This window comes from Glandiceps talaboti, chromosome 8 (genome assembly GCF_964340395.1).
Source record: "Glandiceps talaboti chromosome 8, keGlaTala1.1, whole genome shotgun sequence".
Lineage (NCBI taxonomy): Eukaryota > Metazoa > Hemichordata > Enteropneusta > Spengelidae > Glandiceps > Glandiceps talaboti.
Window position 1 is genome coordinate 26,654,231 of NC_135556.1, and position 63,283 is coordinate 26,717,513.

The 63,283-nt window shown below is 38.1% G+C and overlaps 1 protein-coding gene across 1 annotated transcript; it reads left to right on the top strand.

The window, feature by feature from the left end:
• The first annotated feature begins 8,271 nt into the window (after window positions 1–8,271).
• Window positions 8,272–52,144, top strand: LOC144439438 (uncharacterized). Its single transcript, XM_078128726.1, has 17 exons — window positions 8,272–8,322; window positions 9,948–10,197; window positions 12,691–12,806; window positions 24,265–24,424; window positions 28,569–28,602; window positions 32,903–33,050; window positions 34,035–34,817; window positions 35,311–35,457; window positions 38,567–38,628; window positions 39,000–39,102; window positions 39,642–39,727; window positions 40,075–40,175; window positions 40,761–40,831; window positions 41,303–41,410; window positions 42,104–42,295; window positions 43,369–43,533; window positions 44,046–52,144. The coding sequence occupies exons 1-17, from the start codon at window positions 8,272–8,274 to the stop codon at window positions 49,851–49,853; spliced, it is 8,385 nt and encodes a 2,794-aa protein (XP_077984852.1). The 3' UTR covers window positions 49,854–52,144.
• The last annotated feature ends 11,139 nt before the right edge of the window (window positions 52,145–63,283 follow it).

Here is a 63,283-nt window from a genome sequence, read left to right on the forward strand (position 1 = left end):
TTATATACTAATACTATTACAAGTTGTAATGAATTGAAAAGTATGACTTTACACAGTGCAGGATGAGACATTCTGTCGTACATCACGATTACGTAATTTAAACCAAGAGGTCACTCCACAGGTCACTCATGTCATGCCCTCAGTGTCTAAGCAGCCTTGCGAATGCTCAATCACGTGATATTTATTATCAATAACAGTCCCAATTTCCGAACTCACAATATTTTATGTTTGCTAAAACATGTCTCGTCCTCAAATTAACGAAAGTCTAGCCGAAGGTGTGTTCTAGGCGAAGAATCTCAATTTCTTTTCCTCACCCCGACTCGCCCGAGTTATTAAAGTGTGTTCTGGCTTGCGAAACAAGCTGAATCTGTGACTCTGCTACATTCGTTCACTGTACTGTAGTAAACAATAGACTAGAATAGCGGAGTGACTGCAGATTCAGTCAGTAGTCATGTCATATGGATGGGACAACCATATAGTATATAGTAAAACTCTTAGCACATAGAATAGGTCTTAGAAGCTAGGACTATCAAAAGTACCAGTCACCTGTGTAGCTGGGAATGTAAATTATACATACATACATTACATACATACATACATACATACATACATACATACATACATACATACATACATCCATACATGCATACATGCATACATATATACATACTATACATACATACATACATACATACATACATACATACATACATACATACATACATCCATACATACATACATACATACATACATACACACACACACACACACATATACATACATACATACATACATACATACATACATACATACATACATACATACATACATACATACATACATACATACATACATTACATACATACAGTCTTCATCATAAATTTTAGGGAATTAATCGATTTCAACACCGGGCAGTAAATACAAACACTTTGACGTCGATTTATTGCCGGGGTATCAACAATCTCAATGACAAAGATCATTACCTTCAAAGAATTGAACAAATGTGCTCAAAGTTCTGGTTATTTCCACTGCAGTGGCCATGGAGCCTATAGGTGGAACCATTTACCGTTGTGCAAGTAATAAACATACTTGATTGGTTTTATAGGTTCAAGATTGTGGACTTCATTAATTAACCTATTTGCACATATAACAATAAAAGTGTCTTGAATTGTAAGAGCGTACTTATTATGTCAAACCTTATTCTTTAGTTTTTTTACGAGAAAAAACATTCCTCTAGATTCCAGTGTTTACCGGGTTAACTTGTACTGTATGTCATGGGCAGCCTAAACCATAAAACTCTTTTGAAGGGAACTTTTAGGTGAAAATGTGTTTCTAAGCAATATTGAGACAATACTAAACTAAGTTTGCTGGCATCGCAATTTATTTGACATTTTGTTTGCCTTGAACCACTTCGAGCATTAGACGTGGGTTATATCTCAGACCACTTTGAGCATTAAACGTGCGGTTAGATGAAGGAAAGGTATAGTAGTCACGGGTTTCGGGTTCTTCACACCTTTGAAAGGCTGGATTGTTCTTCGATCAGTGTCGAAATACAAAACCCTGACAAAGTCAGGTAGCATGAACAAACATATCATTTCAACTTGTCTATTCCTGTGTGGGTTACCTGTGGGGGTCTCTTGTCACCACATGTACTTGTCTATTCCTGTGTGGGTTACCTGTGGGGGTCTCTTGTCACCATTCACATTTATCGTCACGATTTAAGCCCGTTTCACGTGAATATACAACTTTCGAGGTCAAAGTTCACACACAGGTATCGGCTGACAAACAGTAGGTCTACTATTTCGGTGTCCAAATCTACACGGATTTACAGCCTTTACCATCTTGGATTCGGATTACAGTCAAAAGAAGTACATTCTTCTCCACTTGGTCCCCCTCTACAAGTATTGTGATTTACGGCCGACAAATCTCTCAACCATCGAAAGATCATTCAAAGCACCCACCTGAGGTATGTCGAACTTAACCGGTGCATGGTAGCCATGCGATACATTTGCAACAACACACACTTGCAAGTTTGACAGTTTTGAGTGGGCATGTATGCATATCGTGGGCCGTGTTCTGATAAAAGTCTATTAAGAAAATGAAGGGTAGGAATATCTGACTGGAATGGGGGTAGAATATTTTGCAACATAAACCGAGCTCATTTGCAAACTAAGTATAGAAGTGATGCATTATCACATTACTAAGCGTCATGTGTCCTTTAACCAGATTCAAGCCATGTAAATGGACAGTCAGTTGCCATGTAAATGGACAGTCAATTGCCATAGTCGTTCATAACTGAACTAAGTCGTACGACCTCTGTCATTTACTGCACTTTGGTGACAAATGGTTTAAAGGAAAGACGGGAGCCAATGATTTTTTTAGATAACTTTCTGGAGTTCATTACATGTTTGCTTGTGTGTGCAAGTGAGTGTGGGGGAGTTGTTTACGATTGTATGTATGTATGTATGTATGTATGTATGTATGTATGTATGTATGTATGTATGTATGTATGTATGTATGTATGTATAATTTACATTCCTACTAGCTACACAGGCATCCATACTCACTACGGTGTATGTATCCTAATAAATCTGACCTCTTCCCTCCTCAAACTGTTGAACCTGTGATGAACTTCAACCCTAAACTTTGTCTAAAGCTTGGATCGTGGCGCCATGTTAAAAAAAAATTCAAGTAGATGTAAATAGCTATGAAAGATAATTTGATCACCGACAATCGTTTCCATGTAGATGGTCAAATTTCGAAATATAATGAAAATGGGTCTTTTTGTGTAAATAGTGTGACCCCATCCGTTCTCGAAAATCTTCAGTCTGGTTCGTTTTGTACAGATTGGAACAACACGGCAAGAAAATTATTGCATGAACGGAAAAAAAAGGTTTATGACAAATGAACGCCCAAATCCGCTATTTCACTCAAAGTGAAGGAAAATTGAATGTGCGATAACAAATTTAGTATAGGTTTAGAGCAAATGCAAAGAATAACCATTCAATACTTCATGTAAAACTGGTCCTGTAATCTAAGATCCCTAACCCTACTAGTGGATGTATTTAACCCAATGTTCTTCAATCGTGTCATTCCCTTTCACTTGAAGTGATGCGCTACATGAGTTTATATTTTGGAAAGGTTTGGTTACATTACCATATGACCTTGTACCACGTGACATGTCACGATATGCATCCCCTATCGTTATAAAAATATTTGGTATGCACTGTGTTACGAACTGACATACTAAACAAATTTGATTCCACGCAAAGGTTAGCTAATTAGGCACATACTTCAAACTTTCTTGTTTAGAATCTATTTGCTCAATGTCACAGGATCAAGGCCTATCGCGTTACTCAAACCTGTCAGTTTGCAGCACACCGTTTATGGAACGATTCTCAATTTTAATTCGTAGATTTTGTATGTCAACACAGGGATATTAACCATTTGTCCAAAATTATGACAACACCACCACGTTATTTGCAATACATTACTCGACACAATTCGAACAAGATTATATTTTCAATGCGATATCTAAAAAAATACCTCGATATTGAAAAATTATCATTAATTTGGTGTAATCATACGAAGTTTTTGAACTTTTGTGTCACCGTTGTGAAAATGTCAAACGATTCTTGAATGAAATAGATGTTGTTTATTAGTCTAGTGATGTCCTTTATCGAATTAAGATCTCTGTTAGAAATGATCTGATACCACGTTTAGCATCTAGACTACTGTTTAGTCACTAATACGACAAGGAGGATGTCTTACCGAACACTTGACACCAATTATCAGATTTGAGTAAATACGATTATTGAGTTTGGTAAACCTGCATCGCTTACCTCTCATCACTTTCTAACCATTTCGATCAAGAATGGATTTGACACCTGTTTTGTTGAGAAATATATTTACTGACATCTTGACTTTCTATCTTATCAAGTTGTTTAAACTTAGTCTAAAAATGCACAACACGGTTTGAATGTGTTACAGTGATAAACTGAAATTAGTTATGTTAAACACTTTGTCAATGCATTAACATTTGGTGAATGATAACTTCATTGCCTTATCACCGACTTATTGGACTACCTATGCCACCTACAATAATACAGTATAGACATTGAAAGTACGTTATGTTATAGCTTGTGGTTGGGGTACTTTCTTATATTCGCTCACCGTGTGCTAAACCCGACCTGTATTATGACCACAAACAGTGTCACTCTCTTTCTGCAAATCCTCGAAAGCAAAATTGCCCATGATGATTTTAGAACACATTATTTAAGAGTAAGTTAGGCGGTCGCCTTCACCTCCAATTCGTCTCGCGGGAAAAGCAGACAAAACAAGACCAACTCATTGTTTTCGTACAGAAAAGATTGTGGATTCCAGAACAAAATTCAATTAAACAGACGGCGTTGAGCAAAAGAATCACATGAACAAACATTGGGATAAAAAACACCACTTCTAACATAGAGGGTCTATGCTTCTAAACAAACGACAGTCATTTCAACACACTGCCGACGTAGACCGAGGAACACACGATCCAAAGTTTGTGATTTGATCCGTCTGCAAACACAATGACTCAGCGTCAGCCAAAGCACCAATTTGTGTACATGTATTACTTGAAATATTGATAAACGTAAACACCATTTTTTAGCTGTTGTAAAGTATAAAATGCCTGTACAAAGATAGACATTTGCGATATCATATCAAATCCTGGTACCATTCAAACTATTCAAGCATATCGGAAACAAAACTAGACCTTGTAGAATTTCACCCTATATAACTTCGTCATACATGTAGGTCTGTCTTTGTGTTTTTGCTTTGGCACAATGACTATAATTTGTACTAAACTTTTACGTTCAGCATTTGGAGGTATATACGAAAGGTGGAACATTCATCTTGAAACACCCATAAATAATTGGCATCCGGTCGGCTTTGGGGGTTGGTTGATAGATACATGACTGTGCACAAGGTGTGTGGGGTGGGCGCACGCGCACTAAGAGAAACCCGGAAAGAGACTTTTAATTTTCCGGTGTGCCGTTCAAGTTATAACCTTAGTGTGGAAAATGTTACCATAGTGTTACGTTTATTTGCCATAGAAAGAATGAATTTGTCACAGTGTGCCATACATATACAGAAATTGACAAACTAGAGAAATTGCACAACACATCTGTATAGAATACAATTGAGAGTTCTATGGCCGGAAAACAGGGAAAAGCTAAAGTGTAGCTTGTATAAATCTGTTTCCCGAGTTTGGTACTTTACAATTCGTAGTACAATGAGAAATAATGAGGGCTTTCTAAAAGAAGAATGTAAAATATCAATACAATTGCTCTACAGTAACTATGAAGTACGAAATAATTACAAAATACCGTATTTACACAAGACAAAAATTAGTTCAGTCAAAAGATATAAATTATCAGCGTGCTCTAAAGTGTGGGAAATGTTACCATAGTGTGGGAAATGTTACCAGGTTGACTTCGTGTAGGGCTGTAAGGCATTAACGGTTTTAAGTGGATACCATAAAATCAGGAGACAATGCCAGTTTGTCTGGAATCACCTCATCAAATGTTGAATTATAATTGTCGTTGGAACTTAATTTGATTGGAAATCAATAATTTAGACCGCCATGAATAATAACGAGATAAAAGTATAGGTTCTAATAATTCATTGGCCTAGTTTCGTAGACGAGGCGGAAGAACCTGGGTCTCTTAAAATGAAACATGGTCTAAAATTTCGACCCACATTAAGTTGAACTGACTTGTACCTATTGCCAAGATTCAACTATGGAGGTATAAGGGAACAATTGACCTTTTTGGTTTAAAAGTGTAGAAAAATATAAATCTCGATCGATTACATTAGATTAATGAATGTTTTATAGACTAGTAGACAACATTTGGGAAAATCAAACATTGTTATCAGATGTCGACTAACACTGGTCAGGTTTGTCTGTTTCATTATGCTTCCAGGGAAACCAAGGAGGGGGTCTGAATTGAAAAATCGATACAACTATCACCGTTCCTACGTTCACATGGAGGAGGTAGCATGAAGTGTTTTGCTATCTGAATATAATGGTGATAAAACACGAATCATTCACCTGTTCTCCACAATTCCTTCAATCTATAATTATTTCTTAACTTCACTTTATAAAAGGATTGTTCATATTTCATAACATATTTAAATATCTAAGTCCATATTTATAAAGACCCCGGTATGTTATTCAGAGATCGCAGTATGATATTAACCTAGGGAGTAATGTAAAAGAGACAGGTAGTTTACCCCATAGAGTCTCTCTCCAACGTCCCAACATAACACAATAATCACGGATTACAAGGCTCATCCTAATTGCAAATGCTGTTTTTATTTTGGATTAAAAACCTATCTATTCTACGAAAAGATTCTCCGTACATCAGATATGGTCTTAATGACGTCGTCCCGATTGCATCTAGGATTACTGTGTCTCAATCCCTGCCAGGTAAAGTTTACCTGTGTTTTACCATAACACATACAGTACACTTCAGATATCAGTCGTTTATTTAATGAATCGTTCTTTGTTCTTCGTCAACAATTTTATGATACCTCGTTGACAAAAATACAACACAGCCAGGTATCACAAATTGCACTATAATTCAACAATATAAAAATATAAAGTATTAAAATCAATATAAAAATACAAAGTAAATATTAGCTTTTTGAATAAAAGATGTATGAGAAGTTGTGGTCGGGGTTAGTTGCTAATTTATCTCACCCGGAAGCCATTGAGATAGTTACGAATACACAAAAATTGTTCTGTTTCATATGCATGGTGTCCTAACACCTGGGTCCTAACAGTCATTTTCCCATGCCTGGTGTCGTAACATCCGGGTCCTAACAGTCATTTTTCCATGCCTGGTCTTGTTAAAACTCGTGTGTGTGTGGGGGGGGGGGGGCGGGGGGTGTTAAGAACGCTTTCCTATATTTTGGGGGGTTTGAGTTATCGCGCCATCTAAGTTTATTGGTAAGCAGCTTCAGTTTACGAGACCAGTTTTGGCGGCACGTTTGTCCTTGGTTAAGTACTTGGTACAGAGTAAGGTTTCCAGTATACCACAGAGATTTAGCAATGTTATCATGACCCTATAGCCGGATGTCATCAAGTTTACAAACCTTCTCATATGGGATTAACCCTTCAACACTTTCACATTCCGTGTAACTGTAACAGTTACACCGTCACCGAACGAAGTGAGGATCAGAAGAGTCGATTTCATCTATAGGAAATTGTTATCTTGAGAGCGCAGGTTGGCGTTGGATTCAAATCATTGCTATTATTCTTAGTTAAATGAGACTTAATGGCGCGATGAAATGCTAATGTAACTGAGAAACGCATGGTGGATTGTTCATGACAACTTGTTACATGTATTTTGTACGAAGGATATAGTCATTCATCTAGTGGTCTACGTTGGTGCCAGGTATACGGCAACTAAATTCATATCCTGCAGGAATTCTCCAAGTTCATCGGATCAACAGCGAACACAGCTTCGTCCTAACTGGAATGGCTGAATTCGAGGTGAAGGGTATTTTAGAAACATCAATTAAGCAGACGTGGATTTAGATAGGCAAATATTTACATAGATATTGTCCTGAATAATACTAATTCTACATCTGATAAATTGAAAAGATAGATAACTTGAAATCCTTAATGTGGTACTAAATGCGATGTGTTTGGAGGTCACATTGTCACGTGGGAGTGAGAAGGATTAGTGCTTTGCACGTAATTGTTGTGATATTCTCGAGTCAATATTATCATTGAAGACTCCAGGGTGAACTACTACAAGGTACTTGTATGGTTTCCTCCTGCTATAGAGTTTATACCAAGTGGTCCTCTCTACGACAGAGGATATAGGAATTGTTTTCAATTTACATTGAGTGCCCAAAAGTAGCATGGCAATTTCTTTACGCTATGGCTTCTTCAAAGCGTTGTACATGTTGTATGGGTGAAGCTAGGGGTCGAATGTATTTGTTAGGTGAACAAGGTATCTCGTAGTGTGCAAGTCACACCTGTCGCTGACTGAACGAAATATCACGTATCTGTATGAAATATGTTATCCCGATGGTCGTTTTTTTAATGAAAATCTTCAACCCCTTGGCATAAGTCGGAGGGGGGGGGGGGAGATGTGCATTAAAACCTTACGTACACCAGAGGGCTCATCAGAGTCAAATGTTAATGAAGTGTATACAGCTTGTGCCATGTGTTACCACATGCTACCTGGACTCAGCCTTCTTTTAGTAGTCTGCGCTATGGATAAAGAACCAGTGACGTATCGTAAAAATATCGAAATTCGTGGAACCGTAATATAATATTTTGAAATTAACAGTTTTTAACTTTGTAAACCGAATATTCGTTTCGTCACTATGCACGTGTTTCAAGTAAAAAGAGTCATGGAATTTGTAATCACGAACTCAGTGTGTGATTCTCGTGGCGTCACTCAAATCACAGACGTGCTCAGACGAGATCTGCCATTCATATTCACAATGTCTAAGGAATTCACACTTTTATGTATAAAGCTCACACCACCAAACAATTCTTTGGTGGTCTGACATTGTGATATGGAGGGTTTTGATTTGTTAGTTTGTTCGCTGCATTTACTCCACTCTACTCTATCATTATTTTGACCGGTTCGTTTTCTACTATGATTTTGAGATCTAAATTTACACTATGACGTCATTTCCAATTGTACGTCACTCCCCAATGTTAGTCCGTTATTGTCACATTTTTATGGAATCCTAGTGCATTTCGTTATAAGAGAAGAACAAGGAACTGGATTACCGTTATAACGGCCTACATTTGAAGTAGTTCTGAAAAAAAATAATTAGAGGAATTTATGAAGTACAGATGTTTTCGCTGTTTCACTTCACTATTCATTTATAAAATGTGGGTCACAGATAAAAGACTCTGTAAATATACCAAGGGGTGGGAAATCTATGGTCAAACACAACCAAAATCAGACTTAATCCACCGTGACCTAGTCACTGTATCGCCTCCACAGCTGTCAACGAAATAGTGATAAATCTGATGAATTTGACACAAATTTCTTGACCAAGTTGCTTATTTGCACTAAAATATTTCGTTTTAAAGAGATAGCCATTTTTTTTCTCTAAGATATTTCCAGTTTGTGTTCAGCGGTGCAGTTGCTGACTATTTGAGCCTTATTTGGTGATGGGATTAATGCAAACGTTTCTAGGTAACGCAGTTTGAGTTATAAGCTCTGCTCGCAGAAAAATGAAGCTGCTATATTGCCCACTGACTCATACACTTACTACGTTTAGGCACTTTACATATAGTCTGCTTCAGACTAAAGGCGGGAAACGATATTGTCGTCAACGACTCGAATTCGATCAAGACTGACTGCTCCAAGCTGTCAAATATGTGTGTGTCCATACGCACACGATATTGAGAAGAATAAGTGTTGGGAAAACACAGTTAACTTGTCTACTGTATTCTATACATTGGTAAACACAGATACTACTTCAAAAAATTGTCGAATCTCTTTGGAACCTTACTAAACACAACACACATAATTATGTAAAGTCTTCAAGTTCTTGAACTTGACCATGACCAAACTATCGAGATATGGACTGCGGCATTTTACGGTTTCACAGTTGAGTTGAATTGTTGCCAAGGGGATGACAATGTAAAGTACATGTAAATGATGTGGGTGAACGATACGTGAAACCCTATCCCCATATGCTGAGCACAGTACTACACACACAATAGGTGGGACACCAACAGTAGCACTGTGAATTACGCATAGTCGTCACAGCGCCACTGTTAAAGGTGTTCAGACGTAAAAGGTGGAGAAAGTGACTTACAATACACCATTTGGTTGAAAGAAGTCGGAGCAAGACAAACACGCATAAGTTAGACGTGTCATTGGCTTTATACGTTTCTCTTCATTCTCTTTCTTTCGACACAGAAATATTCGTCTCTGCAGCACCGTTTTGGAGTGTGTGACTCAGAATGGATCAACGGCTACACCAATATCGGTGGTCTGGAGGATTTATTAGCTTCATTGCTGCAGCTATGTGAGTTCGGTGGTAGGAAGGATCCCACTTTAGTATATGTACAGCGACAGTGTGTTAGTTGCATCAAGACTGTTATGAATTCTCAAACTGGTCTGGAGTACCTCATCGACAACACAGACTGCGTCCAGAAGTTAGCCACAGGTGAGTTCCCTCATTCTAGTTTTTATTTACTAAAGTTTACCGATCCCACGCTAGTAATGAGTGTGTTTATAACACACTGCTGTATACCGGTCGTACTACGGTCACCATTACCTTGGATGGTTACATAGTGAACAGGGTTACACTATACTCTACGCTACAGTCTGAAAAACCTGTCACAACGGGTCGGCTAATTTACGCAACAAAAGAGCGTGAAAGAAACAAGATGAAAGGCGAAAGAGAGCCAGTTTTATCGTTTACTCTTTTGTTATTTCTTGGCTTACCATTGACACCCTACGCCAGAACATAACACACCTTTAAAACTTTATAGATTGTTGATAGGAAAGAAACCATATGTGATCATATCTCGGGTTAAAACCTCCCAAATCAGTAAGCACGCGTAGCCTGATCTGGTCCCCTGAGTGAAGTTTGCTAGGGTAGGCGTTCACAGACGAGCCAGGAAACATGTGACTGATCCATTAGGTAAATGTTTCGGATTAAGTACCTGTGTGGAATTTGAACACTACTACCATATTCAAAGCTGGACCCGCAGTGAAAATGATAACTATTATACAGACCTATCCTTCTGTCATCTCACACCTTGTCAGCAAATATTTCGACGAAACAAAACTTAACCACACAGTGATTCGATCCACCAAAGTGCTTTCTATAAAATAAACAAACTTTACAATGTGAGGTTTTTCTTTTTTTGGAATCAGACTCGTTCCATATGCGATTTTGTTTGGTTGGTGATCAATTCGTTCAGCTGAATGGGTTCAAACGGTAGTGAACAGTAAGCTAGAAACCAATGGGTTCAAAGGTTATCGAAAAGTCCATGGTAGTGAATGCATAGCAATGTAAAGCAAATACGTATGGAGTATTAAAGTTTTTTTTTCAAAGAATGGCCACCAATTAAGACGTTCTTTGATGGACCTATAAACTGAAACGGGTGTTATAAATACATCAATAGAACACGAAACACAACAACAACAAACTCGAATCTTATTACTACCCATACAGCTATTTTTGGGCTGACTAAATACTCAACACTGGGTGTTAATTGTTATCAAAGCGCTTGCTTTTTTCACACTCTGCTGTTACTAGGAATTATATTTTAACTCTTTGGTCACAAAGGCGGGAAGTTGTGCGTAAGAATTTATCGTCTGCTGTGTTGGATTCTGCCGGGTCCACAACTGTACAGTAGTAAGTTTGTGAATATTGCGGTATTCGGGTTTATCCTTTGAGTACCCAGCAATCTGTAAACTGCGATCACTGGCAAACAACACTCCCGTCAATGTAAATCAAATTGCATCTACTGGGAACTGACGAAAAACAGTACTCTTTGTGTCGGACTGTTTGCGAATTCTCCCCAAATAATTACCGAGAATCTGTTTAAGAAACTCAATGGCGGTAGCCGGGGACAGTGCAAGTCTTTAGTGTGGGTTGTTTGAACAACCTAATAGTTAGTTTACTCTTGCTGTGTGACCGCAACACTAATGTCACCTCTACCTTGAGCTAAAGGTTCATCCTTAATACACCCTAAGGCAACAGCCATTTTGGCTGGTGTCGGCGTCTGTTGTCGGTCAGAGACAGACACACATTGCCGCTCATTATATCGTTTGTAATTGACTCTTTTGTTTTTACTGGCTATTAGGCAGGGTTACGACCAATACTTGTGTTGGAGTCTTTTATACTGACACTAGTTACTGGTTTCTGGCAGGAAATCTAAGCATTTGTTTAAATAATGGGTTCACCGTAGGTATTTGCATCGAAAAGGAAGAGTGGATGGGTGTGTTTTGTGAGCGTTGGGGGTCTGCTTCGTCCCAAGAGATTGGACCAAGGACACTTTCGCGGCTGCTGTGAAAACCATTACGTCATTGTCCAATAATGAACAAACACCCGTGACCCATTGGTGTTCAGTCACATTCTAGTCCTTTCATTGCGATTGTCCTTGGCTATTAATGCTATTGATAAATAATTTTAGACGTCTGCCAAAGTGACAAAATCTGACATTCCAAAAATATGTGAAAATACACCTTCCACTGTTCAAAACATCAATAAGTTAGGTCGCGTGTGTCTTTCATATAGTCCATGGAACATGGATTTTTTAAATATCCATGCGAAGAATAATTAAGAGATTTAAACAAGTTTCTAAAAAGAGATGTATATTAAAATATGCAGACTTTTTTGTCTTGCTACATTGTATATATCTATTATATTTTGTCTTGCTACATTGTATATATCTATTACATTTTTGAACATTTGAAACGCGAGACGAACTTTGAGCAGCCACTGACCACCATGAGGAATTACCAACTGTTAACTGTGAGTAATAGTTGTAACATTCTTTAAAGCTAGGATACTCGTTGCAATTCAAACCAAATCGTTACATTTCCATTCAGACTCCTTCATTCACTTCGCAAACAGTTACACCAGCTCACTGTTTCTGTTTTTCACCTCTGCTTACTCTTCTTGTTTATTTTCCCTTCCACCAAGGACTGGACACCGAAGATGTCAAAGTTAAAACACCAGTCTACGAGCTTTTGTCGGCGATGTGTGTGTATTCGCTGGAGGGTTACTCTCGAACGTTGGAAGCCGTGGAGTACTATAAGGTATGTTATGATATACATATTTTGTCGGATTATTGTTTGTACATTTTCTATTTAACAGATTTACTTGTAAATGGATGTCTCCGCAACTTTTGGCTTTCTTTCTTGAGTCAAATATTTTGTGATTTTTGTATCAAGATTAAAAATCTATGAAAAATAAATCAAACCACTTTGAGGATAAGACCGTTATTTAGAATGAAAATAAATAACAATGCACAAAATAGCCGACAAGGTTAATGAAGCATCAATTTTTGATACCCCTCTACACATCAATCTCTATCAATATGGGACTGGGTTTCATGTCTTTTATTTACACAATAACTTTTTAGAGACTGTCCCTCAGGTACTCCATTTCCGATCCGTCCAGCAGTCACAGTCTTCCTGTTTCCATCTTCTTACCATCCATCATCAATACCTTTGTTCGGTCGGTCTTTCATTTTAGAAAGAGTTCAATCATTTGGTCATTGGCACATATAGTCCTGAACTTTAACGGTTTTCTTTGAGGTAATTTAGTTTCATGTCAAAAAATACACTCCAACTACTGACTGCTACTACTGGTCTTAATGATCCATGCTTTATAACTACCTGCTTCGTTCACGACTCAGTTGCCATAGCGACAACCTGTTATTCAGTGTCGTTTTATTTGTACGCTAAATAACGATGTCATTCACAATATTTCCAATATTCAATGTTTCTCTTCGTCAGTACCGCAGTAAGACGAGTAGCCTGGAATCAATGCGGATTGAGATTTTAAATTTTGCTTTCCAATCATAAAATTTAAAATCCCAATACGCATGGATTCCTGGCTATAAGACGAATAATGTAACAGTAACTCGTCATATGGAACTCTCAATTTTTCAAGAAAAAAAATACATTGTTGACTTGAAACCTCATGACAAATTGTAAACAATTGGAGAGTATTTCGGGTGTTTACTGATAAAAACAAATCTTCAATGTTTTGACACGAGAATAGTCCTGACAGCTTTGACTGTATAACTTGTACTTGGCGGCGAAAATCTACTTCAACTATTAACTTAAGTCAAAGTGTATGGGATCAAGAAACCTTCTTTGCAGTCTCATTAAATCTAAATATCCGCAGGTGTTGTACAAGATGAAAAGAGTTTATCGAGGAATGTTCATCTTGAACCAGATTAGCCTCCCATACAATGTATATCATTTTTCTCGTCTAATACTCAGGGTTAACATGCACCTACAGAGTTCATCTCAAATTCTTCTCGTGACCTGAAGTGTTATATAGAAGTTTACAATATTTTACTAGCTGGAATGCAGAACTACAGACATCAATATTCTCTCTGTATGACACCTGGGTGGAGGCATACAGGTGTTAAATTCATCCTGACAGATACCTATAGACAGATTTTGACCTCTGGGTTTGCAAGGAATGCTTCAAAGCAAATATGCGATCCTTTGCAACCCAACCACGAAAAGCACTTTGGGTAGTAAAGGGAGGCTTGTTTTTCGGTTCGATTGTTCCAATCCAAAAGAACATGAATGGTTTTGGATGAATAAGAACTGTTGAGGAGATGGTACACTGAATGAAATCATAGGTGTGTTCGTCAATTCAAGTTTATAAAGAAGTGCACGTGTTGTCAAATTCATATTAAATCATCAGCGTTACGATTTAGACATCACGAAGAATTGTCAGGTGAATTTTACGGTGGGTTTGGCGAAACAGTGGCCAATATGTGTGTGCATATTGATCAGTGACAGGTAGAAGTTTAGAAGAAGGGTAAGGTTTCAAAGATAACAGAAATGACAAAGGGTGAAAGGGCCAAAAGAGCTGAACAAAGCAGAGATAAAGCATGCATACAGAACTTACACGACTACAGGAATGCTGTGCTGCTTTTACGCGCAATAAGAAAAAGCATCAACATTCCAAATGTTTGGCTCTTTTGTCGTGGAAAATACACAAGTTAACGAACCGTCCGACGTCTAAGGGTCTCCAGGTCAAGATACATGGATCATTTAGAAGATTATTTGGCCAGATAATGTCTCAGAAACAATCCTTTAATTAATTACTCAAAGCAGCAACTATTAATCACCTACTTATATATATTTTAGTAATGTTTGAAGTTCTGAAGGGTAGACCCTTTTGAAAAAAAAATTCAAAACAAACGTTGTGTGTTGGTATGCCTACTTAAGGTAATCTATATTGTACAATAGATGGTCCACCTTACAACAAAATCACAAGAATAAACTATCAACCACAAAAAAGGAACAAAGCGGTGCCTTTTTATTATGAAAGTAACAACCAAATAAGAGCAAAGAAGTCGGCTGCGATCTTTAATGTTTGTTGTTCACCTTATAAAGGAATTATCGACGATTGTATAGGAATCCGTCCCTATTAGTCATTCTGGGTGTTGTACTTCATTAGTAAAGCCAATATACACATGAAATATAGTGTCATGTGTGGCTTGAGCTATGAATACTGAGCGAACTGCCTGTACTTACAAGGGTGTCCAGGTGTCTCACTACACACGGTATTTTAGAATGTGTGAGAGGCGGGCTATATGTCATAAGTACGTTTATTTAAGAAGTTCTTTTGACTGAACACAGAGGCTAGCAAACTAAGACGTTTACCACAGGAAAAGATTTTGAATGTACATGGAATCTTTACGTTCTACTCCAGAATTATGAAAACTCATGAGTCGCAAGAGTTCAAAGATCGTTGTGGTCTTTTTATACGATTATAAATTCCAAGGTAAAAATTATAAATTCACATATGGGGAGGAGGGGGGGGGGGAACAATAGACGTCAACAAACTCGATCGAAAGCTCGTTCCATCAACAGGTGGTTGTTGAAATTTGACCTTGGAATTCTTATGTTTCTTTCATAATTACTGACTTGATAGCTAATCAAGTGTGAAATAAATCTCTGAAAGGTTACAATTATAACTAGTCTTAATTGATAGTATGTCAAATCTTGTTGTATGGTGCATTTCTCAAATCATGGAGTTTTGATCTTCACCTCCAAGAACTTATTTTCTGAAATATCATTTCTTTGACACGTTGCTTTAGATAAAGTAAATGAGATGTTAATCTTGTGTTTACACGACATGAAAAGATGTTATACTACGTCATCAGTCAAGCAGAAATTGTTTGTATCAATTGCCAAATGCATTAAAATTCAAAACATTCCTTTTTCTACAAACAATCACTACTCGGTGTCATTTACAGCATCAGATCTATTTTTCTGTAAGCTCTGACTTACACAGGTAGATTTCACTCACATGCAGAGCTATCTTTCCGTCTTCAACTATCTCCAACCGTCGATAAAGACGGTGTAAATATCGAAGTCAGAGGTGAGTTTGTTGTTGTCCATCCTTGTTTTTGGTTTCTGAATGGACCTGCCAATCAGATTCGCCCTCATCAAAGGTAGTGTGAGTGCCCTCTTCGCTGACATTTGTCTCCCACTTACGGCTTCAAATGATGATCTTTACCTTCTCCAAGTCATTGCACTCTCTCTTATTTTCCATATCTGTAGGGTCATTCCTCTGTCGTTTAAATGTGTACACCTTCGTTTTTTTGACTCCACACGTTCCCTCTCGCACGTCTCATGTCACGTGATATTAGAGACGTCTTCTTGAAGCCTGGGGTCAGTGACACTGTTCGATTCGAGCTTTAGCTTACCACCTGACACACAGAAGAAAGGGGATGTCACATGTTCGAAGATGTCGTTTATCATTCAAAGAAATTTAACACCAATGGTTGATGAGGCAGGTTACCATAGAGTGTGTAATACTTAGCGTACGCATTTACCAGACGAGAGATATAGGCTTATTTATTGACCCTCATCCGGGACCTTAGCCCACATATTGTTGTTTATTATTTTGTTTGCTTTTCGTGAAGGACGTTATCATGATGCACGTCACTCGGACCGTGGTTCCTTTTGACCACTATATTCACATTGACAACAGCGTTTCGAACTATATGACCCCAATTAGATTGCAGACGTGCGCTTGCCTACCCCTACCTTGTTATTCTGCCCTTGAAAATTTGAACTTTTGGAAATGGACATAAAGATACCCTTGTGAAAGCCTTGTATATTATCGGAGTTATTTACACGTGCAAACCCCAAATCACGAGTCATAACCACCATCAACACAAAAGACACCAGGCCAGACCTGCTGTTACAAGTCTATTCATTTTATGGCGTACTATGGGAGACCATTGATAATGGCAGCCTACTTTAAATTTGTCATTTATCAAATTTATATTCTAAGTCCCAAAGACTAGAAGAGGGTGGTTTACGAGTTTAACGACTCTGTGAGGTTTCATGAAACGCTTGACAGCACATCGTAAAGTTTGTCCAGAATACTTTCCGATCATTGCAAGTTTTAGAAGTTGACTTATTAATAACCATAAAATAGTTCGGTAGTTTGTTTTACGGTAGTGTCACTTTTGTTGTCCTAAGTATTGGGATGTTAGCACGCCTACTGTCTCGATCACCAATGAAATCTTATCCATTGAGTTGAGTCCTCGATTTGATTATTGTTTAAAATCTAGAAAGTAAAACTACAGAAGTTGTAGTCCATTTTAAGTAAGAAAGATTTGTTGTATTTCATTGTAAAAGGTTAACAATAGAGTCACTATGACAACACTACTACTGTTGCCCTGTTTACAACCTTTTGTTTCATCCTACGCACCTCACCCTCCACCCTCCTCTTTGGGGAGGTACCTCCCGCAACACCCACGGAGAAGGGAGGCGCGAAATGACTGTTTCATGCACGCTGCTGCTAGACTAATAAACAACTACATTGTTAAGTTGAAGTTAGTCTCCTATTCAAACTTATCGACCCCGAAATTTACGACTTTTATCCCCGAGAAGTTTTATTTTATATCCACCAAAAGATGTCTTTTGTCGAGCCGACAATAATATCTTTTATATTCTGCTCACAGCTCTATCAAAGTAATGGTTCTGTATAGCCCAATAGAAATGAATGCACTGACCCCTTGTTAATATTTACAGGCTATATACCTTGACACTCAGTGTCCTCAAACCACATCGACTACTTGTTAGTTCGGTGTACATTCCACCACGTAATTAATCGGACATGTCAGAATGTAACCGGTTATATCTTGGCTATTTCGGTGAAGGAGAATGGATTAACAAAGATATTGAGGAAAAAGTCGAGTAAAAGTGTTTTATTTTATGTGTAAAGATTTTGGTGAACGCAACGGTCCGTTATTTAGGTCAAGGTGACGGCAGCGTCGCTGTTTGGAGCAATATTTGCAGTCAGACACCCTACCTCAAATTTCCTACTTTCATTTGTCTACTTTACCTGCTGTACATCAGGAATAGTAGTCGGTCAAAAAACCCAACAATTGTCTCCAAATGGAGGGTCCCTTTAAATGAAGTTCTTTTTGTGTTGTGACACACCCTGTCCGACCCAACCGACCCCATCTTCCCCTCGAGATGGAGCTAACAGAATAGATAAACGGGAAGTTAGACTTTGAACAGATAGCCCTGAGGGAAAGTTCATTCATATATCTAGACACAGATTAGATCAACAACACGAAGTTTGTTTTCAAGACTCTGGTATTGTAATGCATAGACTATGATCTACGCTTAACAAGTTTTAAGGGATGAATAGAGGAAAGTATTTCATAAACTCGACGATAAGTGTTATACATAAAACGTCCTTGAGAGTTTATCTACATCTACTTGTCAGCATCTTTTACTCCGTATACGAGTACTTGAGATCTTGACGGGTTCTCAACTGACAGTTTGTGAAAAAAAGACTTAAAACTTGAGATCGAGTCAAGAGTTGACATTTCTGTGCGATGTGTTCTTCGTCTGGGCAGTATGCTCTACTAAGTGGCGTGGCCTAATCGAACCTACATTTAACTCCACACGAGTTTAAATGGTCCAAACAAAATATAAATTCGACCTATATGATTTTGTTTATGCATTTTTCAATGACACATTCAATGTGTAGAAAGTTCGACAAAGTCTTTGTCTGGGTCTTTGTACGTGTAGTAGAGACATTGCCCAACTTCGGATAATTTGTTATCGAGTAAATGTATACTAACCTAATATCGGCTTGAAATGGTTGTAAAATTTCCATACAGCGTTTGCATGTTTGTGTGTATGTGCATGTTTATTTAAGATCTTGACATCAACGTTGGGTACACCCTCTTCCTTTCTTTATGTCATCAAATCATTTATTCAGGTTGTCTACATGCTATGCAACTTCTCGTGATAACTAATGATAATTTAACGTGTTTCAGAATTCAGAATAACAAATATACAATTAATTAGATCAAACAAAAATGACACAGAATTGTTCAGACTGTATTTGGTCTATATCCCTTTAACTACCACTGATTACCCGGACCCTTTCAATCTCGTTCACTATTCTAATTCCACACTCTCCTGTGGTGTTATTTTACATCGTTTCTCTTTTGAATGGAGTGTCTTGAAACGTAAGAGAATTGAACTCAATGGCAAATTAAACTTGTCATTTGAACCGATGTAAAGTTCTTGGGGACACTCTTGTGTGTATTTGTATTTGTATGAAGGTCAGGTATATGTCAGTGGTAAATGTCGTTGTCTGGTGGTCGTTTTCATGGACACGGCACGAACCTCAAGGTGTCGTATACATTCACATAATCCTTGTATTAGTATGGAACTTGTCGGTCAAAAAGGTCAGTGAAACCCGTGTCAAATGACACGTCAGTAAAGTGCGCTTTTTTGGCAGAGACTAGGGTACTCAGAAAGTAAGATGCACCTCGAACACACTGCAGTCTAAGTGCAGTGTAACAAAATTCGGGAGGTCATTTGGGCATTACAGGGTCATGCAACAGTGCAGAGATTGATGGAAATTCACTTAAAAAGTTGTACACACCATTGAAATTCAGCCAGGCATCCGTTGCTTTGATTCTTTTGTCATATTCTTTGTGACCCTGGTTATGATATCCATTATATGATTGTATCTACATATTATATTGCTATACCTAATAGGCCATATTCATACCACTTCCCTCTCGTTCCAAAGCTCTGACTATGGATGTACCTATGCTTTGACAAACGAGGTACAGTCAGAGAAATGAGAAAGAGGGATATACTTATTAATGGCAGACACACCGTACTCTTCAGTACAACATACATAAAATTGAATTATGGAATGTATACCACAAGATTATCATGCACTGGGGGTGAAGTTCCAACGGTGGGGTTCCAACGTGACAAAACTCTAAAGAATAGTATACGTAGGCAAAACTCTAATGAGGTGTTTCTGGCTGCCATTCAAACGAACTAGGCAAAACTCTAACGAGGTGTTTCTGGCTCCCCAGCCAGTGAACTATGCAAAAATCTAATATTAGTGTTTTTGGCTCCCATTCAAACAAACTAGGCAAAACTCTGACGATGTGTTTCTGGCTCCAAAGCTAGCGAAATGGGCAAAACTCTAATGAGGGTTTTTTTACTCCCATTCCACCGACCTGGGCAAATTAACAAGGTGTTTCTGACTCTCAAGCTAGCGAACTAGTCATAACTCAAGTGAGGGGTTTCTGACCCCCAAGCTAGCGAACTAGTCATAACTCAAGTGAGGGGTTTCTGACTCCCAAGCTAGCGAACTAGTCATAACTCAAGTGAGGGGTTTCTGACTCCCAAGCTAGCGAACGAGTCATACCTCAAGTGAGGTGTTGTTGAGTCTTCAACACGCTCACACACTGCACTGCACTAATAGAACATCACTGATTCCAGGCTTCTAGCGAATGTACGATGACTCATACCTTGTGTTGTGGGTTATAAACATGATGGTTATGTCATTTAGTTCCCTCTATGGTTCAGTGTATAAAGACTGACCCTTCCTTTGACGGTGGTGAAGAAAAAGTAGACAAGTATTGTACTTAGTGTTCTGCAAAGAGAGAGATTTGAAAAATGCCCTTAGTGAAATCCCCCGTCGAATAAGATGTATTCAAAGGTCTCCACGCTTGATAGCTTCATCACAGAATAATAGAGGCTCAGAGATCAAGAACTGGTCTGGCTCCAAATAGAGCAAAATATGTCATTTACCTTTAGGCGATGCTTTAGTTCGGTCGTATTTCTGTCAGTTTTAGCCAAACTACATAGGAATGCGTTTTTAAAGGACCTTTCGCGGATCCTTAGACGTTTGCTGTTTTAGTGCGATTTGTTTGAAATTTGGAACCATATTAAGCTGTGTCATCTCAGTGCCTTGCTAAGATTACTTCTCACTTGAAACACGACTAAATAAGGTTACTGTCTTAATGAAAAAAAATGCCGCCGCCATTGCTTACCGTATCTATAAAAGACCCTTTTATGAGACGATTAATTATTGAACCATTAACGTGGCTAGTGAAAGACAGTCACCGTATGAGTCGAAACGCTTTCAATAGAATGGCTTTCGCCCAAGAAGCATACAAACCCTTATCATTAACAGTATTGTTCGTTATCTCTCACCTCCACAAACTGAAGTCAGATCATTATCGGAGAAAGAATCGTGCGTATAGGGCAAGGGTGACAGCTTCAACTAAAAGGTGTAAACATTCTCGGGAGAGCCTAATGTTGACATGGCAACTAATTTCTATTGAAACAACTTTAATGATTTGCTTTAATCGAATAAAAATGCGACTGCTTTGACAGTCGTTCATTGTGACACCGCCAAGAAGTAGCTACTGTTGGCGCGTTTATTCTGTTCAACAGGGCTTCTGTTCACGTGGAGAGGTGTGTCCGCCTGACAAGTGCTGAATACATACAGAACTCCCATGTTGTTGACTCTCGGAGTTTTTTCTTTAAAGATCTGGGACACGCTAAAAAGGCCTTGGCATCAGCCGCTGTAACATATAAACTGACACCTGTTATCATCTGCAGCTCCGGCAGCCGAAATACTGTAGTTTGAAACACGTACTCTCAACACAAACAAACAAACAAACAAACAAACACATGACGTGAAGGCATGCCAATATTTAGGACACATAAGTTTACAAAATACAATACTGAGGTTACTTGAAAAAAATGTGATTCCGGTTACCCAACCCTGCATAGTTTTATTGCCATGCTGACTCTTATTAAAATTCATAACCTGTAGTTTCAAAACAAATCGAAGATGGATTAGAAATCAGAGATGTTGATGACTGAAACATTGAGATATCACGACCCTTGAAAAATGGGGGACACCGACTCCGACACCGTCTATTTTTTAATGAAATATACGAAACCAAACATATTGAGTTTTACCTTGCCGACTGAAGGTACCAACGATTCCACTCTCATGATGTTAACAAGGAATTCAATTTCCTTTTGAAGAATATTTCATCTTATTCTATTTTCTCTAATTTCATATCATGTTATTGTTATTATTTATGTTATTATTATCATTGGGGTGTCTTAGATACAGTGGCGTTTTTAACATTATGAAGTGTCTTGTATTTTGGGTCCGTCCCTATTAAACATTACATATTCTATTTTCTGTCTTTCTTTCCCGACTATGAGTACATACACATTTCCCTCCTGGCACCATTTTGGTGATGACGTCAGGGTTGTCACCTTATGTGACCGAGTTCGTGGACTCGTGATTTTGTTCGTTTACATGCTTCATCATATCGTCGTGTATTAACTTAACAATGACAATTTAGGATGTAGCAAGTACCCTTTTCATTTACATCCGGGACAGAGTACACATTAAAACATCACACTGGCATAGCATGCCCCTGCTTAGTATTTGTAAGGAAGGCATTAACACATGGGTGACAACGAGAGTCCCTGGCATAAACCTAGTTGTCTGAGCATAAACTGATTTATGCTATGTTTGATCTTCCTTTCCTGTCCGGACACTTACCGTTGATTTTTGATGTCAAGTAGGAAATGAGGATGATGAGTGGCCACTGTGTTTTATGACAGCAATACAAACTTCTTCAATCTCATATCTCACATAACCGGAAGGAATTGATTATTTTGATGACCGCAGTATCTTACAAAATGATCTCTTAAAAGTGAACGGTCACCAGTGAACGGAGATCCCGGATTTAGATATGTTTAACCACTGCCCCTATGTGTATCTGTGCCTCCATCTGATAGAGGGACTGTGGTTTAAGAGGCACTATAGTAAACTATTAAATCGGTTTCGTTATTCCATGTATATTATATGTGTATGTGCACACGTGTACACGTGAACAACTCATTTGGAAATGTGTGGGTATGTTTTGTTTGTTTGTTTGTTTGTTTGTTTGTTTGTTTGTATATATGTGCGTGTGCGTGTGTGTGAGTGAGTGAGTGAGTGAGTGAGTGAGTGAGTGAGTGAGTGATGTATGTATGTATGTTTTATAGATAAGCAAAGTCATCCCTGGTATGATAGTGTCCGTCATTCAGTGCCATCAGTATCGGCATCACGAAGGACACTGTGTAACTGCTGACCGACTGACCCCCTCAAGCTGCACTCTGCAGGCGATTTTCATATTGACCGACGACCTCTCCGACCATAGTGAGTGGACGAATGTCCAAAAGAGACAACTTGTCAGCAAACCTCATTAGAGAAATAAATGAATGAACGAATAAATGGATAGGTAGATGGGTTGATGAATTAAGGAACAGACGGGTGGGTGAATGAATGAATGAATGAATGAATGAATGAATGAATGAATGAATGAATGAATGAATGAATGAATGAATGAATGAATGAATGAATGAATGAATGAATGGACGGATGGGTGGGTGGGAGAGTGGGTGGGTTGCTAGATGGGTGATCGAATGAATGAATGAAACGTCTGGTTATCTGGTTATCTTGAAACCAGTCGCATCACGAAACTAATGGATGTCTCAACAACTTGTTTTGTTATATAAAACGCTGATGTTATCTTGAGTACTAAAGTACAATGTTCAGTTGAAACAGATGGAGGTAACATGGTCAAAGAACAATTGGGGTTCGCATCCAGGGTGTTTAATAAAAACTGTGTTGTCAACTGCTTTTGAATGAATTTCAACACAAAGTACTTTATATTCAAATGTTTTTTTTCTTCTTAAAGATAATATGTCAGAGATGCAGTAATGTAACATATGTTCGCCAGTTTGTAGATACAGTGCTGTATTTGAATATTCGCACATGTCACTGTGTAAAAGTTCACCTAGTGACGTAAATATGTTGGTATTTACTGTTAAGCTACACGATAAAATGACGAAAACAACAAAATATGAATAATGTGTTTGTTTGTTTTCAAACAGGAGTAAGCTCAATGTCTTATTCGGATTAATTAGTTTAGATATACCGGAAGTGGCTGCTGTATATCTATTGGTCAAGTTGTATGTTACGTCTATTTCAATACGCCTACTACTTCCGACCTATCCCAACATTTACGCTTCTACTGCTTACAGCCAAACTCCACAGTCAAATTAGTATTATAAGTCACGTAACAACGCCAGACAGTGGTTAATACTATTGTCTGACAATTTTCTACTGTTGTGTTGTATTTTATTTTGACAGACGAAGAAAGAACAACGCTATAGATTCAACTTTATCGTTGACGAACTAAAGAGCGCCAAATCAGCAGACTACAAGACAACTGTGCTAGCATTTATCAATAGTATTCTACTGTCTACCGACAAACTTGAAGACAGAATTCGTCTGCGCAATGAACTCATAGGTAAGAGACAATTTTTTTTAGATTCTAAAACCAACGTCATTTAGACTAATTTTAAAATGTACACAAAATACACTTCTAGTTTCACTCTTCCCCCAACGACCACGCTCGTTCCCCTGGTTCATTCATAACACCCGAGAGACTCTAAAATCTGACATACGTAAACTCTCTTCCCCCTACGACCACGCTCGTTCCCCTGGTTCATTCATAATACCTGAGCTAGTCAAATATCTGACATAAAATCTCCGAATATGACCAAACGTTAAAGTTAAAGTGTTGTGGACTCTGGTGTACATTTCAGAGTGTATCGTGTTTATACTTGCAAGTTACGACTTATGTTTGGTGCTACTCAGCCTGGGTTTACGAAAACAGGTTCATGGAGGTCTGGTTGATGACTACCGGAGTTTAAATTTCATAAAGTCAAAGTGAGAAAATAGTTGTCTGACAAAATTTCCTACTCACCGTTCACCGAATGGTATCTCATGCACTACAAATATGTATAGCATATTTCATCATGATATACTGGCACTTTAAAATACATGTTTATTGCCATTTGTATCATTTCGCCACGTCCGTGTTGACATGGTGACATTGGGGTGCGTTGATATTTTGGCAGTAGCAAATTATTAGCCCCGTTCAGCAATTATTGCGACTAGATATCTTCGTAGCTTGGATATAAAAAGCCAACCGTGCTATGTCATCATATGTTGGAAAAAAATATAAAACATAACACTTCGAGGTTTTGCAGTTTGAAAATAAAACAAAGTTTGGCAAATGGGGCGTTGGAAACCGGACACTGGGTTTGTAACAGTGAGTCTGTTTGTCAAGTATGTAAGTGAAATAAGACTCGGTGTAGAAAACTGGGGCACGTATATTACAATCGGGGGGTCAAATGGTCAGTAGCGATGACGTCATCTCATCTGTACCAATACCACGATATAAAGTGCATATATGTATCAGGCACCACTTCAGATAAGGTTTCACTTCACCAGCGATTCGTCAAGTTATATCGGCTATAAATTTGAAATTATAAAACAACTTCGAAACCGATTTGACAACTGAAACAAAAGAATAAATGTACCGTTGATGGCGCCTTTGTGTAAGTTCTGACTGTAAACCATCCTGTTTGTGTCTTGTGAAGCCATTAAGAGTAGTTCATATCCGGGCAACTCTCCCACTTATATGTAACTTTGTTAGTAATTCTTGTTAACTTAAATACAAGTTTCCTTCACTGTATGTTGTGCACAATAACAACCATTATGTACAATCTGTAGTCCAAAAACGAGAGGCGGGAGAAAGTACAGTTTATTTGCTGTGTGAAAATGGCTCTCTTAATACACTAAATTAATCCCATTTCTTACTGTTTGAAGCACTAGATATAATCAGCGAGTTTCCATTCACCTGGCTGCCTACCCCACGTGTTGTTTGCGATCTAAATTAAACGGGCTTTTCTTATGACCACAACCTGTCCTTGTGCATGGTGTGTAAATATAAAACAGTAAAGTAATAAGATTCGTGACAAAATTGAAAGGGATGCAAACACTAACTTAAGTGCATGGAACATTATTATTCTAATTAATGCAAGTAATTGAATTTAAATAAACAAGAAAATGATACTCCCGTTTAATAACCCATGGATGGCACTTTAAAACGTGAACGAGAAGGACAGACGTATCAACACAGTATACAATATTCTAATCTTACATCTAGATAAAGAGTTCATTTTCATGACAAATACATTTTGTACGCAACTTGTTAAAGTATGTATGGCTATGTATACAAAATATGTTTAGTTCTTTCTATAAGATTACACTGAAAATCGCTCTTGAAATGGCTCATAACCTTTGTACGTCGTTAACACTAATAAACGTTTATAAATCCGTGTAAAGAGGAAATAAATACATCCTGTAAAAAACGATACGATTTAATGAATTGATATTTGAGAAACTTGTTGTGAACTTACTCAAGAATATCGTTCATCCATGGACACTCTCCAGGATTAATAGGCTGCTGCAAGTAAGTTCACAATGTTGATGAATAACCATATTTTGTTATTGCATGTAGACCTCTGACCACTTCTTTTATAGTGGTCTGAGCATAGACTGAATTGTGTATCGGGTTTAACTCACATCAATTATGTGTGTGTCAAACCAACTCATCTAGCCCAGAGACTTGGCTATGATCTGGCCTGACATACCAGCTAAAATGACATTGTCAAGCCATATAGCCAAGTCTCTAGGCTAGGATGGTTGGGTTCAAAATTTCTGTCAGTTACTGAATTCGCGGCAACAAATGTAGGTCGGAGTAAGTCTTTTCAACTGGAAACGATTCAATAGTCTTGAAAAACATACAGAAAACAGTCGCTTGATCGTGCGTTGACTGAATTGTTCGGTGACAATTACACCTCTCAACTAAATATTCCGAGTGAGTTGGTTTCTGGCGCCTCAAAAATAAACACGTTGGTGATTATACGGACAAAGTTGTAGTTTCAATGACTTGACACTGAAGTAAAAAGGTGCACATACATTATACATATACTATATAGACCTATACGTGGTTTAAAGAGCTTGCAATCTGTTAGTCATTTTAGTTAGAGTAATGTGTTATGTTACTCATCATGAAATGGACAATATGTATGTTACATGTAAATGTGATCTATGGGAATATCTATCATCGGATTACAATACACACTTGAGATCTTAATTATTACTTAATTACTTGCCTACCAACCACTGTGCACTTCGGGCGACTCACGGTAATTAGGTCTGTGTGTTTGACCTGTAATGTGATCATTATGTCACTCTCGTATCACTTTCATATGCAAATTACGAATATTTTAAATGAAATTCTAAAAAATCGTATTTATCATTCAATTATCGCGATATTTGAAACTTCTTAACGTTTTCCGACTGTCTGTCATCTCAACATATTCCCGAGACGACGTTTGCAATACATTTGTGCACATCTATAGCTAGGTTTGTATATGGTAGAGGTCAGGGGTCACACGAATCGAAAATAAATATATGGATGAAGATCGAGCCAAATAACATGTGTGTTACTTATGTGTGTATCAGTTTTAAGTTCCGTCTGTGAAAATATGACCCGGTCGATATGACTTATAAATCAAACATCTGAGAGACTAAATGTTTTCTCAATGTGTGCTCTTATTAAACACATATGTTTCACATACTACACTACGAACTACTATAGCGATGATTCTGTATGAGTCATACGTGAAAAATACAAATGAATTTTCATCATCTCATCCGTTAACTAAATAAATCTCAGAAGTACAGTTTTACATTACTACAAACGCGATTTGTTTTTTGTTGATGTGTTTGCATTCTAGATGCAAAATCAAAAGTATTAACATTTCATCTTTGTTTTGAAAAAAATGCGTTTTAAGATCCATCTAGTCTGTATAGGTGTGAAATGGAACGTTCCAGGCACATTGCAAGTCACTGAAAGGAAATCCTCGACCTGCTATAATTGACGAACAAAGCGCATCTGCCGTCAATGAAAACGTGCGTAGTAATATGTAAGCCTCTTGGGCAGACGAGAAATGATGGATTTGAATTTGTAAAATTAGCAAGAAATCGACAGCGCATGTAAAACCCAGCTGTAGCCAACGACTAGCTTGGATGTCGTAGTGATGTCTTTATCATGTCGATTCCATACCGATCATACCTCTAATATTACTACAAACAATGCATCGACCCCCGACAACGATATCCAAGCCGAGCCTTCTCGAGTTCCGCGTAAGTATATCTACTAATAGCGTCGCGGCTATTTTTGTAATCACTCCATCCCTTGCCTCCAATTACTAGTTTTCGCTCCACAGCGTTGTAGTGTACTAGGCAGGCCTAGACAGGCTTACTGCGGGGAAGGCGCAAAGGCAGTGGTGGGGATTTTAGGAGTGAGTTTTCTCATCTTATATTTTTTGAATGACAGTTCACTAGACAGTATCTTGTATGTGAAACGCATTTTAATGAAATTACTAAATGCTGATACACATGGCAGCTGGGGGATGTGATATCCTATGTATTAACCCTCAAATCAAATAGACGCTGGGTTATGTAGAAAAGACAGCTCAAGTTTCAGACGTTGTTTTCGCCTTTATTGACACGTCCTCTCTCTTTTCTTTCAGGGCTTAGACTCCTTGATTTGCTTGCTGCAATCAGGTAAGACGGTCGTTATATCTTTGTTTATTGTCTATTGTCAAACCTAAACAGTAACTGAACTAACATAAACAAATGAGTGACAACAAAAGGACGTCCGGAGGATATGTTCCGCACTACGGACAACTTTTTGTTCTTCGCAAGAATGACATCTTTTGAGAGACAGGGAGCTTTGATCTCGTAAATTAGCTAGCCTACCTCTGAGGACAGGAGTAGCAGTCTGTAAATAATTAAAATGATGCAATCCCCAAGGGAGTAAAAGTACAGTATTGTACAGTCCAAACATTTTCATATTCCCTAGTCACTCAAAAAAGTGGGATCTAACTACACTAAAAGTAAATTCACTACCAAAGTGTTGTTATTAAACAGTGGTGCAAAGTCACAAACTTCAATAGTTTTATATTCGGTCATGTTGTTGCAATTTCACATACTAAATCATTGTCACGATTTTAGTGGCCAGCAACTGAGGGGTGGAAGACCAATTCTTCATCACTCATGCGAAATAAATAATGTATCAGAAAGGACATGGTCATAATGTGTATGTGCATCACCCAACCACGTAATTCAAGTTCGTGTATTTAGCCACCACAACGAATGATATGGTCAAACTGTAAAGACCCACACAAACTCAGCGTTGCATTTTTTCGACATTTCTTAACATGCCTTACATGCAAATAGTATAAAGTAACACAGTGTAGAGGTTTTTGACCGTATTCATCACTGTTAAAATCACTTCACCCCGAACGTGGGCCTCTTTCATCAACCTTCGAACCATGGAATCGTACCAAATCGCAGAAATACTCAAAGATTTTACATTTCTACTCTTCTATGGTCCAATTTAAATAAACAAATAGGCACACTTGTTCTCATATGGATATCTAGGAGAGTTGACACTGTAGACATAGCATTTCATACATTTGTACAAATTCACTTATTCCTCACATCACGTGCATACGTCTCCTCTTGCCTGCTCACGTGATCTCGATTCACCTTTATTCATCACTTTCATTCATGCAACAATAAAAACGAAGCAAGATGAATGTGACGAGTCTTTATGGTAAGCCTACAGATATGGAAATTGAAAGGTTCATAAATAACAAATTCATTTAATCGAAAATCCGGACTACTTCAATGACTCAACGATGAAAAATAGAGAAAGGTAGCCGAAATTTGGGATAAAAATACCAAACTACTTATTTTTATGTTCTGTAAATATATGATTCACATCTTTAATGTATGAGAGTAATCAGTTTCTTATTCGTAATATTTAATTGCATCATATCATGAACGGTCTAGTCACAGCTGCAACCAATTCCCCGCTCTGCGTTCACTTGGTTCGGGCAGATCTCATTTTCCGATTTTTCTCCTGATGATGATTCTGACAAGTGCGCAGACGACAACATAGACCAATCTGACGTATTGAAATGAAATTCTAGATGACCGTTTCGAATTGCAAGCCTACAAAATTTGATTTATCATATTTACATTCAATAAAACTGTAACGCCTTTGTATGCGTCGGTCGTTTAACTCCGTGATTCATATCTTCGAGTATAGGCTACTCATCAGTAATCGAAGACGACTTCAAGGTCACAGCTAAGTACACATGCAACGTCTTCATAGTGGCTTTTTACCCGTAAAACGTCTGAATTCAAGTTGATGTATCTAACATTTATCACCAAACTGTCGACATATATCCGAGTGTTAATGGGATCGGATCGTTCCCAGCCAATATCAATATCATATCACAGAAGTAATGATATCATATTTATAGCGATACCAATATGTTAATTTTTCCGGGGCTTGAGAACAAGTCAGCAACAAGATCTAGGGACACCATGGAAAAGCTTCTCGAATCGTTTTTGCCTTACACTGTTTATACGGGAAACCCAAGTATTACATTTATGGCTACCGTAGTATTTCACCATCCTTATTATCGTCTTCGTTTCGTTGAAAATTACCCACAATTCTCAATAATAAAGACGTTTGCGAGATGTAGGTCTGAGGTCCTTGACCGTTTTCTCTCGATTTAATATTATGATGTTATCGCCAATGAATGCTCGCCAAGTCTTTGTCATTTTACCCTATGGATGTTGGAGGAATGATGACTATGAAATACGAACGACCTAATAAACGAATAACCGGATTTATTGCACTGCTCCAAAATAACTCATAAAGCGTTTTAAACCACTTATACATTTGGTTACCATATAATTATGTTCTTAGCTCAGTGATTCAATTACCCATTATGGTGTGGGAAAGAAAGCTTGAGAAAGAGAGGGCGATAGTACGGGGTTATTGATCAATCAAGTGTTTCCTCGAGGCGTACATTTCATTGATTGACGCCAAACACCAAATGGTCTTTTGTAGGAACCTGCTTTCGTTGGTATTCTTTGCGTCAATAACACTATTTACTGAACTAAACTATAACAGTGTGTTGAGCCGTGTCACTTACATGGTACAGCCACAATGTTGGGAGTTACCGTCACTAAAATTTTGACGTGTTACCGCGTAACAGTTATGGCCCGAATAGAGTGATAGAAATTGTTAACAATGCATAAATTTTACTGGAAATCGTTAATAACGAGAGAATCACATTATTTTCATACTGTTGTTTATGCGTGGACGAGTCGTTATAATAGTCTTCAACAAAAGATGATAAGCTAGCAGCCGTGGGGGGCACACAGTTCGACTGTAGGTTACGTGTACCCTACACAGTCTTCTTACTGTCCAGCCTCCTGTTGTCTTCGGGTCGTAAGGTTGCAATTTACGGTTGGTCCGCCACGTACACCAGGATGGCCTCTCTTAGCCAAGATGCTTATAGGTGGGCGTGGTGGCGTCTCGCGCCACTACATTTCATTGACACCACAATGTATTTCATATTGATATACTCTATTGGAATATAAATATTGCCACAGTCAAGAAACACAAATAAACTTAGAGTAAATAGGACGTGGTTTTAATTGTCTTTGTATCTATCAAAATAATGCTGAGAGTTGTAGAAAAAACATCCTGTTTATGCATGTCACGTGAGAATTTGAAAAAAATATAATAGCAAATGAAAAATGATGTTGCAAATGATAGGATAGATAGACCAGGGACTTTATTAGTACTTGGAGGAGAGAGAGAGAGAGAGAGAGAGAGAGAGAGAGAGAGAGAGAGAGAGAGAGAGAGAGAGAGAGAGAGAGAGAGAGAGAGAGAGAGAGAGAGAGAGAGAGAGAGAGAGAGAGAGAGAGAGAGAGAGAGAGAGAGAGAGAGAGAGAGAGAGAGAGAGAGAGAGAAAGAAAGAGAAAGAAAGAGAGAGAGAGAGAGAACAGCTTCAAATATCTTACATGTGAAAGGAAGTGGGCATCAATGTTTGATGCACTAATAATTTCTAAGAATTCGAGGCATTCTAACTTGTCCCAACATTATCCATAGTATCAACGTAACACATTTGAACACTAATACGAGCTATTAAAGTTTAAGTCACCACATCAACTGTATATCACATAAGTGAATTGATTAGTCCTATTTCAATGTGTGTATACATTGTACATGCATATCAACCATGACTAGGAGACGAAAGTACGCCCTTCAGGTTACTGAGCACTGAAACTATACCATACCAAACTGCAAAAGTACATCGTCGCAAACCAAGGCCTGTTTTACGGCAACGTTCTTAACAAGCCTCCCACAGGAATGTAGTGGTAGAAATAATAACTCTGGTTTGCGAGAATGCAAAAGTAACACACCAATTGAAAAAATAAATGAACTTTGGTATGGCGGCCCTACTGTTTAATTTTGTTTACTAGTACATTACATTGGAGCGGAGAGCTACTTCTAAACAGTAATTGCAATGGCAATTACACGTTATTGGAAACCATCTTTTGGTTAAAGTTGTTCAAACATGAAAATTGCTAATAGTAACAGAGCCAGTCAGATGTAAACAACTCCAAATTTTTGTCCATGGAGAACACACAGGTCACATTGCGAAAGGCATCTCGGGAATTAGAAGAGTATTAAAATATACTTTGCATACGAAATTTATCCTTGCTTCTTAAACAAATAATCGAATGCTTAGCCAATTTATGTAGCGAACTGGATATATAATAAAAATCACGGTCAAATCTAGAAAAGATGTCGTAAAAATGGGCATTCTTCAACAGATTCACGGAACAATCGTCGTGGGGGGTCTCCAGGGAGAAAGCGTCATCAAAAGTACAGTATAAAGAACGAGCGAGGGGTCCTAGAAGTCGAGTGTAAAGAGGTAATCTTCGAGGACAAAATTTGAATTAATTTGTTCTTTGTCATTTTGTTTTGAAGACGTGAAGCTTCAGCTGACGAAGAAGATTTGACAGTTCAACTGGATGTATTTGATGAGTCGAAAGCTAACGACGAAGAACATTTGACGGGTCCCGAGGGAGTCGATTTGAGTAACCATTTGGATATCTTCCACGCCATTTTTAGACAGGTAGGTGGTTTGATCGACTCGCACTATTCTTTTTTTTGTATGCAACGAAGACAATGAACTTAAAATTGAACTTTCGTCTTGAACACAATCGAACAATAAGCTTACCCTTGCTAAAACAAACCATGTTTATCGAAAAAAATAGCTGAATAAACTTTTATTTTCGAAAATAAACACAAATTATATGCATTTATACAGGGGCTAGCAAGCATTCCAGGGTAACCGTTAGAATTACACATTGATGGAAAGTATTTCTCGATGACTGATGCACATTAGGGGTTTGTTGACACTACAATCTGACCCAGTGTAAGTGATGCTATTCTGTACATCCTTTGATATGTCACCTTGGATGTCTAATAAGTGGTAAAGATACCCCGCTGTCACTGACATGTCATGATGAGTAATCTAACACATCCTTGAACTACAAATGAATGTGTAGTAGAATCCGGCTTATTTTCCAAAAGTTCATCATCAAAATGACATCTATAAATACATCTCAGCGTCTGTCCTCAACATCTGGTCTCTCAATTTTCTAGGCACCGCAGAATTGATAAAATAATGATGCATGTATTAATAGTCACGTCTCAGATTTGATGAATGTTCGTACTGACGTTCGCATACAATTCGACTTGCTAAGTTGTAAACCGATTTTATCGGTGAGTTGCAACTTTTACGAATTTCATTCACGTTAATTAAATTTATTAGGAAGCATCGTTACTTATAATTGAATAGAAGAATGGGCTTAGTGTTTTTATTCAATCAATAGAGAGGAGTGAATTCAGTCGGAAGAAAAGTCTAGTCAAGAAAAACAACAGAAAAATCAGTGTTATTCAACCGTTAACCACCAAATCAAATCAAATCAAATCAAGCACTGTTCAAGGTTAAATCATCTTTCAAAAGGAACATTAGGTGGCACATCAAATCAGATTGATATAGAACTTGAATATGTAATTATCGTTTACTTATGAATTTGTTTGTTTCTTATAGGTGTACGATAGTCCACAGTCAATCGCATTCCTGACTATCCTACAACATTTGCTACGATTGGACTCTAAAGATCCTATTAGTGACGTCATCTGGGAGGTCACGGAAAAATTAGTTCATCGTGCAAGCTTGATTGATAAACGCGAACACGCACAAAGATTAATACAAACTGGTGAAAAGGAGTTAGAAAAGGCTGTGGAAAGTCTGAAAAAGAAACCCGGTAAGCAGGGTAATTGTGATTGTGACTGCCATAAAAATGTGGAAAGGACAGAAACTTTAACGGAAAATGCGACAAGAGTAAGGAAAACTTCGTGTGCAATACTCCCGGGAATGTGTGCGCATGACGGTACTTCGACGAACAGTTCACAAGCTGGTGCTACCAATACATATCAAGGAAATACACAAAACTCAAGAACTTCGGATTTAACTGCTTCCAGTTCAGGTGTTTCGGCCACAGGAAAGGGGCCAGCTCCGCCTCCTCCTCCCTTCATAGGAGCTACAGGACCTCCACCACCACCGCCACCACCGCCTCCAATAGGAACACCAAACTTTCCAAACGGAATACCGCCTCCCCCACCCATGTTAGGCGGACCGCCTCCCCCTCCTCCCCCTCCTGGGGGTGTTCCACCACCTCCACGTATTGGTACCCAAGGACAATCAAATGTACCATCCTCGCCTGTTATACCTAGGATTAGGCCAAAAAGTAAAATGCGGACACTAAACTGGAGTAAACTTCCAGTAAATTCAGTGGTTGGGAAAGACAATATATGGGCAAATGTCTCAAAGGTGAGTTTTTTAATCCGACAATTGTGTGTATTTGTATGTTCCTTCCTGAGAAGTCAGGAATATAACTATCTGTCACTCACACACTCAGGCTGGACATTAACTATCTGTCACTCACACACTGAACATACACAAAGCTGTTACTCGATCACCATGTCCTTCTTATCTCTCTCCAAAGTTTTTAAAAGATTAAAGAAGTTGGTTGTGGTAACCATAGACGTTCGAGAGAGAACTCTCTCAATGTCTATGTGGTAACTTAACTTTAAAATATCATCCTATTCGTGAAGTCTCTTTCTTGAAAATAGACTTTTATGTTGTTGTTGTTGATGTTGTTGTTGTTTTTGTTTTTGTTTTTGTTTTTGAAAGTGAGATTGAATAAACAATAGAACAACACGTTAACGTTGAACAATGTATTGAAATTTAACTGAAGAGAGAAATTCCATCACGTAAATTGAGTCTGTGAGAAAAAGAAAACAACTTTCTTCTTTCTTTCAAGGCAAGTAATGGTTTTTCAGTGGACTGGGGGCAAGTCGAAGAATTATTCTGTCAAAATTTACAGAAACCAGATGCGGTGAAGAAAAAAGACGGCGTAGCTTTAGGTACAGTAGAAACAGACTCTAAGAAGAAAAAAGAACCGACAGAGGTAAGTTCCATTACCATGACAACACATTATTTAAAGTGCTAAAAGTTCTTAGCAAGAATAAAAGCATTCTTGTTTATTTGTATAAATGTCAAGGTCAATATACATTCTATATGTTTCCATGAAAACGCATGTGATAAGAACCATACGTTCCTCTCTGAGTGTGAAGGCGTCGTCAAGACAGACATTAGATAAATCTTTCATCATTTCAGAAACTTTGAGCTGAAGTTTTTTACCCTTTTCATTGATTCATAGGGGATGTGGGGTCAAAGGTGAGGTAGGTTTCACGACCTTTCACAGTCAGTGAATAAAGTTTCACTAATACAGGATACTAAACCATTTAATCTCGAAGGCATTTATTTCCTGTGCCCCATGATCTAACAATCTTGAGTCTGTCTCTCAATACAAACTGTCGACGTCTGCCATTTCTGTGTCGTACATCCGGGTAACCAGTGGGAATTGGTAGTGATTTAAATCTTCGGTTTCGTTGTTCGTACCGTCTTCTACTTTTACCATCCCCATTTCTAGGTTCATAAATTCGTCTTTGACTCCGTCGGGGAACTATCAAATTCCACTCCATACCAAACCACACTCTTATGTCGAAACGTGTTGACAAAAACACAGACAAAAAATACAGCCGCTCACAATTACAGTTGTTTGTAAGATTGTGCCAATCGGATTAACCAATATTTTTACTACAGAATTAACATATATGTTACTGTAATCAGACATTTAAAGAAAAGAAACCAAACAGTTATTTTCTTGCAAAGATCAAATGTCTTTAAATCACTACTGAGATATTGACGATCAATGCAGTTACCGCCCTTTTCTGAGTCGCTTTACGCATAAACAATGTCCTGAATTCAGTTGTACGGTAAAACCGAACACACCTTGCATTGAGACGGGGCGTGCTCTATATAGGGGGAGGTGCCAAATATATATAGTCGACGCACTTTTCAAAACTTCAAAGTTACTATAAAACCACCGTACACTTCATGTCACTACACTGTCATAGTATAACAATGCAGATAACTTTGAGAAGAATAGACTTTCAATCTGACCCCATGACATTTGGTGTGCTTTATTTCAAACATCACAAAATGGCGACGCGTGTATATGCTGTGCGGTCTCTTTATTCATACACTGTACCGGTTTACGACAGTTATATATCCCAGTTTATACCCTTTTTAATTTGTCTTGACACTGCAAAACGATTTACATTGTACTTCAAATTATTGATATCGCAATAGCTATTAAACCGTTTTTGAGTTGTTGTTTTTCCAATAGAAGGTGCGTCTAAAATTCTCTCTAGTTCATTCATATTCAAGACACTCTCTTTGCGGTTTTTGTGTAGCACTAGAAAGAAGTATTGTTTGGCGGTAATCACCTGTGTTGAGGCACATGGCAACTCGGTCTGCACTTTCACAACCTGTCAAATGAGTTCAAGGCAAAATTGTCACTGAGAAATGTCAGCCATTCCCTGTACCATGTATTTTGGTCAACATTACGATTGCAGTACTTCACTGATCCGTCATATACATTGTAATTAATTATAAAATTATCATGAAAGTGTACTCAAATATTCAACTCTACAGATGACATTTTCGAAAATTCAGCTTTTTTATTAATTTTACATGTAATTGAATATCCTTGGGATTGTAGCTGACATTTTTCTTTCATCCCATGGTCTCATTTGCTACTACAGTTGTACTTCACATGACTACGTAACTGTGCTTCTAATACCCCAGGCGCCAATGGCGAATTACAACTACAGATAAAGGTAAAACAGCATACCGATGTTTGTTGTCATGGAAACTGAAATGTGATCGGTATACTAGCTTGGAGCAAATACTCCAGAGACGAAAATTGTAAACCCTAGACCTTGATAACGTATGTCTTGACATCAACCACTGAAAACCGTGTAAACGTGCTATTTGAGAGAAAAGTGTCAGGCTGTATTTTCATCACCTCAGAAATGCAACAAAACGAAACACATTTAGACAGTATCACTCAGTACAAAGACAGTGTGATTCATGCACACAATCGTTCAAACTCTGTGTAAACTATATGCGTCCAAAGAGTTTCCCACCAAATTAGTAGAAATTTAAATAAAAATGTTGTTTTCGTGAAATATTTGGCCCGTCGCAGTTGCATTTTAAACTTTGGATATGGAAATAATTCCTGTTTACCAGCATGAGCAAAAGTTTTTGTTCGAAGGTAACCACATTTAGATCCATTTACAAAAGTTTAAGTAAAATAGAGTTTCGGATTACGTCTGGTTGTATAAAGGGTTAAGACTGAGATCACAGACTTTGACATAGTAGTTCATATGCTATCGAAATTATTGATGTCAGAAATCCGGTTTTAAAATCTATTGCATGTGTATAACAAGGGTTACGTTACGCCATAATACTCACCAAACAAAGATGCTACTGTAAAAAGTACGAAAAATACACAAAGGTGGCGACCCTAATTATTGAGATATTTACAGTGCTCGCGGAAAACATACCTTCACGCATGGTAATGTAAAAAAGACATCTGTAGCCAAGAAAAATAGAATCAATTGAAGTCTACCGTTATCAGCTATTTGAACTAAGTCAAAATACCAAGATCAATTTTCATATATCAGTAATATTGGATTTCTTGAGTCACTCGCGCACTTGCATTTGCGTCAATAAATATCTCTGACCTCAGGAAACCCAAGTCCTGGGGCAATTAATGTCAAGTGATCCGGCTTATACTTTCCATGGCTTGTGAATTTTCCTTAAAATAACTTTGGCGAAGCCTATCCGGTTGCTTGTTCGGCCGATGATAGGACAGCCTCGTTGGGAAAAAACAACATTCCTACACAAGTCCACATATCACACATAAAATACGGCATGTCATCGACAAAGTGTACTAGTTATCTTGTGTACACTTGTGTTCACGCCTCGAGAAGTTTTCAAATCACCTGTCTCTGGTGTAAACTGATATCGCGTTCATTCTTCTAGATACGTAATTAAAACCCAAATTAAATTTTCACAGCGACACTGGTTAATTTATCATCATATTCCTGACGCTGTAAAAAAAATTGGAAAACGTTTATTTTATCGCATCATGTTTTATTTTGTAGGTAAATCTCCTGGACGGAAAAAGAAGTCTCAATATTAATATATTTCTCAGGCAGTTCAGGAGGTGAGACCCAATCTTCATGATTCAGACTTTGACTCACCCGCATTTCATAGTTATACTTTTAAAATAACCCCACTTGTAAATGAGAGTCATTGCATGACATAAATTCATCAGTTTATTTTTTACTGTGGTGAATATCTTTCATGCACAGTAGATTGTAATTTGTGTCGTTTTTGTTGACGATGTCGAGATAGAGATGAAATGTAACATCTAACCACGTCAAGTTGTGTGTCCGCGACATTTGCCGTGTTAAAAAACTGTTTGGCACCGAAATATTCAATAAGTATTCTTCAGATATGGTGGCGTGTATTACTTGCAAAAGACGCCTGACAATCTGTCCATAATCAATAACGCTATTTTATTTATATTTTCAGCACTAACAAAGAAATTATTGGCCTCATACAAGAAGGCAAAAGCGAAAGCGTTGGTGCTGAGAGGTTACGAGGTTTGCTGAAACTGCTGCCTGAGACAGATGAGGTATGTATATTTATTGAAATCACATACCTTGTCAGTATTATATTATTTTCTCAAATTTTAAAAAGGACGCCTACGGTATTTGTACGAATCGAGGGGCGTATTGCAACCAACACCCACTTGTATTGCAGTTATAACCTTTCCCAGTAAAATGTTACAATTCCCTGGACGAATTCTAACCCATCGACTTCCTTGCATAAGCTTAGAGGTTGACAGATATCCACTGTGCAGATTATCTGAACTTTTTTAAACCTCCGTCTTTTTCAACACAGAATTCACTTCTTCTTCTCCCCAATTCTATGTCTCAACAGTGCCCATCTACCGATACTTTGCTTAACAGCAAAGAGATACAGATAAAGTCACGTCATTCTGAATTTACCATCCTTGGTCCCGTCATGCCCTGTGTTAAAGAGACATGGTGATTAGTTGTACCAGAAGTATGGAATATTAACTTACTGTGCCTTGAGGCTGGAATATTTGTTTTCACAGTGTCTTGCGCTACTCACTTATCTGTTATTTCAAATGACTATTATTTCTTACAGATTGAAATGCTGAAATCGTTTGACGGAGACAAGTCGAAATTAGGAAATGCTGAGCAGTTCATTTTAATGTTGGTAGGGTTGAAAAGGTACGTGGCATGTCTGCAGAAAGCATTGAAAACATACATACATACATACATACATACATACATACATATATACATACATACATACATACATACATACACAGTCAGTCAGTCAGTCAGTCAGTCATTCAGTCAGTCAGTCAGTCAGTCAGTCAGTCAGTCAGACAGACAGACAGACAGACAGACAGCTTGATTTTAACACTGAAAACGATGTACGCGATGTTACAAGATATTCTAAGATCCACTGTTTCTATTGTTTGTATGTTTATGTATAATCGTTACTAGATAATTAATTTAATGGTAATAAAATATCTGATTTCAAGTACTATTGTTTCTTTTCTGTTTGATAGTTATAAATTACGTATAGAGGGCATGCTACTAAAGGAAGAATTCAATGCGTCGTTAGATTTTCTCGAACCAGCAATAGAATGTATAGAGAGGGCAGGTAAAGGTAAGTTAACACCATGTCAAGTTCAACGTACTAGATATAGCTATAACTGTGGGATGTAAAACAGATACAATTGCCACCAATGTTTTGTTCTGTGTGCTAAATTGCGAACACCTGATTTTACAGTGTATATCTGCACAGTGGTCGGACTCTGTGCACAGCCAGAAATGTAACACTTTGTTTTAACAGCCTACTAAGAAAATTACGTTCATAAATGACATTCAGATTTGCGCAAGAGAATAATGATGAAATGGACACTGAGTGAGAGTTCCTATATGTTTGTAATGTTTCTTGTCACCATGAAGTAATATCTGCTTACACAAGTGCTTCCGTTCAAAAAATTTATGGATTTGTTCATAAGTTTTGTTTCTGTCATTGAATTGCCTCCAAAAAATTGTCTTCAATATCTATCTTGAACATTAACATAATCTACTAACTTTTATCTAATTACTTACGCGTCCACGTGTGTCTTTGTGCTTGCGTGCGCGCGTGTGTGTGTGCGTGCGCAGGTTGTTTGCTAGTATACAACACTACACTATGTTGTACGTCATGTGCCATAACCCTGTTAACTTTTCTCGTTTCTTTCAGAACTGAAAAACAGCAAATCATTAGGTGACATACTTTATCTGGTGCTCTTTACTGGAAACTTTATTAACTCAGTAAGTTACATTTTACTATTGCCATGGTAACCAATGAATAAATGAACATGAAGTTTGAAGGCGTTAACCAAATGCTGTAGTGTTATGAGTGGGTATCATTATCATACGAGTAAGATCACCCATCAGGCTCACAACGACTTCTGTGTGTAAATTTCAGACATCTTACTGTGTAGGTTGAAGGTCACATCGATATCAGTTGCTTGGTGTCTTTTGGTTCATAGGAAGAATACAAGAATAATGTAGGAGTTGTCTTCTCTTAAACACCAAGTGTTACTTGATAATGTGTTTTTTGTAATTACAGAGTATAAATAGATCAATCGTCGTGCTCTTTAGTAAGTAGCATCCAAACTGGGTTTATCCTGCCTGTTGAGGGCTAGAGGGCGCACGCATAGTTGCAACCCTTCATGATTTGTAACCTATCGATCTATCGATCTCAGTTTTGACATCTTAATCAATTTGATTTGTTTATAGGGAGGTTATGCTGGAAATGCCATTGGTTTTAAACTAGCGTCGTTGCTGAAATTAATGGATACAAGAGCGAACAAACCGAGAATGAACTTTATTCATTATGTTGTCATGGTAAGCGATTTTACGGTATTGAAAATTGAACAAAAACAGCCTGTACGCGTTTACCAGCTTTTGATAACTTTATAAATGCAACAATTGTTGTAACCAGATTAACATTCAACGAACAATGTTACTGTAAACGTGAAACCTAGTTCCGCATCCTACTTTTTTAAATGGACCGTGTTTGGGGACCACAGTATTAGTTGAAACCCGTTGTTCAAGTTTAACCCCTACGGACAGTTGTAGAGGAATATGTGTACTGGAATGTACCAAGGTCAGACTGACTCAGTGCAGTATAAACTAACACTTAAGACCCACAAGCAAAACTTTTATATAGTAGTGAACCGTGTTTGGGTTACCTAGTATCGACCTGTAAAATGTTCCGACGTCTTTTCCCGCCAAAATTGGTAGAACGAAATTTTGGTTTGTTGGTAACTTTGTAGTAATTTGAAGCCTATTACTTACTTTGGTAATAGTGATACATCTTATTTACCAAAGTATATCTAAAATTAGAGCTAGAAGTTAGCAATTATTTTAACAAATCATTGAAATTCAAGCTCATATCTGGAATGTCGCACAGTTAGCCTTGTTTGGTGCTATATAAACTAACACTTAAGACTTACAAACAGTGCCACAACTTAAATGAACGTAATCGAACGAGGAATGCACTTACAGTGTACGCATTTTTTATTTCCCTTTCAACAGCAAGCAGAAAAGAAGGACAAAAATCTTCTGAATTTCACAACTGAATTGAAACACCTTGAAGAGGCTTCTAAGCTCTCTCTAGAACAAATTATTGGGGATTTTAAATCCTTGGAAAGTAAAGTAACCACTCTGATTGGTCAAGTCGAGGATGGTGAACAAATCGTGAAAGATCAACTACAAGAATTTTTGAAGGTTTGTGTTTTTAATTGAAGCCCTGTTTCCTGAGATATTACACCATATCTTATGTATCAGCTGTATCGGGATAATGTATTCCGACATGATTCAGTGACGTAATATTTGAACGCGAAAGACAATACGTCATCGGATTATTTGCATATTACTCATAAACAATGAGAATAGGGAACTTGCAAACCCGCCATTTTGAATGTTGCATCATGGGAAATGTGATAATAAATACTGATGAATTGGTATTGTAAACAATACTGTTACATTGTTTGCAACCACGAATGGTCAATCCATAGTTACCCTGACCATTGTGGGAGGGTTTTTTTATTGGTAGCTCCAGATTAGGTATTACGATAACCACAGATAATACCATAGTCCTTTGCGTCTGAGCATGCTCAGTCTGGATTGCAAGTTCCCAGTTTTATTATAGAAGGACTAAAACTCAAAGTTAACAAAATAGTTTATGCTATGAACGTTTCTCGCTAGACATCACATCCTCTAGACAATAAATCAGTTGATTTATATAAATGTTACTCAAAACTAGGATATCGAATAACAAAAGACATGATGTTATGACGAAACGGGACGTGAGCAAATTGAAAATTAAAACAATAAAAATATCGCTCAATGTAGAAAGTAAATGAAATATGAGGGAATGAATTGATTTCATAAAAAAATAATGACTCAATTTCAGAGAGGTATGGGAACTAGCACAGAGATAGTTGAAGTAAGAAATAAGTAGAATCACAGACAAAGTAAGTTTTTTACTTGTCTGTGTTAGAATCAATAAATTGTTAAACACAGTCTCAATATTAGTCGTATACACTAGGGAACCTTTATGTACTAAGCATCACCCATGGCTTAAGGTAACTGTGTAGCCTACAGTAAATAATAAACAGGGCAGATGTATACTATTCTGTAATTGATTCTTGCATTTGCTTATTTGTATGATCTCCCATTCAGAAGTATGTCCACACACAGCAACTCTTGGCACTGTATTCTATCATGAATACATACAGTCAATAATGGCGTATAACCGCAAACAATTCTTATAAACATTGCACATCTGTTCCTTCCAGAATGCCAATGAAGACTTGGAATATGTCAAGGAAGGTTTAGACGACCTCGAAAAGTGTAGACGTGAACTTGCCATCTATTTCTGTGATGATCCGACAACGTTTAAATTTGAAGAATGTCTGAGGATCTTCCAGACTTTTTGCTCCCGCTTCAAGAGAGCCATTGAGGTAAGAGACGTTCTCTTATGCAATTCTTCAACATCTGAAAGATAAATACCGTCTGCCCTTCCCATTGATGTGTATAAAAAGGCATTGTACCAAAATAGCTATAGGCGGTGACCGTTGTATTGCTGTGCAGTGTCTGATTGTTGCCCCAGAAAACATTGAAACCGTTGTGTGTATATAATCTACCTTTATGTGACAGATAATATGGGATGACACATTCTGTATTATGTGGAAATACTTCATTCACAGATCCATTGTACAGTAAAGTAATTAATTGAAGCGGCAGTCAATAAATCCTCGTGTTTTGGCGTACATCCCTTTACTAATGTGGTGCTGTGTATGGAATGGGGCCCTTTCCACCTCAATGTACCGTGTAAACTTTCGTGAACCCACAAACTTGTGAATCGCTTTCAAAAGCATTCGTCTTCATTTATAACTGCTAATACATATTTGAGTCTGTATACTTCATTCTTATTTTGTCATGTTGATTTATATCATTTGTATTTTCTCTACAGGAAAACGAGCAAAGACGAATTCAAGAACAAAAGGCCGAGGAGAGACGGAAACAACGAGAAGAACAAGAAGCTGCAAAACGTCGTCGAAAAGAACGCAGTGGCAGTCTACCTGGGGGCGCACTTCCGGGCACAGAAGGACCTCTCGTTGACAGATTACTTGGAAATATCCGTAGCGGATTCCCACAGAAGAAATTTAATGACATTATGTTACAATCACCCGATCAAAGTTTGTCACCAACGTCGCCAGCATATTCCGACCTTATGTCACCAAATTCACCAGCGGACGATACCACAGTTTTTGGGTTTAGCAGAGGTAATAGTATTCGACGATCAAGAAAATTCAACAAAAACTTGGAAAGTATAACAGAGAAAGGTGGACAAGAAGAAATGGATAACAGGCCTGACGAAAGACGATTTTCAGTTTATTCAACGAGTAGTTCAAGCAGTAAGGACGAATCGCCGCATGGCACTCTTACAGGTCGTAGACTTCGAAACTTCAACGATACCCAAGGAGAAGAAGAACTTTTTGACGTACTACATCAAATGCATACAACTGATCAATCCGACTTACGTCGTGAAGGAAGTTTGCGTCGATCGCGTCGCAAGGGTTCGCGAAAGGATGTCAGCGATGTTAGTAGGGAAAGAAATGACTCACCTGGAAGGACTCCTGAGAGCCGTGATTATATGAGAAATAAGGACAGTTCTCGAGTCAGAGAGAGACCAAGAAGTTACATAGATCCAACTGAAGTTGATGGTGCATTAAGACAATATGAAAAATCACAAGCTAAAAGTGAAAGTGTAGAAAAGCCTTACCAATCAAAAATTACAAGACCCAGAAGTTATATAGATAGCAGGGATGTTGATAGTGCATTAGAAAACATGGACTGGAAATCACTCCTTCCTAGGCGGCCCAGAAGCCACGAATTCAGAGGAGTTACAACTGACTCGTTGCTACAAGATGACAAGAAGGATGACATTGCTAAGTCACCGTTTAGAAGGGCCCGGAGTTTCCATGTGCGCAGTGAGTTAGAAAAAACAAGTAATGCTAACAAGGACAATTTGTCGGATAGTGTGTCTTGGAAGGAAAATATGCGAAGTCGACAGACAGGTTTTGTTGAAAGCAAAGATGTAAACAGAGTAATGGGTTCAGAGGAGAAGAATAACAGTGACAGTTCGGACACTGAACCAAAAGTTCATATACAAAGACGAGGGCGACGCAATGCCCTCCCGACAAACAGGGACTTTGCTACAGCAAGTATGGCAACAGGAGATCGTTGGCGTCGGAAGCTTAGTACTGAGACAGAACCTGAGGAGAACAAAATTGAAAACAAGAACGAAGAAGCGAAGTCTGAAGTAGCAATTACAAGTGGTGAGTTACCAGAAAAATCCAAGGCAGAGTCAGAGTCAGTCATTTCACCTGAGAAAGTTGAAGGCTTTGAAAAGAAAAGACTTGATCGTGATCAACGGCGTAGTCGTAGTGAAATAGATAAACAAGACATTGACACTGCTTTAAGTGAGCATACTACAAAGAAAACCCAAAGTACCGGAAAAACTTCACCAACTGAGATTAAACAAACACAAAATCCAGAGAAGGTCACATATAGACTGCGATATGCAACTGATTTGGATGAAGATGGTTTCAAAGTGAAATACAGTATCGATGATACCAAGAAAGATGTTACAGCCAAGTCTGATAAATCATTTACGGACAAACCTTCATATGTACGTCGATGGAGACAAAATGAAACTGATCAACTTTCGATCAAAACAAAGAACACACCAGGAAAGCTGGGAAGTGTAATCAACAGATTTGAACAGTCATCAAACAAGAATAACTCAAACAAATTGTCTAATCAAGACACTGAACACAAGATTAGTGTTAACAAACGATGGAAAAGTGACATGGACAAGACAGATATAGAGAAAGCACTCGTTGAAGACGAGGATAAAAAGAAACATGCAAATATTGGAAACGAGAGTCCAAAGGAAGCAGAATCCCCTAGAGCAGTCAGAAGGCGAAAACTGGGACTTGATCTGGAGAGCATTAATGTGGAATCCACCTTAGAGACTGTGCAACAGTCGATTCAAAAACAAAAAGAAATGAAATCACCTGTGGATGAAGAGGCCGTCACTCGAAGACGGAAAACTTCAGTTGTGTACAATGACCATCAAACCAACATCATCGATGAAAAACCTGTTTCCGCTAAAGAATTATTCAAAAATACGGATGATGAACCTCCCTACTTTGTGTTTCGTAGTAAGAAGACAAGAGATCGACAAATGTTAGAACATCTCCTTACAGGTGTCACTCAGATGATAGAGGATGGAGCAGAGAAGAAAGAAAGTTCATCAACCACCATAACGAAAACAACACCACCACCACCAACGACAACAAATACCGCTACTCCTGCTGTAAAAGAAAATGAAGAAGATGAAGAACGTCAGTGGGCTCATATTGTAAAGAAGCACCATGAAATAGATCAAGACCTAAAACAGATGAAAAAAGATATGAATAGGAGAGAGTCTGTGAGTGATGGACCTAACTATGATGGACAAGAAAAGGGAACTGCAAGTGTTGATAAGACAGAGGATAAAGTGAAAACAAAACAACAAATCCTTCCACCACTTGTCATCAGAGAACGAGACATAAACTCATCACAAAATGCTAGTAATGCTGCTCCTCGTGTGTCTACACAAAAATTTATCTTAAAGAAATCAGTGACACAAGGATATGTTGGCGAATCAAAAACAAAGAAGGAACCTGAGGATATTATTCCATCACCAAATCCTGACAAGGGAGAAATAAAAAAGGATATAAACGACAATGAAAACTCTGAAAATGATTCTAGAAGTTTGTCTCCTGAAGATAAAGATGAAATAGATGTAGACAGGAGGAGATCTGCAGATGTAGTAAGTATTGCTACGTCAGATCGAACAGATGAAGACTTCCGAAAAGATAGTCTTGATGGTACACCGTCTGAGAGTGGAGATGATGGTGATGTTGAATCAGGAAATGAAGATAAAGAACCAGGAGTTCGACCAGACAGTGTTACTTCACTTCCAGGTAACAGTTATCAATATGAAGCTGTCATCGCACACAATGCAAGTAAAGGTGACAACACACCAAAGAAAAGACTTGACTCAAAAAGTAGACTGAAAGAAAAGGCTGATAAGAAACCCCAGTCAGTAACTACTAGCAGATTGGCCTCTAAAGGGACAGAGAAATCAAATATTCAAAGAATGAGGGCACCAATAAAAACTAGTCCAGCAGCGAATTCTGGAGTCCGAAAATCAACACTTTCTTCTGATAGGAAATTTCGAGGTAGTGCTGTTCAGTCACTGTTAAGTAAAACTAGCAGTAGAAGCAAAGATTCACTCGAATCAACAACATCGGATACTGATTCAAGGAAAGGAGGCCGATCTCGTAGTGGATCTCCTGCAAGTACTTGTTCTACTGCTAGCCGTCGATCTACTAGTTCTGTAGATGCAAGAAAAAGACCAGTCCCTAAGCAACACTGTAAGCCAGATTTACACAATAAAATCCCAAACAAATCTCGATCGGGATCAGCTACATCTACTACTAGTACTGAGGCTGAGTTATCAAAATCTGCAAAAATCCAACAAAAGAAAGCAGGAGCATCTGGTATTCGACAACCGAAGCGTCATTCTAAAACAGACCAAGCTGTTGAAGCTGCAAGACAAAGAAGACTCTCAACCAGCACATCGGTTTGTGACAGAGCGCATAGTGGGGATTCAGATTCTGGAAGTCAAAAATCAACCCCAACACCTCCACCAAGGTTTTCATCATTCAGACGTACTCAAAGGAGCCCTAGTCCAGTAGGGAGTCACTGTGGAGATAAAAGTGTAAAGAAGGGCAAGGTTGTTCAGACACCATCTACAGGAGTGAAGAGATCTGACAGCAGACTGGGAAGTAGAAATTCTGGAAAGCCACCTACAACACCATCGACCAGACAGACAACACCAAACAAAGCTAATGATCGCCAAACAGACACACCAACCAACAAAACACAATCGACAAAACGTCAAGCTCCTGGTATTCCAAAACCAACAATATCATCAATGAATAAAGTGGCTGCTGCCTCCACACCAATACCAAAACCCGTGAGCGGAACAGTGTCCTCAACAAGTGTCAAAAAATCACATCCTCCAAGGAGAATAGCCACTGTAACAACATCTCCACCTCCTGACAAAGACAAAATTCCACAGTCTCCAAGAACAGCAAGAACAGCAATCAAAATGGGTACAGCCAGTTTAGGATTAAGTAGCTATCAATCACCTACTCGAAGAGGTCAGAGTGTTCAGCCTATTCGACCAACAACTTTGAATACCACACCAAGATCTTCACAAGACAGTCATCGTGATTTGGCAAGGAAAAAAGAAGAGATTAGGAATTCATTTAGGAAAAAGAATAATGCTGACACTGATACTTCTAAAATAACATCGCCTATACAATCATCACAGTCACAGTACTTGAGTCCATCTGAAGTATCACACCCAGTGTGGTCACCAATGCCTGGTCCATCTACACCACTTGGGTCACCAATTCAACAAAAGACACCATCACCAATTCCATTGGGGTCCCCTGTGATGCACCAGTCTCCAACACCAGTTATACCAGGTTCAACTCTGACAACACTTTCTCAATCACCAACACAGGCAGCCAGAATGTCTCCAGGACAGGCCCCAAGCCCAGGACCTCCACCTAGTCCCCAAGCTAAATCAGCATCAGGGAGCCAACAGAGCATAGCGAGTACTGCCAGTACTAGCATTCCATGTGCTGGCTCAACACAAAGTCTTGATTCACAGTTGTCAGGGGCAAGTGCTCAGACTGATTCTTTACTCACTAGTATCGCTATGACAGCATCTTCTGTAGCAGATTCTTTGTCTCCATTAATACACAGTACCTCTGACCCGGATGTTGGACAGAAATTAGAGATTCAGAAAGATCTCTCACCTATTGAATCTATAGAAGCTGCTAAAAGTGTCATGGTAAACCTGCAAACAACACACACTAAGTCATCTGAAAGTAGCAGCCCAGCCAAAGCACCGAAAGCAAGCAGGGTTAGTCGACTTATTGGAATGCTTACCAGGAAATCGGACAAGAAGCAAGAACAGCAGCAGCAGGCACAGCCATCAAAACTACACAGAAGTTTGTCTGTTGGGTCACGACCAACCAGTGCGGTACCAATGATGCCTGGTGGTGGGAAAGTTGCTGCTATTGTCAATAACATCGACAACACATCAACAAATCAAAAAGAGAGAACAAACACTTTACAAAACACTGCCATTATTGAAGATTGTCAGTACGTTGCTTCCGTAGCAGATATGTCAACCCCTACTATCCCAGAAACTCCATCAATTGCCGAAACTCCCCGGGAAACTTATGATAATGTGCCTGAGCCAGAAACACAAACCCTGGCTATACCGGAGGTGTCATCTTTGATTGTAACTAGTCCAGATACAACACCAAGCCCTGTTTCAACCACCGAAACCTCTTTATCACCTTCTCCAACACCATCAAAATCGTCAAAGATACCAGGTCCAAAAACTTCAAAAACAACAATTGTCCTGAGTAGGAATGTATCTCCACCTACTTCATCAGCCACAAGATTTGGAACATCTAAAACAAGAGCAACGTTCACTGCCAGAGATCGCTCACAAGCAGTTTCATCAACGTTGAACCAGCAAACAAGCAATTTTTCAAGGTCTGCCTCTGTCAATGCTAAAACAGGACAGAAATTGAAAAGAAGTACTTTGACCACGACCATCAAGAAGACCAAAGTGTGAAAAGACAATTTTAGTCAGTTAAAACTGACTGGCTAAGTTTCAGAGATGGTGAGATACTATGATGGGTGAAAGCCGAGGCATTCGTTCAGTGTTCACTTTCACAGTTGTGTCAATGTAATGCGAGGACTGGATCTGACAAATACCATGACAGTAGAAACCAAGACAAATTCTTACCCGGATGATATCAGGGTGAATTAGGTCAATTCTGTATTGCCAATCGAGTCAGCGATTCTAAGTCACAGTCACTATCATCACCAATAGTAGATATGAGACATCTAAGACATTGGAGAAGATGAGTTCAAATATCACGACTGCTTGAAAATAAGTAGACTTCGACATACAAGTGTCCTTTCCATAGGAAACACAAACAATGAAGATCGTAGGTAGCAGAGTTAACTGATATGTTTCCATGGCAACAGAGGCAGTTATTTTGATGATATGATGGTGTGGCCACTTTTACACAAAGAAAAAGTGCAATCGCTCACCTCTACCTACAATATTCAGACCAGCTGCATTTTATCCATGCCATTGATGCCTTCTTTAAATTTGAGGCAATAATATCACGTGCTTCCAAATGTATTACATTCCATCAAGACGTACAAAACTGTCATATGCAAATTAAGTGATATTACCATAACAAAAGAATAATCACAGATGTTCCTCCCAATCGGGAACACAGTTGGGGTTTTTATTGGTATATACACTGTATTTTTTCTTGTCCAAAGAATAGACTTTACACTTCCCCAGTGATATAACGAGAACGGGGCTTGATTATTGTTTACACAAACATTTATTTACATGTAGCCTTTTCAAAGTTACGCTTGCAATATTGCTGAAATGGGACACTTCGAATTTGAACTTTCTAAAAACGAAGGACTAGACATGGTGATATAATTTCACCAATTTATTTTGTACATTTATTTCTACAAATAATCGACAACCCTGCATGGGAGCTTAAATGAATAATTGGATGCCATTGTGCCTTAGATTTTTTTAACCTTTGTAGTTACTCCTGTAAATAAAGTAGATCAAATATTGTGTATACTAGTTGGTATGATTACAATACTCACCGTTGGAGGCGTACTCCATCTCAGCATTAAAATTAAGGAATGTTTTATTCTTTATCAATTTATTATTTTGCATATATTAAGAAGTATGTATGCTTCTTTTTCCTTCAATTATGCTGAGTCATGCTAATCCCGTGAGAAAAAACACAATTTCCTGTAAAATGTCTAATACTCCCTATGAAATAATGTAGTCATACCTACAACGGCGGAAGGTTTCCACTTTCTCGAGGAATATATAATGAGGAGAAATATGTAGAGTACTAGTGATATGCAATGCATACATATTTAGTATTTTGTGCATTTTTATCGTCAATTTATCGATTATTACCGCGTTACCTCATCGAAGAGAAGGTATTATTTATTTTCAATGTTACTGCTGTCAGCCATATATAAATATGGTGAATGTTTTCTTACGAGGAACACGTACGGTGAAATTTTTCCTCACTTTTGATCTGCATGATGAACGTTTCCATTACAATATGGACACTTTCGGTGAACGTTTACCGCCAGGTATGACGTCACATGGCGCCATTAGTGTTTGGATAGTGATCAATGTCGATGCCTTTATCATATTATTTATGTTAAACACAGGAACATTTTGTTAATAAGACATTTTCTTAATAAAAGTATAATAAAACAAAACATTCATTACTGAAAAGATAGTCTCAGCTTTCTTGTGATTTTTTATGGACAGTGTCAAATACAAATACATAAGACACTAGTCTGGTAAGATGAATTGCCACCTTTTGTAACACGGTCGTAATAGTAATAAATCACATTTGACTTTACCTTTTAATTGATTCAAAAAAATTGTCACGATTCATCAGTTTGAATATCTGGAAGTGGAGGGAGAATACCTACAATTTTCACATACGTGCAAATCTTCAGGTCAATTTTGGGTCCTTATACTATTCGAATGCCTTATATAAAAAGTGTGACGTTTGCTGTTTCCCATTCTTCTTTTCGGTTATTTTTGTCTTAAAGTGTGATTGTAAACTAAAGGAAACAGCAGAAATAGTGTCACCAGCCTTATGATATAAAATATGACAACCTGTTGTATGCCGATATATAGCTTGTACATCAAATCATTACAACAAAGATTTTATAAAATGAGATCCCTTATTCTCACACCCCAATACGAGTCACTGTGGAGATAAAAGTGTAAAGAAGGGCAAGGTTACTTTTACTCTGGAAATATAAATTGTAGAAAAACAATAACTATCATTTACCCTTGAATGTATCGAAAGACCATTTAGGCAAAAAATAACCATGGCCGTAGACAAAATCGATCCTGTGTCATGAATATTGTTTCATGATAATAAAATGGATGCTGCCAAGCAATATATAAAAATCATTCTGAGCACTATTTTTTTTATGCCCGAAGTCTCAACACCATTGATGAGGTATTGATTGTTGACGATGCTTTGAATTAGCATAAACTTTCCGAGTGCTTCATGTTGGCCTATTGCTTGCATTTATGCCATAGTTTTGAAGGCCTTTATTGTAAATTTGAGTATAACAAGCTATTGAACAATTGCAATAGTTACGAAACATGTCAGTTAGATTTGCTCATCTGTTCAGATCAGGAAACTCAAACACCATCGTCTGCATGTGTCATGAAAATGAAACGAGTTGTATGAGCGACCTCTATAGTCTAAGTATGCAAACCGCTTGTTTTCGTAAGTGGCCCGGGTAGTGATTGAGGGAGATAGTGTCATAGAGGTTGGAAAATAGAAACGATACAGAACAAGTATTCAAACGAGTAGCTAAGAATGAGCAGTGTAGTAAAAATACATATACACACCATTACATAGTAACAATGTGAATCTTCACCCTCTTCAAAAGTACGATGATATATTTGGCCATGTAATACTGCGATGACACCACTTTGAGTTTCGACACATATATATAGTTCTAACTCTTGAATACTCCGGCCAATCAGCTTTCGCATTCCAGACCCTCTCAGCCATACATACACAAACATGTACACCTTTGTGTGGTTAATTAGGCGGAGACATAGACAGACAGCTAGTCAGAAAGGTAGGTAGAATGTATCACTGACAGCATGGGAAAGATGGGTTGATGGATATGGATGGATGGATGGATGGATGGATGGAAGGAGGGGTGGAAGGGTGGGCTGGCTGGCGGACAGACAGACAAACAGACAGACAGACAGACAGACAGACAGACATCCTCGTTAAGCTGAATACATAAATCAACAATGATATTTAAACTATTGACACTCGGAGCTTCAGTTTTGCGGTCAGTAAATATCAACTGTTTGTAGTGTTTCAACAGTTTACATGTACAAATTGTCGATAGAATAACCTACACAGATTAACTTGCATACATTATGATGATTATTATGAAACGAACCAGTTTCTGATTTAAATAAAGGTATACAACGAGACGAAAATAAACATGTCTGTGAATTTATTGAATATGGCAGTGATAGTTGTCAAATCGTATATATTGACCAAGACGCCATGTATTTGCACACACAATTCCGAATTTAATGATTCCTTGATTTTTTTCATAAATGTATTTATAATTTAACATGTTTAAAACTGAACAGAAAACTATTCAGGCTGGCATTGTTATGAAACTAATGAATATTGTATTAGGCGGAAGTAGGACTTCAAGTGCAGAAAAGATTCCAGATGGATATCTTAGTTAATGTTGTAACTAGTGTAACTACACGATTGTGAAATGTATCACGTGGATGCCAACCAACTCAATAATATTCTAAGTGTTGAAGTGTTCCCAGTCAATCTTTAAGTGGAAGTTAACACAACGCTATAAGGACTCCTGTCATATCATTATTTGCTTGGCTATTTTAAGGTTTAAAGTAAAGTCTAGGTTTTTAATTCACTGGTATATATTTGCTGTCAATTTAAAATTGAGCCTATGAATATATATATGTAAACAAATCACGATATAATTTAATTTTTAGGATTACTTCCATAATTTCACACCATTAAAAAAAAGTTTAGATATATCAAAAATTTACAGGAAAACAAAAAGGACCAACTCGTCGAGAGAGTCTGAAACGACGATATTTTAGAAATATCAATGTGCACCTTTCGATATATCATTTTGTCTTGTTGATCTTGGCAGGGACAAAAAATATAAATTTGTGAGCTGGAGTAGGCGGTAAACTGTTTTCTTATTCAACTAAAAATTCAATTAGTAACAGGTGTTGTGTCATCACTGTCACTATTGTAAAATTACAAAACACTCTATGGTAGATGGCTAGCATGAATTATTGTACATCAGTATACATTTTTAAATTCCTAAAAATCATTGTTCGAGAATTAAGTAACTTCACCTTTCCATACACCGGGAAAATATTTGAAATGATAGTACCGTACGCCATGCAATGTCAAACCATCTAAAGGCACAATGATAGGGTATTGACTGTCAGCTCATTTGTACAATGAAACAAAAATCATCCTTTAAAAAGAAAAACATTTACTTAAGCTACCATCAAGCCATACTTCCCCTTTCTTCATATCATACAAAACACATCCATCCATAAGTATGTATATATATATATATATATATATATATATATATATATATATATATATATATATATATATATATATATATATATATATATATATATATATATATATGAATAATGAGTGCAGTCCTGATAAATAAATTCAATCCTGACGTTTCTTTCACAAAGGATACAAGGCAAGATATAAATAGGTTATATGTATATACATGTGTGTGTGTGTGTGTGTGTGTGTATTTGGTTTTTTTTTTACTTGTTTGTTTGTTTGTTTGATATTTCTTGTCATTTTAGTCATGAGTAGTTTCCCTCGTTATCATCTGTCATTTAAATGTAGCATACCAGCCTCTTTTTCTTATATGGAGTGTTTATTAGTGTAGACACACCTACGGTGGTTCTATTTACTCCTATGATAAATTACACCCATTCCCATTCTGTCGTTGTAGAAATAAGCTCAGGCCAACACATTAGTTTATGTCTATATCATTACGTATATAGAATACTTAGCGAAATATAGGAGAACAACTGCTTCGTTGGTTATGACCTTGCAGTAAGCTCAATCTAGGGAACCGTGGAACTATAAATACAGTCGTATAGTTGTTTGTACAATGTGATCGATTGTTCAGAGTGGTACAGTACAACACGCTTGGGTTACATAGGTGACTGACCCCATCTTAGCAGTGCCTTTAAACTGTCATTATTTGCCCTGTCCGTATTATACAAGCCAAGGTAATATAGGACCTGAATTTCTGTGTCGTGGTTGGGTCTAATTTATATTCAGCATAAGAGTCATTTCTTTGATATACAACCACAGCTGGTTGTGGACAGCAGGGTCATCTGTATGAATATCAAATTAATAAACCCTGTAATATAATTACATATATATCCCATTTAAATTTAAATTTAACATTTTCTTCTGTTTCTACTGAACTTTCACAAGACAAGCTATTTTTTGTTCGGTAATCTGTGACGGACTGGATTACTAGAAGTTGAGGAGATAAGTGTGTAAATTTACAACGAGGCATAGCATTGTGAACGTATATATAATGTTCAAGTGTCCTTGAATGGCCCGTCGTAATCCATACCTGGGTTGATGAAGACCTTTTCAACAGCTCTTGTTACATCTCACGTGATGTCTGGCCAGAATCCCCCATTTCCGCGAACGAACATAAAATCAGCAATCTAGGCTAATTTTAATGACTGTGACTTTCAGGATTCAATTTTGCATAAATAAGCACATTTTCATGCAAATAATATTTCTTCAGATGTTGTTCTTTATTGCTTTTCCAATCAAATTGTGATTTTGTTAGCATTGGTTTTGTTTATTTATGAATAATAAAGAACCATCCATAAAAACTCCAAGGTCGTACAGTACCAACTAATGATTTCTAGTTACCTGATATGTTTGAAGGCTGATTACTAGGTTTTTAACATCCTTTCTTTGTAATTATAAGAAGACAATTTCCATGCCATCATATTTTTCTGTTGTTTCTTCTTTCGTCAGGTTACATCAAATAATGGTCCTGAAACATTGACAATAATTAGCCTGAGAGTCGGGTATCAGAGTAAATTATTGCGACTATTGAAAAAACGGAGATGAGGGGCGGTTGAGGTCAATTGAGTACTGCTGTATGGATGCAAAAACATGTTATAACTAGATAGCACGGTGCTTTCTCATGCGATTAAGTTGTACTTTTGGAAACCTACGCTGGGTTCAAAGATCTCAAACAAGGGATGGAAACTTCTTAAGGTGACTTCTGTCGCCTTATTTAAATAACACTGCATATAAGGGATGGTTAGTCAACAATGGCATTATATATAAAGGACGACCAGGTAACAATAGGTATTGTTAGAATTTATCTTGTTTAAAAATTCAGCATTCCATTTATAGTATTACAAAAAAAAATAAATGCTGGTTCCCAACAAGACAGACAGTGTGAAAACACGCTATGAATAGAGAAAGTGTCATGTATTGACCTTTCAAATATGCAGTTACAGAGAGCTGTTGTTGTTAAACCATACACAGATAAACTTGCATAAATATTCTCCACAATTGCCGGGTTGACAAATAATTTTCTCAATGATCACACAGTTGAGGGACTGTAATACCGCGTTACGATAGGTTTTCTAGAACACACCATTTTAGTGTGAGAATAATACAATACTCGTAATGTTGTATGTCATTGTGTCACTGAGATCTTAGGATGGGCAGTGGCAGAAACTTTACTTTAAGACTGACAAAGTGAGCTGTTCACAATGGAACATCAGTGTAAAGGCAAAGCAGAAAGTTGATGGCGAAAGTTCATTGAGCATTGGTCACACCCCCTTGGTGTAATGATCAGACAGTAGTTTCCCATAGCATACATTGTAGGACCTAGGTAGGATAAATTCTTACATCGTTAAGAGGTGGGGTAGGACTGAACAAAGAAAGTATGCTTTAATATGGCTTTCATATTCGGAAAATACACGATGATAGAAGTCCGAATAATTTCTGCCTAGACTGGATGTACATTGTTCAACATCAGTTGCAGTCGAGTCAATGTGTTTTCAAAATAAAAATTGTTCATTCAATTTGTTGTTCATTGATTTTCAGTTTTACTTATCGTCTAACAAAATTTTATAAACGTCTGCGTGAAGACAATGTGCATATTTTAAGAAATTCCATGCAACCTCACATTCCTGTATGTAATTATAGTTGTCTGATGTAACGTACTAATATATGAATTACTCTCTAACAGTGGCTGACAGTATAATTTGGTGGGTGACCCTAAAACGAATGACAACCTGAATGACGGAAAACGAATGACAGCATTTCTAGGTGGTAAACAGTGGAATGACACCCTTTTCTACATTCAGTTAGTTGAATGACACCCTCTACACTGTAGAACCAGTGGAATGACAGCCGCCACTCTATAAAATAAGTGGAATGACAGCATTTTCAATGCTTTAGAACTGGAATGACAGCATTTCTAGGTGGTAAACAGTGGAATGACACCCTTTTCTACATTCAGTTAGTTGAATGACACCCTCTACACTGTAGAACCACTGGAATGACAGCCGCCACTCTATAAAATAAGTGGAATGACAGCATTTTCAATGCTTTAGAACTGGAATGACAGCATTTCTAGGTGGTAAACAGTGGAATGACACCCTTTTCTACATTCAGTTAGTTGAATGACACCCTCTGCACTGTAGAACCACTGGAATGACAGCAGCCACTCTATAAAATAAGTGGAATGACAGCACTTTCAACGCTTTAGAACTGGAATGACAGCATTTCTAGGTGGTAAACAGTGGAATGACACCCTTTTCTACATTCAGTTAGTTGAATGACACCCTCTGCACTGTAGAACCACTGGAATGACAGCCGCCACTCTATAAAATAAGTGGAATGACAGCATTTTCAATGCTTTAGAACTGGAATGACAGCATTTCTAGGTGGTAAACAGTGGAATGACACCCTTTTCTACATTCCGTTAGTTGAATGACACACTCTGCACTGTAGAACCACTGGAATGACAGCCGCCACTCTATAAAATAAGTGGAATGACAGCATTTTTAATGCTTTGGAACTGGAATGACAGCATTTCTAGGTGGTAAACAGTGGAATGACACCCTTTTCTACATTCAGTTAGTTGAATGACACCCTCTACACTGTAGAACCAGTGGAATGACAGCCACCACTCTATAAAATAAGTGGAATGACAGCATTTTCAATGCTTTAGAACTGGAATGACAGCATTTCTAGGTGGTAAACAGTGGAATGACACCCTTTTCTACATTCAGTTAGTTGAATGACACCCTCTGCACTGTAGAACCACTGGAATGACAGCAGCCACTCTATAAAATAAGTGGAATGACAGCACTTTCAACGCTTTAGAACTGGAATGACAGCATTTCTAGGTGGTAAACAGTGGAATGACACCCTTTTCTACATTCAGTTAGTTGAATGACACACTCTGCACTGTAGAACCACTGGAATGACAGCCGCCACTCTATAAAATAAGTGGAATAACAGCATTTTCAATGCTTTAGAACTGGAATGACAGCATTTCTAGGTGGTAAACAGTGGAATGACACCCTTTTCTACATTCAGTTAGTTGAATGACAACCTCTGCACTGTAGAACCACTGGAATGACAGCCGCCACTCTATAAAATAAGTGGAATGACAGCATTTTCAATGCTTTAGAACTGGAATGACAGCATTTCTAGGTGGTAAACAGTGGAATGACACCCTTTTCTACATTCAGTTAGTTGAATGACACCCTCTGCACTGTAGAACCACTGGAATGACAGCAGCCACTCTATAAAATAAGTGGAATGACAGCACTTTCAACGCTTTAGAACTGGAATGACAGCATTTCTAGGTGGTAAACAGTGGAATGACACCCTTTTCTACATTCAGTTAGTTGAATGACACCCTCTGCACTGTAGAACCACTGGAATGACAGCCGCCACTCTATAAAATAAGTGGAATGACAGCATTTTCAATGCTTTAGAACTGGAATGACAGCATTTCTAGGTGGTAAACAGTGGAATGACACCCTTTTCTACATTCCGTTAGTTGAATGACACACTCTGCACTGTAGAACCACTGGAATGACAGCCGCCACTCTATAAAATAAGTGGAATGACAGCATTTTTAATGCTTTGGAACTGGAATGACAGCATTTCTAGGTGGTAAACAGTGGAATGACACCCTTTTCTACATTCAGTTAGTTGAATGACACCCTCTACACTGTAGAACCAGTGGAATGACAGCCACCACTCTATAAAATAAGTGGAATGACAGCATTTTCAATGCTTTAGAACTGGAATGACAGCATTTCTAGGTGGTAAACAGTGGAATGACACCCTTTTCTACATTCAATTAGTTGAATGACACCCTCTACACTGTAGAACCACTGGAATGACAGCCGCCACTCTATAAAATAAGTGGAATGACAGCATTTTCAATGCTTTAGAACTGGAATGACAGCATTTCTAGGTGGTAAACAGTGGAATGACACCCTTTTCTACATTCAGTTAGTTGAATGACACACTCTGCACTGTAGAACCACTGGAATGACAGCCGCCACTCTATAAAATAAGTGGAATGACAGCATTTTTAATGCTTTGGAACTGGAATGACAGCATTTCTAGGTGGTAAACAGTGGAATGACACCCTTTTCTACATTCAGTTAGTTGAATGACACCCTCTACACTGTAGAACCACTGGAATGACAGCCGCCACTCTATAAAATAAGTGGAATAACAGCATTTTCAATGCTTTAGAACTGGAATGACAGCATTTCTAGGTGGTAAACAGTGGAATGACACCCTTTTCTACATTCAGTTAGTTGAATGACAACCTCTGCACTGTAGAACCACTGGAATGACAGCCGCCACTCTATAAAATAAGTGGAATGACAGCATTTTCAATGCTTTAGAACTGGAATGACAGCATTTCTAGGTGGTAAACAGTGGAATGACACCCTTTTCTACATTCAGTTAGTTGAATGACACACTCTGCACTGTAGAACCACTGGAATGACAGCCGCCACTCTATAAAATAAGTGGAATGACAGCATTTTTAATGCTTTGGAACTGGAATGACAGCATTTCTAGGTGGTAAACAGTGGAATGACACCCTCTTCTACATTCAGTTAGTTGAATGACACCCTCTACACTGTAGAACCAGTGGAATGACAGCCGCCACTCTATAAAATAAGTGGAATAACAGCATTTTCAATGCTTTAGAACTGGAATGACATCATTTCTAGGTGGTAAACAGTGGAATGACACCCTTTTCTACATTCAATTAGTTGAATGACACCCTCTACACTGTAGAACCACTGGAATGACAGCCGCCACTCTATAAAATAAGTGGAATGACAGCATTTTCAATGCTTTAGAACTGGAATGACAGCATTTCTAGGTGGTAAACAGTGGAATGACACCCTTTTCTACATTCAGTTAGTTGAATGACACCCTCTGCACTGTAGAACCACTGGAATGACAGCCGCCACTCTATAAAATAAGTGGAATGACAGCATTTTCAATGCTTTAGAACTGGAATGACAGCATTTCTAGGTGGTAAACAGTGGAATGACACCCTTTTCTACATTCAGTTAGTTGAATGACACACTCTGCACTGTAGAACCACTGGAATGACAGCCGCCACTCTATAAAATAAGTGGAATGACAGCATTTTTAATGCTTTGGAACTGGAATGACAGCATTTCTAGGTGGTAAACAGTGGAATGACACCCTTTTCTACATTCAGTTAGTTGAATGACACACTCTGCACTGTAAAACCAGTGGAATGACAGCCGCCACTCTATAAAATAAGTAGAATGACAGCATTTTTAATGCTTTGGAACTGGAATGACAGCATTTATAGGTGGTAAACAGTGGAATGACACCCTTTTCTACATTCCGTTAGTTGAATGACACCCTCTACAGTGTAGAGGGTGTCATTCAACTAACGGAATGTAGAAAAGGGTGTCATTCCACTGTTTACCACCTAGCAATGCGGTCATTCCAGTTCTAAAGCATTAAAAATGCTGTCATTCCACTTATTTTATAGAGTGGCGGCTGTCATTCCACTGGTTCTACAGTGTAGAGGGTGTCATTCAACTAACTGAATGTAGAAAAGGGTGTCATTCCACTGTTTACCACCTAGAAATGCTGTCATTCCAGTTCGAAAGCATTGAAAATGCTGTCATTCCACTTATTTTATAGAGTGGCGGCTGTCATTCCACTGGTTCTACAGTGCAAAGGGTGTCATTCAACTAACTGAATGTAGAAAAGGGTGTCATTCCACTGTTTACCACCTAGAAATGCTGTCATTCCAGTTCTAAAGCATTGAAAATGCTGTCATTCCACTTATTTTATAGAGTGGCGGCTGTCATTCCAGTGGTTCTACAGTGCAGAGGGTGTCATTCAACTAACTGATTGTAGAAAAGGGTGTCATTCCACTGTTTATCACCTAGAAATGCTGTCATTCCAGTTCTAAAGCATTGAAAGTGCTGTCATTCCACTTATTTTATAGAGTGGCGGCTGTCATTCCAGTGGTTCTACAGTGCAGAGTGTGTCATTCAACTAACTGAATGTAGAAAAGGGTGTCATTCCACTGTTTACCACCTAGAAATGCTGTCATTCCAGTTCTAAAGCATTGAAAGTGCTGTCATTCCACTTATTTTATAGAGTGGCGGCTGTCATTCCACTGGTTCTACAGTGCAGAGGGTGTCATTCAACTAACTGAATGTAGAAAAGGGTGTCATTCCACTGTTTACCACCTAGAAATGCTGTCATTCCAGTTCTAAAGCATTGAAAGTGCTGTCATTCCACTTATTTTATAGAGTGGCGGCTGTCATTCCAGTGGTTCTACAGTGCAGAGGGTGTCATTCAACTAACTGAATGTAGAAAAGGGTGTCATTCCACTGTTTACCACCTAGAAATGCTGTCATTCCAGTTCTAAAGCATTGAAAGTGCTGTCATTCCACTTATTTTATAGAGTGGCGGCTGTCATTCCAGTGGTTCTACAGTGCAGAGGGTGTCATTCAACTAACTGAATGTTGAAAAGGGTGTCATTCCACTGTTTACCACCTAGAAATGCTGTCATTCCAGTTCTAAAGCATTGAAAATGCTGTCATTCCACTTATTTTATAGAGTGGCGGCTGTCATTCCAGTGGTTCTACAGTGCAGAGGGTGTCATTCAACTAACTGATTGTAGAAAAGGGTGTCATTCCACTGTTTACCACCTAGAAATGCTGTCATTCCAGTTCTAAAGCATTGAAAATGCTGTCATTCCACTTATTTTATAGAGTGGCGGCTGTCATTCTAGTGGTTCTAAACTGCAGAGTGTGTCATTCTACTAACTGATCGTAGAAAAGGGTGTCATTCCACTGTTTACCACCTAGAAATGCTGTCATTCCAGTTCTAAAGCATTGAAAATGCTGTCATTCCACTTATTTTATAGAGTGGCGGCTGTCATTCCAGTGGTCACGGTTCTACAGTGCAGAGGGTGTCATTCAACTAACTGAATGTAGAAAAGGGTGTCATTCCACTGTTTACCACCTAGAAATGCTGTCATTCCAGTTCGAAAGCATTGAAAATGCTGTCATTCCACTTATTTTATAGAGTGGCGGCTGTCATTCCACTGGTTCTACAGTGCAAAGGGTGTCATTCAACTAACTGAATGTAGAAAAGGGTGTCATTCCACTGTTTACCACCTAGAAATGCTGTCATTCCAGTTCTAAAGCATTGAAAATGCTGTCATTCCACTTATTTTATAGAGTGGCGGCTGTCATTCCAGTGGTTCTACAGTGCAGAGGGTGTCATTCAACTAACTGATTGTAGAAAAGGGTGTCATTCCACTGTTTATCACCTAGAAATGCTGTCATTCCAGTTCTAAAGCATTGAAAGTGCTGTCATTCCACTTATTTTATAGAGTGGCGGCTGTCATTCCAGTGGTTCTACAGTGCAGAGTGTGTCATTCAACTAACTGAATGTAGAAAAGGGTGTCATTCCACTGTTTACCACCTAGAAATGCTGTCATTCCAGTTCTAAAGCATTGAAAGTGCTGTCATTCCACTTATTTTATAGAGTGGTGGCTGTCATTCCACTGGTTCTACAGTGCAGAGGGTGTCATTCAACTAACTGAATGTAGAAAAGGGTGTCATTCCACTGTTTACCACCTAGAAATGCTGTCATTCCAGTTCTAAAGCATTGAAAGTGCTGTCATTCCACTTATTTTATAGAGTGGCGGCTGTCATTCCAGTGGTTCTACAGTGCAGAGGGTGTCATTCAACTAACTGAATGTAGAAAAGGGTGTCATTCCACTGTTTACCACCTAGAA

Excerpts from the sequence above, each read along its gene's own strand:
- LOC144439438 (XM_078128726.1), top strand. The coding sequence starts at position 8,272 with ATGGATAAAGAACCAGTGACGTATCGTAAAAATATCGAAATTCGTGGA. Across the intron at positions 8,323-9,947 it reads ATATCGAAATTCGTGGAACC|AAATATTCGTCTCTGCAGCA; the intron begins GTAATATAATAT and ends CTTTCGACACAG. Across the intron at positions 35,458-38,566 it reads AGAAAAAAGAACCGACAGAG|GTAAATCTCCTGGACGGAAA; the intron begins GTAAGTTCCATT and ends TTTATTTTGTAG.